Genomic DNA, 72089 nt, shown 5'->3' with positions numbered 1-72089 from the left:
TATGCAAATTGGTGCAGCCACTCTGGAAAATAGTGTGGAGTTTGCTCAAGAACTTAAAAATAGAGATGCTTTATGACCCAGGAATCACACTACTGGGTACTTACTCAAATAATATGAAAACACTAATTCAGAGGGATATGTGCACCCTGATATTTACAACAGCATTATTTATACTAGCTGAACTATGGAAACAGCCCACATGTCCACTGACTGATGAATGGATAAAGAGGATGTGGTATATATTTACAATGGACTATTACTCAGCCTTGCAAAAGAATGAAATCTTGACATTTGCAACCACATATATGGAACTAGAGGATATTATGCTAAGTGAAGTCAATCGGAGAAAGACAAATATGTGATTTCTCTCATATGTGGAATTTAAGAAACAAAACAAACCAGGAAAAAAAGAGAAAAAAAGAGGGAAAAAGGGAAAAAAGAGAGGAAAACCAAGAAATAGGCTTTTAACTATAAAGAACAAACTGATAGTTACAGAAGGGAGGGGAGGGGGGAGGGATGAAATAGGTGATGGGAAATAAGTAGGACACTTGTGATGAGCACTGGGTGATGTGTGGCATTGATGAATCACTATATTGCACACCTGAAACTAATATTACACTGTATGTTAGCTAATTGGAATTTAAGTTAACGAATATATGTACACATACATATTAATTTTCATGTTTTTCAAATAAACACTTTTTCCAGGCAAAGTGCATATAACATTAATGGTATGCCTGGTGTGTGCCTGGTACATAATATATACTCAGTAAATGCACACTGAAAGAATGCTGGCTCTGAGTTCTGCTTGACCAGGTAGTTCTCAAAATCTATCTGCTTTCAACCAGAAAAGTCAAATTGATTGGTACTTGTCTGTAGAGTATTAAAAAGCAGGACAAAGTGAAAGACAATGTGAATTATTAAGTCCTCTTCACAAATCTAAAGTTCTATAATTCCACTATGAGGAGTATCAAGAATCATGTGTCCCTCTGGACATATAACAGCACAAAATCATTTTTTCATTAGTGAATCTGGAAAGAAGGAAACTCTAAAGACACTCTGTAGATAAAGCCTATAGATGTCGTATAGATAAATCACAAGTTGTGGGTCGTATAAAGCAGAAAGATTCAAAATGCTACCTAATACGTTCACCTTTTATCAGTCCTCAACATCTTCTATTAAGATATGGCTTATTGGATTGACAAGAGGAAGATGGCGGCGTAGGAGGACGCTGGGCTCACCGCGCGTCCTGCTGATCACTTAGATTCCACCTACACCTGCCTAAATAACCCAGAAAACCACCAGAGGATTAGCAGAACGGAGTCGCCGGAGCCAAGCGCAGACAAGAGGCCCACGGAAGAGGGTAGGAAGGGCGGCGAGGCGGTGCGGGCTCCACGGACTGGCGGGAGGGAGCCGGGGCGGAGGGGCGGCTCGCCGGCCAAGCAGAGCCCCCGAGTCTGGCTTGCAAAAAGCGGAGGGGCCTGACGGACTGTGTTCCGACAGCAAGCGCGACTTAGCGTCTGGGAGGTCGTAAGTTAACAGCTCTGCTCAGAAAGCGGGAAGGCTGGAGGACAAAGGGAAGGAGAGCTGCTGAGCCCCCGGACGACAGAGCTCAGTTTGGTGGGGAACAAAGGCGCTCGCCAGCGCCATCTTCCCCGCCCATCCCCCAGCCAAAATCCCAAAGAGAACCAGTTCCTGCCAGGGAACTTGCTCGCTCCGCGCAAACACCCAACTCTGCGCTTCTGCGGAGCCAAACCTCCGGCAGCGGATCTGACTCCCTCCTGCTGCCACAGGGCCCCTCCTGAAGTGGATCACCTAAGGAGAAGCAAGCTAAACCTGCCCCTCCTGCCCCTGTGCACCTTGCCTACCCACCCCAGCTAAGACGCCAGATCCCCAGCGTCACAAGCCTGGCAGTGTGCAAGTAGCCCAGACAGACCACCCCACCCCACAGTGAATCCCGCCCCTAGGAGAGGGGAAGAGAAGGCACGCACCAGTCTGACTGTGGCCCCAGTGGTGGGCTGGGAGCAGACATCAGGTCTGACTGCGGCTCCGCCCACCAACTCCAGTTATACACCACAGCACAGGGGAAGTGCCCTGCAGGTCCTCACCACGCCAGGGACTATCCAAAATGACCAAGCGGAAGAATTCCCCTCAGAAGAATCTCCAGGAAATAACAACAGCTAATGAGCTGATCAAAAAGGATTTAAATAATATAACAGAAAGTGAATTTAGAATAATAGTCATAAAATTAATCGCTGGGCTTGAAAACAGTATAGCTGACAGCAGAGAATCTCTTGCTACAGAGATCAAGGGACTAAGGAACAGTCACGAGGAGCTGAAAAACGCTTTAAACGAAATGCATAACAAAATGGAAACCACCACGGCTCGGATTGAAGAGGCAGAGGAGAGAATAGGTGAACTAGAAGATAAAGTTATGGAAAAAGAGGAAGCTGAGAAAAAGAGGGATAAAAAAATCCAGGAATATGAGGGGAAAATTAGAGAACTAAGTGATACACTAAAAAGAAATAATATACGCATCATTGGTATCCCAGAGGAGGAAGAGAGAGGGAAAGGTGCTGAAGGGGTACTTGAAGAAATCATAGCTGAGAACTTCCCTGAACTAGGGAAGGAAAAAGGCATTGAAATCCAAGAGGCACAGAGAACTCCCTTCAGACGTAACTTGAATCGATCTTCTGCACGACATATCATAGTGAAACTGGCAAAATACAAGGATAAAGAGAAAATTCTGAAAGCAGCAAGGGGTAAACGTGCCCTCACATATAAAGGGAGACCTATAAGACTCGTGACTGATCTCTCTTTTGAAACTTGGCAGGCCAGAAAGAATTGGCACGAGATTTTCAGTGTGCTAGACAGAAAAAATATGCAGCCGAGAATCCTTTATCCAGCAAGTCTGTCATTTAGAATCGAAGGAGAGATAAAGGTCTTCCCAAACAAACAAAAACTGAAGGAATTTGTCACCACTAAACCAGCCCTGCAAGAGATCCTAAGGGGGACCCTGTGAGACAAAGTACCAGAGACATCACTACAAGCATAAAACATACAGACATCACAATGACTCTAAACCCATATCTTTCTATAATAACACTGAATGTAAATGGATTAAATGCGCCAACCAAAAGACATAGGGTATCAGAATGGATAAAAAAACAAGACCCATCTATTTGCTGTCTACAAGAGACTCATTTTAGACCTGAGGACACCTTTAGATTGAGAGTGAGGGGATGGAGAACTATTTATCATGCTACTGGAAGCCAAAAGAAAGCTGGAGTAGCCATCCTTATATCAGACAAACTAGACTTTAAATTAAAGGCTGTAACAAGAGATGAAGAAGGACATTATATAATAGTGACAGGGTCTATCCATCAGGAAGAGCTAACAATTATAAATGTCTATGCGCCGAATACCGGAGCGCCCAAATATATAAAACAATTACTCATAAACACAAGCAACCTTATTGATAAGAATGTGGTAATTGCAGGGGACTTTAACACCCCACTTACAGAAATGGATAGATCATCTAGACACACGATCAATAAAGAAACAAGGGCCCTGAATGAGACATTGGATCAGATGGACTTGACAGATATATTTAGAACTCTGCATCCCAAAGCAACAGAATATACTTTCTTCTCGAGTGCACATGGAACATTCTCCAAGATAGATCATATACTGGGTCACAAAACAGCCCTTCATAAGTTTACAAGAATTGAAATCATACCATGCATACTTTCAGACCACAACGCTATGAAGCTTGAAATCAACCACAGAAAAAAGTCTGGAAAACCTCCAAAAGCATGGAGGTTAAAGAACACCCTACTCACGAATGAGTGGGTCAACCAGGCAATTAGAGAAGAAATTAAAAAATATATGGAAACAAACGAAAATGAAAATACAACAATCCAAACGCTTTGGGACGCAGCAAAGGCAGTCCTGAGAGGAAAATACATTGCAATCCAGGCCTATCTCCAGAAACAAGAAAAATCCCAAATACAAAATCTAACAGCACACCTAAAGGAAATAGAAGCAGAACAGCAAAGGCAGCCTAAACCCAGCAGAAGAAGAGAAATAATAAAGATCAGAGCAGAAATAAACAATATAGAATCTAAAAAAACTGTAGAGCAGATCAATGAAACCAAGAGTTGGTTTTTTGAAAAAATAAACAAAATTGACAAACCTCTAGCCAGGCTTCTCAAAAAGAAAAGGGAGATGACCCAAATAGATAAAATCATGAATGAAAATGGAATGATTACAACCAATCCCTCAGAGATACAAACAATTATCAGGGAATACTATGAAAAATTATATGCCAACAAATTGGACAACCTGGAAGAAATGGACAAATTCCTGAACACCCACACTCTTCCAAAACTCAATCAGGAGGAAATAGAAAGCTTGAACAGACCCATAACCAGCGAAGAAATTGAATCAGTTATCAAAAATCTCCCAACAAATAAGAGTCCAGGACCAGATGGCTTCCCAGGGGAGTTCTACCAGACGTTTAAAGCAGAGATAATACCTATCCTTCTCAAGCTATTCCAAGAAATAGAAAGGGAAGGAAAACTTCCAGACTCATTCTATGAAGCCAGTATTACTTTGATTCCTAAACCAGACAGAGACCCAGTAAAAAAAGAGAACTACAGGCCAATATCCCTGATGAATATGGATGCAAAAATTCTCAATAAGATACTAGCAAATCGAATTCAACGGCATATAAAAAGAATTATTCACCATGATCAAGTGGGATTCATTCCTGGGATGCAGGGCTGGTTCAACATTCGCAAATCCATCAACGTGATACATCACATTAACAAAAAAAAAGAGAAGAACCATATGATCCTGTCAATCGATGCAGAAAAGGCCTTTGACAAAATCCAGCACCCTTTCTTAATAAAAACTCTTGAGAAAGTCGGGATAGAAGGAACATACTTAAAGATCATAAAAGCCATTTATGAAAAGCCCACAGCTAACATCATCCTCAACGGGGAAAAACTGAGAGCTTTTTCCCTGAGATCAGGAACACGACAGGGATGCCCACTCTCACCGCTGTTGTTTAACATAGTGCTGGAAGTTCTAGCATCAGCAATCAGACAACAAAAGGAAATCAAAGGCGTCAAAATTGGCAAAGATGAAGTCAAGCTTTCGCTCTTTGCAGATGACATGATATTATACATGGAAAATCCGATAGACTCCACCAAAAGTCTGCTAGAACTGATCCATGAATTCAGCAAAGTTGCAGGATACAAAATCAATGTACAGAAATCAGTTGCATTCTTATACACTAACAATGAAGCAACAGAAAGACAAATAAAGAAACTGATCCCATTCACAATTGCACCAAGAAGCATAAAATACCTAGGAATCAATCTAACCAAAGATGTAAAGGATCTGTATGCTGAAAACTATAGAAAGCTTATGAAGGTAATTGAAGAAGATTTAAAGAAATGGAAAGACATTCCCTGCTCATGGATTGGAAGAATAAATATTGTCAAAATGTCAATACTACCCAAAGCTATCTACACATTCGATGCAATCCCAATCAAAATTGCACCAGCATTCTTCTCGAAACTAGAACAAGCAATCCTAAAATTCATATGGAACCACAAAAGGCCCCGAATAGCCAAAGTAATTTTGAAGAAGAAGACCAAAGCAGGAGGCATCACAATCCCAGACTTTAGCCTCTACTACAAAGCTGTCATCATCAAGACAGCATGGTATTGGCACCAAAACAGACACATAGACCAATGGAATAGAATAGAAACCCCAGAACTAGACCCACAAACGTACGGCCAACTCATCTTTGACAAAGCAGGAAAGAACATCCAATGGAAAAAAGACAGTCTCTTTAACAAATGGTGCTGGGAGAACTGGACAGCAACATGCAGAAGGTTGAAACTAGACCACTTTCTGACACCATTCACAAAAATAAACTCAAAATGGATAAAGGACCTGAATGTGAGACAGGAAACCATCAAAACCTTAGAGGAGAAAGCAGGAAAAGACCTCTCTGACCTCAGCCGTAGCAATCTCTTACTCGACACATCCCCAAAGGCAAGGGAATTAAAAGCAAAAGTGAATTCCTGGGACCTTATGAAGATAAAAAGCTTCTGCACAGCAAAGGAAACAACCAACAAAACTAAAAGGCAACCAACGGAATGGGAAAAGATATTTACAAATGACATATCGGACAAAGGGCTAGTATCCAAAATCTATAAAGAGCTCACCAAACTCCACACCCGAAAAGCAAATAACCCAGTGAAGAAATGGGCAGAAAACATGAATAGACACTTCTCTAAAGAAGACATCCGGATGGCCAACAGGCACATGAAAAGATGTTCAGCGTCGCTCCTTATCAGGGAAATACAAATCAAAACCACACTCAGATATCACCTCACGCCAGTCAGAGTGGCCAAAATGAACAAATCAGGAGACTATAGATGCTGGAGAGGATGTGGAGAAACGGGAACCCTCTTGCACTGTTGGTGGGAATGCAAATTGGTGCAGCCACTCTGGAAAGCAGTGTGGAGGTTCCTCAGAAAATTAAAAATAGACCTACCCTATGACCCAGCAATAGCACTGCTAGGAATTTACCCAAGGGACACAGGAGTACTGATGCATAGGGGCACTTGTACCCCAATGTTCATAGCAGCACTCTCAACAATAGCCAAATTATGGAAAGAGCCTAAATGTCCATCAACTGATGAATGGATAAAGAAATTGTGGTTTATATACACAATGGAGTACTACGTGGCAATGAGAAAAAATGAAATATGGCCTTTTGTAGCAACGTGGATGGAACTGGAGAGTGTGATGCTAAGTGAAATAAGCCATACAGAGAAAGACAGATACCATATGGTTTTACTCTTATGTGGATCCTGAGAAACTTAAGAGAAACCCATGGGGGAGGGGAACAAAAAAAAAAAAAAAAAAAAGAGGTTAGAGTGGGAGAGAGCCAAAGCATAAGAGACTGTTGAGAACTGAGAACAAACTAAGGGTTGATGGGGGGTGGGAGGGAGGAGAGGGTGGGTGATGGGTACTGAGGAGGGCACCTTTTGGGATGAGCACTGGGTGTTGTATGGAAACCAATTTGACAATAAATTTCATATATAAATAAAAAAAAAAAAAAAAAGATATGGCTTATTGAATTCTTACTGTTAGGTCCTACGCTGCGTGTCACATACATTATCACACAGTCTTCACCACCACACCATTGACATCGGTTACTACCCATATATGACAAATTAAAAAAAAAACACACAAAACAAAACTGAGAAAGAGATAATAACTTTCCCAGTGTTCATATTTGATAACCATGATTCTTGTCATTTTTTAACGTGCTCTGACATATATTAAAATTATTATAAGTATCTATGTGCTTGTTCCAATTCAAGTCACTTTTTACAAATATCAATTTGTAAAGATTTTCTCCAAATTCCAGCTTTCTTATTAGTAAGATGTGATAAATAACATCTACCCTGTTTACTTCAAAAGTTGGCTGGGTATGTTTGTATATGATTTGTATAAGCACTTTGTTAATAATAAAGAAATACTTACATATGGGTGGAACAGTGATAGTGTTATTAGCTTGCAGATAGAAGTTAACACTAAACTATAATCTGAATTAATAGAATCTCTGCATGATTAAGAATTAGTAGCGGTAATATTAAATACAAGCTTTCTCCTAGTAATATTTTAACAGTTTTCTTACATATAAAATTAATAAAAATTGATTGTGCCTCATTAAACCATCCAATAGATTAATATGATACTTCCAGTTTTTGGTAAATCATCATAATGGCTAATTTTTATTGGTTTGATAAAATTTATCTATATAATTAATGAGACCAGTAATTACAACTCAAAATAAAACCTGACAAAATTGATAATGTTTTCTCCCATTCTCTTTGAGATAGCTCTTTTATATACTATTATGTTTTAATGAAGTAGGTAACAAGGCCCATCTCAAAGGTCCCATTCACAATGTAGAAATATTCTAGGACAACTTTCTGCCATTGAATGCATTTTTCACCTTCAAATATTCTCCCTCACAGAAGATAAATTTTCAGTGAAATGACATCAGAATTCATTAGAAACATTTAATTTTTTAACGTTTATTTATTTTTGAGACAGAGAGAGACAGAGCTTGAACGGGGGAGGGTCAGAGAGAGAGGGAGACACAGAATCTGAAACAGGCTCCAGGCTCCGAGCTGTCAGCACAGAGCCCGACGCGGGGCTCGAACTCACAGACCGCAAGATCATGACCTGAGCCAAAGTCGGATGCTCAACCGACTGAGCCATCCGGGCACCCCTCATTAGAAACATTTAATGAATCACCTGTGTTTCTCTAATAGTTGTGACCATACATCATGCTACTAACACTCAGATAAAAGAAGGCTATGAGAATAAATTGCAGATATTCATGCATACCTATACTGAGTCAAATCTGGATGAAAACTGATTTGTACACAAGTTTCTTATTCAGATTAAAAATAAAATGCCTTATAGATAAGGTAACACACTCACCTTGGAGAAATTAAAATGTGCCAAGAGGCTGAAGTCCAGAGTGAGGACCAAACACCTAATCTGTTTTGTGCAGACCATACATTGATCTCCAGTGCCCTTTACACTTGTAAGTATATGGAGGCATCTGTAGGCATCCATTTAACCCAAACATTTTCTCCAACTACATTTCATCATTGTTTCTGTATCATAATCCAACATAGAGTTCTCATTATTTACCAATTAACTAAAATGCATTCAAGAATCTTTTACAAAGTGGAAATAACTTTATCACCTTTTGAATGAAGCTTAATTGTTTGCAAATTAGAAATATTTTTACTTAATAGCCAGAGAATTGAGAGATTTGGTTTAACTCTTTCCTCCTCCTCTTCCTCCTCCTCCTCCTCCTCCTCCCTCTCTTCCTTCTCCTCCTCCTCCTCCTTCTTCTCCTTCTTCTTCTTCCAGATGAGGAAATGGAATTTCAGAAAAGTGGTGTTTCTTGCTCCAGATCAAATAAGAACCAATGCCTAAGCTGACAAGCCCAGGTCTCTTTTCTGCATGCCGAAAGCTCTCTTATTAAAGTTCTGTGGCTTGCTGGTCCTCTTAACCACACTCATGATAGCCTAATAGGAGAAACAGAATAAACAATAGAAGAAGCAAACACATTAATTACAGAGTGTGGTAATAAAAAGCAACATATACGAAGTTCTTACTGTGTTCCAGGACTTGTTCTTAGTTGTTTGTTTGTTTGTTTGTTTGTTTTCATTTAACTTGTACACATTCCTCCCAGCACCCCTGTGAGGCAGATACTGTTGATAACTTTTGTAGATGAAAAAAAACCTGAGGCACAGAGAGATTACATAACTTGTTTACTTACAGTCATGGAACTAGGAAGCAGTGGAGTCAGGGTTCAAACCAAGAAGAGACAAAGACACACATCGGTTACGGGAAGGAACAGAATGACAAGGATCCAGTCCCAGGAAAAGCAAAGTATGCAAGTCCTTGATTCTTGAAAAAGCTGGGTGGGTCAAAAAACTGAACGAACACTGGTGTGGCTGGAATATTATTTTTAAAAAGGGGGAGAAGAATGACACAAGATAAGGGCAAAGTATGCAGGGTCTTCTTGATGCCTGGCACAAAAAGTTGAGTTTTTAAGCAGTGAAATGGAAAACCACTGAAGATTTTTTAAAAACCAGTTTGTAACATGATCTGAATTACATTTGTTCACTCTCGCTGAAAACTCCATGTTTGTTGAGATTTAACAATCGTGTCTTCATTCACGTATCCATTCATTCATTTACTTAACGACTAATTGCTAAGTGCTGAGTTTAGCATACAGCCTTACCCAATATTTGCTGCACGCAATATCTCTTATTTACCAGATCAAACATACATTCACTAATAGCAAATGGTTATATCTAGAGGTTTCCCAACACTTGCTGAAACCTTATCACCTTGTATAATACGAGATACATGTCCTCAAAATATAAACCAATCTAGTGGTTATTTCTATTTAACCAACCAGCTGTTTAAAGAAAGTATTTTTCCTGAATCAACTGGTTATTTTGACATCATGCTCTATTCCTTAGAATCTTAGTGATCTTTTTTATTTCCAGGTATGAATATGAAAACCGTTTCAAAATGGTAAACATATGTTACTCTGACAGGCAGATACTAGGCTCCAACAGTGATAAGTAGTGCTTATCATGTAACCTACAGAGGTGCGCCTGGGTGGCTCATCAGTTGAGCGCCTGACTTTGGCTCAGGTCATGATCTCGCGGTTTGTGGGCTAGGGCCCCGTGTAGGGTTCTGCGGCTTGGAGCCTGGAGCCTGCTTCGGGTTCTCTGTCTCTGTCTCCTTCTGCCCCTCCCCTGCTTGCACACACACTGTCTCTCAAAAATAAATAAAACATCAAGAAATTAAAAAAAAATGTAACCTACAGAAATCACACTGAGACATAGTATAAAGCTAAAGATTTTCAATCTTGGTATAATTTTCACCTTATACACTTAGCCAAAAGGCAAAAGCGATCAAAAAGCATGTATAAATCACATATTTACTTCATGGTACACAACAGTTCAATTTCGTATTTATTATATATCTACTATGTACTAGGTGCTATTCTAAAGCACTATCGGAGATACAAACATAAATGGTATGCCTTCATGCTTACAAACTTTTGTTGACATGAGGTTTTGGTATCATGCAATTTTATTCATGTTATAAGGCAATAATCACAAAGATTAGATTTTGCAACAAGCCTTTTGCAGAAACTTAAAAGTAGCTTTCCCAGTAAAACTGCATTGGGTTCCATTTGTTGAAGCAGGAATATCATCAAACATTCAAAATATCAAAAGAAAGAGAGAAAGAAAGAAAGAAAGAAAGAAAGAAAGAAAGAAAAGAAAGAAAAGAAAGAAAGAAAAGAAAGAAAGGAAAAAAGGGAGGAAGAGAGAAAGGAATAAATTTCAATAGACCCTGCTACAGGTATATCAAAGGATTTTTTTTTTTATTCACAGAACCATGGGATCATAAAATCTCTGAACAGAAAGAGACCTAGAGGGCATGTAGTCCAATGCTTTCTGGGTTCACAGTAATATAAGAATCACCTGGGGGGCTTTTTAGTAACATAGATTCCTAGGCTCTGTCTACTAGAGTTTGATTCAGCAGGTCTGGGTGGAGCCAGGCAATCTGTACTTTGTCAAAGATTCCCAGATGATTCTGATACACAGCCAGATTTGAGGACACAAATCTAGCCCAACTCCTGATGGATTTGTTATTTAAATCTGGTCTGCACTATTTTTCCAAACAAATTGTCATTTATCATTTACGTTCTACTTGGATATACACCAGGATAGGACCCTGACTCTTAGACAGCTGCAATTATCAGAAGGCTATCCATAAATCTGCAAAACGTATATATAATACACACATATAACTGTGCATATATGTATATGTGTGTGTGCACCTAAATTATTTGTTAATATGTGTCTCCAAAATAGGGCTGTAAGCCCCATGAGGGCAGAGTTGAGGGCAGTTTTCTTCACTATTTCTATCACTTAGCTCAGACCTTGACATTGAAAAGAAAGTTGTTAAGATATGTTGAATGTATACCTGATTGAATGAGGTCCTTCATTAGTTTGACCTGAGGTCTCCCTCTCAGAAACATCCACCTATTGTGCTAGTATTTATAGTTCCAGGAAACTTGGTAAGTCCCCGTTCCAGACACCAGGTATACAAACACAAGTGAAGCATTCTCTTCCCTTCTCTCCAGGGTCTTAATTACTGTATTTACCTAGAGAGAAAGATGCAGATACTTTTAACCAAAAATGGTAAAAAATGATTTTTTTAACCAAAAACATGAAAAATAAATATGGAATAAAGGTGGGAATTGAGAGGCAAATAATCTCATTGTGATTGAGGTAGAGAAAAGGAAGCAATGGATGTCAAGAAATGCTTTTCAAGAGAAGTGATGCTGAGGTAAGTCAATTTCATAATTGAATGTTCACACACCTTATCTCAAAGAGAACAAACTGTGTTCCTCTTCTCTTTAAGTATATAGAGAGAGGTCTGTTCTCAACCCTTCTCTAGGACAAATATCCAAGTTCCGATGATTATTTCCCACGAAAGTATTATATATCCCTTATTGGTTTTTTGTTCCATGGCAAATTAACTTCAATATCCTGAATTGTAAAACTTAAGCCTCTAAGGACAAGGAATACAGCACATGGCTCTCAGGTTAAAGATCTGTAGCTGAACTCCAAAGGCACCTACTTTGTTCACGAGTAACCTGATTTCTGTAGTTGTAGGTTGAGTTACAAGCAAACGATACTGATATGTACACTATAAGCAAAACCCAAGCCTCTCCCCTCAGCATGTGGAGTAAAATTGAAACTTGGAAGCTGAACAACAAATGGGTTTAAAAGGAGACACCAACAATTATTAGTTTAACCATCTCGGCTAACATCATAGATTAACTTCTGCAATCAACAGATATATAGGAATCATGTAAATATCCCCAGGTAACCAATGCTGTTTAATAAGCTGGGAAAAGATAGCTCTGAGTTGACGTCGTTGTCATAGAAACAATTGCCTATTAAATCAGTAAGAGGGCTAGAAAAATGTGGACTTATCACTTCTGGTTAAATGCAGTGCATGGGAAAAATGAGACAATGTCAAAAGACAGAGGTACCTGCTGCAATGGTAAAATACTATTCTCATTCTAAAAGTTAATTTTCCCCTTGTTTTCTGAAGGCATATACCTAATAAGTTACCTGTCTACTCTTAAAACACACACATACAACTTTTAAACTGGAAGTGATAAATTCCATTTCTTCAAAGAGATTTGTGAAAATTTACTGAGCTCCTCTGAAGAACGAAATCAACCTCAGGTTGCATCCATATACTGGAAAAATACAGACCCCCAAGGTGATCAAACAAACTGAACAGCTGCTAGATGTCCATTAAAACAGTGCTCGAAAGGCGCTCATTTGATGCATTTCTCCTGGGAGGTTTGTATCTAAAATGAAGCTAGAAATCACATTCTGTCCTGTAAAGTAACTCTGACAGGCCCAACCTGGGAGCAGGTATGTAATTAATAAATGAAAATTACTAAGCTCATTTCCTGTACTTACTTCCTTTCATAGTACCCTCTCTTGAGGGAGCTATACCTGATACTTGTTAGGCTTCTGAGAAAAAGGGGATTTGAAATAAAGAGAATATACCCAGTTGCTTGTCAGGCATAGGCTTCTAACAGGTATATAGAACAAAAAGTAGAAATGGTAAGCTCCTTGAGGGTAGGAATCCTTTGGAATAGGAAGTAGCATGTGGTAAGCATTTCATATAAATAGATTGCTTGGTTATATTCAGTCAAAAAATACAACGTCTCCAATCTTCAGTCTCTAATGTGGAGAAACTGTTCATCTACCAAATGGTCATTCAGGTCTTGGCCAAAAATGATACAGTAACTTGTATCTAGGCCTTTACAGTTTGACAAATGCTATATTTACCTCATTAGTAAAAACCCACAGTGTTTTCTTAGATGGACTGTTTCCTCAGAATAAATTCCACAAAATGAGAAGGGTATGGAGATGGTTACTGAATTCTGAATTTTGTATCAGTAGATGAAAACGATACTGCTGCAAATGCAGTTTGAGATCATAAGAACTGTCAACAAATGAGGAGATACAGAGAAGCTATTCTAGTCTGAGAGCTCAAATAGTGATTCCCAAGGCCTGTGTTCCCAGAGCCAGCAGCATCAGCATCACCTGGGAACTTGTTAGACACGTAGATTCTTGACTCCACCTCATACTTCCTGAATCAGAATCTCGGGGGCGGGACCAGCAATCTGTTTTAACAAGCTCTTGTAGGTCAATTTCATGTACCCTAATATTGAGAACCATCTGGGCTAGAAATTAGTAATTTGAAAACATACTTTGTTTGAAGGACCTCAAATTCTTCAGTATGGCTCAACTTTAGACTAAATGTGGACAGTGGTTAAAGCTTGAGGATGTAAAGGCAGGCAAGATGGCAATGTGCACCATGTGCCCTTGTATGGAATTTGTGCTGTATCAATTAGGATGATGGAGAGCTACTGAAATGTTTGTAAGCGGGGAATTACTAAGGAATTAGCTGTCAGAATAACTCTAGGAGCAGCATGAGAAATAGACAGAGTCCCTGACTGGATGAGGCTAGCCAAGGAAATAGGGTTATAATTGGTTGGGAGATTTAAAGATGTCACGGTTATAGAAGACTTCTAGAGGCAGGGAAAGGACAGTCTAACTCCACATTAGGATGGGCTGAGGAGGAGGGAGAAGACACACAAAAGCCTGTATTAACCAGTGAGTAGAGGCACCTGCGTGGCTCAGTTGGTTGAGTGTCCGACTTCGGCTCAGGTCATCCAGGAATGGGTTCGAGCCCCGTGTTGGGCTCTGCGCTGACAGCTCGGAGCCTGGAGCCTGCTTCCGATTCTGTGTCTGCCTCTCTCTCTGCCCTCCCCCCCCCCACCTTAATCCTCAACTGGCCTATCTGGCAGTTGATGTCATTTTTTGTTGTTTTCAAGCAAATCATCCTACAGTAAAAAAATAATTACAATCTTGTCAAAATATATGTTTGCCTCTGATCCTCTCAGCTTCCTCTCCATTTCCCCTGCACCACCACCCCTCTCCCAGCGCCCTCCCTCTGGCCACACCTCCACAACGTCTAAAGGACACACACAGGGTAAGGAGCAGGTTATTAAGATGAATTCTCTGTTTCCACCAAAAGTCCCTCTTTCCTCTCCAAATTATGGATAATGAGGCCAAAAGTGTAATGACTGAAGGAATTTAGAAAGGTAATTACTGAAATAATCCCCCAAATGGTGGTGACTACCAGAGCAGCAACACTCACGTTACAGCTATCAGAGCCTCCTGAAACGTGATAAACACCTCGTGTTTGCAAACCCAGATGCGCCTAAGGAAATGCCCTATTAGCAAACTACCACAAGAACGCACTACATGGAACTCATTTTGATTTTGTAATGAGAAATCCCATTAAAGACGACTATAAATTGTGGCGGCCAACGAGTTTCGAAGGGGGTGCAGGAGCGAAGAAGGATGGCAGGTTTGAGGGCCTTTCTCCGGGATCCTGTCCTTAGAAGCCCGTGATCTGCGGCCGGCTCTGCCTTCACTTGTCCCCGCTGATCACTGGAGAGTTGAAGTTGAAGGGAACGTTCACTGGTTCTCAAACCGAAGCCCTTAGCTTTGAGGCTGCAGGGGAGAAGGGACGTTCCTAAAGCTTAGGCTCTAGCGTCCATAGAACTCTTAGCCCACTCCCAACTCCGATCCCTATGTCCTCAGCGGTAAGAGAACATTTTTTTCTATTCCAGGTGTTTCTGCACCTAGAATCACCAACGCGCCCTCCACCACCACCGCCCCTCCCACCCCCAGCTTTCATCTAGAGGCCCTAGGCTCTGCTGCCTCTTGTCTCCAACCCTTTGTGACGCCACTGGCCCCAGGAAGAGCCCTAGTGCTCCACTCACAAAGGCAGGTGTAAACCACAGGTGCGTCAGTGCTCCGGGCGCTTCAGGCTGGCCTGGGCTCAGGTCCTGCCGCTCCAACCCCAAGGGCCCCCCAAAGGCGAGCCCTGACACCTCTATCCTTCACCATGGCCAGCCAGTTATGCCTCCCCGTCGCCCCTCGTCTCACAAACTTGAAACCCTTGATGCCGCAGGCGGGAGACGTCCAAGTGGGCATCTGCGTGGCCATCCAGCGCAGCGACGGGCGCATCCACCTCGCTGTGGTCACAGAGATCAAAAGAGAAAACGCTTGGGTCACGGTGGAGTGGGTCGAAAAGGGAGTCAAGAAGGGCAAGAAGGTTGACCTGGAGACCATATTCCTGCTGAATCCCGCGCTGGCCTCCGCTCAGCACCCCACGCCGTCCTCACTGCTGCCCTTGTCTCTAGCGCCCCCTTCGGCCATCGGGGACCAGTGCGCGGCCACGCGGTGGATTGTGACCATCCCCCAGAAAAACGAAACGCCCTCAGGGGACAGCCCGGCTCTGAGAGTCCCCAGCAATCCCTGCCTGATGAAGCGGAAAAAGTCTCCCTGCCTACAGGAAATCGAGAAGCTACAAAAGCAGCGGGAGAAGCGCAGGCAGCTGCAGCTGCAGATCCGAGCCCAACGCGCCCTCAATGTCAACACGGGAAACCCCAACTACGAGATCATGCACATGATCGAAGAGTACCGCAGGCACCTGGACTGCAGCAAGGTGTCCAGCCTGGAGCCCCGGGAAGACCATCGGATCTGCGTCTGCGTGCGGAAGCGTCCTCTCAACCAGCGAGAGACCACCATGAAGGACCTGGACATCATCACCATCCCCTCGGACAATGTGGTCATGGTGCATGAGTCCAAGCAAAAGGTGGACCTCACTCGCTACCTGGAGAACCAGACCTTCTGCTTCGACCATGCCTTCGATGACACCGCCTCCAACGAGTTAGTGTACCAGTTCACCGCCCAGCCGCTGGTGGAGTCCATCTTCCACAAGGGCATGGCCACCTGCTTTGCCTACGGGCAGACAGGCAGTGGGAAAACGCACACCATGGGCGGGGCCTTTTCGGGAAGGGACCAGGATTGCTCCAAAGGCATCTATGCCCTGGTGGCGCGGGATGTCTTCCTCCTGCTCCAAACTGCAGCTTATGAGAAGCTGGGCCTCAAAGTCTACGGGACATTTTTTGAGATTTATGGGGGCAAGGTGTATGATCTGTTAAACTTGAAGAAGAAGCTGCAAGTCCTTGAGGATGGCAATCAGCAAGTCCAGGTGGTCGGACTTCAGGAGCAGGAGGTATGTTGTGTGGAGGACGTGTTGAACCTCGTGGAGCTAGGGAACAGCTGCCGGACTTCGGGACAGACATCAGTCAATGCCCACTCTTCCAGGAGCCATGCAGTGTTCCAGATCATCCTAAAGTCAGGAGGGAAACTGCATGGCAAGTTTTCCCTCGTTGACTTGGCTGGGAACGAAAGGGGAGCGGATACTGCCAAAGCCAACCGGAAACGGCAGCTGGAAGGGGCGGAGATTAATAAAAGTCTCCTGGCGCTCAAAGAATGCATCCGGGCTTTGGGTCAGAACAAGTCCCATACCCCGTTCAGAGCCAGCAAACTCACGCAGGTGCTCCGGGACTCCTTCATAGGCCAGAACTCCTCCACTTGTATGATTGCTACTATCTCTCCAGGGATGGCCTCTTGTGAAAACACCCTCAACACTTTAAGATATGCAAACAGAGTGAAAGAATTAACTCTGGATTTAAGGCCCCACCATCTTTGTTTCTATCCGGTTGGACCTGAGATGCCAAGGATGTTGGAGACTCACGTTAGAAATTCAAAAACATCCCTTCAAAGGGATGGAGTCATTAAAATACCTTGTATGCAGAGTGAAGAGGAAGAACAGGCTAAGCACACTGAAACACTGTCCACTCCATTAGGGGAGGATACAAGGACTTCGTGGACGGAATCAAGACAACCGCCAGGGAACAACATCCAGGAGACAGCTGATGGGGTAAACTATGATGTTGATTTTTGCATTGCCCAGTTATTGTCCATTTTGGATCAGAAAATAGGTATTCTGACTGAGATCCAAAAGAAACTGAAATTATTACAAGCTGACCTCCAAAAGAAGACTGAGTGTAGTGGAGCCAGTGGCAAGAGGTCAGATCTGCAAAGTAATGGCAAGAGATAAGATCTGAAACAATGGATACACTGCTGTGGCCCCTACCTCTCTTATAAAAGAAAAAATATCTAAATTATCTAGATATAAAGATCCTCCTGGAAAGCTTAAAACATCTTAAAATATGCTTGTCAGATATGTCCTCTTTCCTCTTCCTCTGTATTTTTGTGACTCGTTTACATTTCGTGGGATGTTGGAGTTCAACTAGGAACCACTTGCCTCCCCAAGGGACATTTGGCAATGTCTGGAAACATTTTCAGTTGTCAAAACTGAGTTTGAGGCAGGGTAGTGATACTGGCATAGAGTGAGTAGAAGGCCAGAGTCGCTATTAAACATCCTACGATGTACCAGACAGCCTCCCATAACAAATAATTATCTGGTTGAAAATATCAGTAGGTCCAGGGAGGCCTGGGAGGCCCTGCTGTAGAAAGAGCCTAGCTGTGATGAAACCAGATACCCTGAATGGGTGACTGGGAAGGCATCCCAATGTAGATTAAAGGGAGTAGAATTGGAACACACCAAGGGGTACACAATGGGGTAAATCTAATGATATCGACTCATGAATCTCTTTCTGTTGCACTGATGTGTAGATTCAAATGATTTCTAAGCTCTAGTCATAATGGAGAGTGGGAAAGGAAGGGATTTTCTTTAAGTGATTCTGCGTGACAGAGATTTTTATTTTCAATCTTTGAGTTGAAGTTGCAAAGTACTGTGCTTCCTGAGAGTGATAAAATAAAGTGTGTGTGTGTGTGTGTGTGTGTGTGTGTGTGTGTGTGTGTGTGTATTTAGCATTGGCTTTGTTGACTATGGTGTCTTTAAGCTTTTTTTCCTCTTACTCTTTGCCAAATTGTGTGCCTACATAATTCACATAAAAAGCTTTCCTCCATCATATTAGGGTAAGCAGCAAGTCAACAAAGTGGTATAAAGGTTCTGGCCTGAAACAGGAAACATCCCATGAAGGCCTCACAGGTAATGTGGGAGATACCAATGCCTTAAATAAACTGAATAAGGAAAAGAATTCCTGATTCAGTGATCACTAAGTCCCTCCTTTTGGGAAAAAAAATTAAAAGAGAGAGAAACTAATCTGCAAATATAAATATAATAAGTACTCTAATACATATCTACCTTCAGCAAACATATCTATAAAATGCTATAATAAAATCATTAAGGATCTTTTGCTTCCAAGTCTCCCAGTTCCAAATTCTTTTCTTTAAATTTTTTAAAGTTTATTTTTATTTATTTTGAGAGAGAGAGAGAGATAGAGAGCAGGCAGGGGAGAGGAAGAGGGAGAGAGAGAGAGAGAGAGAGAGAGAGAGAGAGGGAGAATTCCAAGGAGGCTCCGCACTGTCAGCTCAGAGTCCAACGCAGGGCTCGAACTCACGAACCGTGATCATGACATGAGGTGAAACCAAGAGTCAGATGCTAAACCGACTGAGCCACCTAGGTGCCCCCGAACTCCTTTTTTAAAGAATAAATTGGGATGATTTGTGAAGAGAGTGCCTGGTAGACTGGCGAAACTTGGAGACAGAAAATGAGTGTCCAAATTCTGTTACTACCTTTGGCAGACATGACTTACTGTTTTCAAAATTTTTCCTCTTAAGTTGCAAAGACTTCACTGGCACTAGGAAAACTGACACAAAACTACTATAGAGTAAAATAGTAATGTCTGAGCAAAAAACTATCAGTATAAAATAATTAGAGTCATCAGGAACATCGGGTCTTCAGTAACAAGGCAATATTATGGTCTTTAAATAATTTTCTCCTCTGCTGCTTTATCTGCAGGGGTGGAGTTATATACTATTTGAAAATATTTTTTTAACATTTATTCATTTTTGAGAGACAGAGAGAGACAGAGCATGAGTGGGGGAGGGACAGAGAGAGAGAGGGAGACAGAGGATGGGAAGCAGGTTCCAGGTTCTGAGCTGTCAGTACAGAGCCCAATGCAGGGCTCAAACTCAGGGATGTGAGATCATGACCTGAGATAAAGTCAAATGCTTAAAGGACTGAGACACCCAGGAGTCTCTATACTATTGTTAAACCAAATAAAACTTTGGAGGTCTGTCCTAGTTTAGTATTAGATGATCTTTCCTTCATGGGGCGCCTGGGTGGCGCAGTCAGTTAAGCGTCCGACTTCAGCCAGGTCACGATCTCGCGGTCTGTGAGTTCGAGCCCCGCATCAGGCTCTGGGCTGATGGCTCAGAGCCTGGAGCCTGTTTCCGATTCTGTGTCTCCCTCTCTCTCTGCCCCTCCCCCGTTCATGCTCTGTCTCTCTCTGTCCCAAAAATAAATAAACGTTGAAAAAAAAAAATTTAGATGATCTTTCCTTCAAAATGAGATTTTTTTTTAACATAAATTATTTTTGTATGCAATGAAAAAGTATGGAGTTAAGAATCTGGCCTGGCTTCCAGTTTCAGTTTTATTATATAAATACCTGTCAATTTTGGCAAGTCACTTAGTCCCACTGAGCTTCTTTCTTTTATATGAACCAGGGTAATTATAGCACCTACTTCAAAAGATTGGAGGGTGGCTTTATTTTCTCCCTCCCTGTCCCCATCTTTTATGCCAATGACTAGTGCCTATCATTGTTCTTGTTGTTGTCATTGTCCTTTTTCTACTATCATCTTCAACTCCACCCCACCCCTCCCCCCACCACCACTCCTGCAACACAAGTTTGGGGAGCCTACTGGGAGTTTCAGCACCTGATATCAATAACATCCATTTTTTTAATGACATGTAACATACAGTGGAGTGCACAAATCTTATCTATATGGCTCCATGAATGTTTACAAAGTGAACACCACTATATCAACACCACTTATAGAACATAATGTCCCGGAAACGTCATTCCTGCCTCATTTCACTCTGTACTGCCCTGCACCAAAGATAAGGATTCTTCTGACAAAAATCATCAAATATAAGTTTGCCTTCCCCCCCCCCATATTTATGGGCTCATAAACTAGATCCTCTTGCATCTCTTATTTCAATTATCTATTGATAATTTTTACATTGTTCTACATTGTTTCACTGCAAAAATACCTCATAATTTACAAATTTTACTCTTGATGGGAAATTGAGTTGTTTCTGTTTTAAACCATTACTAATGATGCTATGAACATTCTTACACATGTCGTTTGGTGCACATTTATATGTGAAGTATGCCTTGGAACTGAATTCTTGGATCCATAGTATGTGTGTATTCAGCATAATAGGTCATGCGCCTGGGTAGCTCAGTCAGTTAAGCGTCCGCCTTCAGCTCAGGTCATGATCTAGTGGTCTGTGAGTTTGAGCCCCGCATTGGGCTCTGTGCTCACAGCTCAGAGCCTGGAGTCTGCTTTGGACGCGGTGTCTCCCTTGCTCTCTGCCCCTCCCCTGCTCATGTTCTGCCTCCCTGTGTCTCTCAAAAATAATAAAAACATTAAAAAAAAAGTTTAAAAATAAATAAATAAATAAATAAATAAATAAATAAATAAATAAATAAATAAAACATAGGTCATGCCAAGGAGTTTTCCAAAGAACTTGGACCAGTGTTATACAACCACCAGCATTTTATAAGAATGATGGGTCCTCCATATGTTTGCCTGCACTTAGTATTGTTATTTTATAAAATTCAAATTTTATACTATCTGATGTGTATGGAAATGTATCTCCTTACATTTTTTTCCCCCCTGATAATTAAAGTTGAATATCTTTATGTATGTTTACTGGCTATTTTGCCGTTGTCTCCTGTTCAATATATGCATTCTGGATGCAAATTCTTCTTTAGATATATGCATTGGAAATATCTTCTACCTGTCTGAGGAATGCCAATTCACCCTCTTAATGACATTTTTTAATGATCAGAAGCTTATAGATTTAATGTTCAATTTGTCAATTTTTATTTTTTATTTTTTTATTTTTTTTTCAACGTTTATTTATTTTTGGGACAGAGAGAGACAGAGCATGAACGGGGGAGGAGCAGAGAGAGAGGGAGACACAGAATCGGAAACAGGCTCCAGACTCTGAGCCATCAGCCCAGAGCCTGATGCGGGGCTCGAACTCACGGACCGCGAGATCGTGACCTGGCTGCGCCACCCAGGCGCCCCCAATTTGTCAATTTTTAAAATTTAATGGTTAAGCCCTATTTGGGAAGTCTCTACCCCAAATCATGAAAGTATTTTCTTTAGTTGTCTTCTAAAACTTATGGTCTGGGCTCTGACTGGAGCCAGTGCCTGCTCATCTGCCTCCAAGGCAGCAGCAGAAGGAGCTAGTTGCAGGACCAGAGCCAACTGAGACTCCATGCATAGGGTATGAGATGCCCTTGGGTCTTCATCTGGGACCATGTTTGGCAAATCTGCCATGAAGACATGGCCTCGCCTTCTCAAAGCAACTCTCCTCAGTCATAGGTTTCACTGAAATTCCATAACTTCTGACCTGGATCCCAAAGTTCCCCCAAAAGGCATTTTTTGTCTGTGGATGGTTGATAGATCACTGTTTATTGAAAAGGACAGGAACGCCTGGGGGGCTCAGAAGGCTAAACATCTGACTGCAGCTCAGGTCATGATCTCATGGTTCGTGGGTTGGAGCCCCATAGCAGGCTCTGTGCTGACAGCTCAGAGCCTGGAGCCTGCTTCAAATTCTGTGTCTCCCTCTCTCTCTGCCCCTGCCCCACTTGTACTCTTTCTCTCTCTCTCAAAAATAAATAAAACATTAAAAAAGAAAATAAAAGCACAGGAGCTGGGACTTTCTATTCTACCATCTTGCTCACCCTATGAGTCTTATCTCACCCAGAGTTCTCTTTATGGGAGGACTTTACTGATTCAATGTATTTAGTGGATAGAATATGATTTAGATTTAGTATTTTTTCTTACACAGTTTTAATAGGTTGTATTAATTTATTATCATAGAACTATAGTATACTCATTATCTTTAATGGTCATATTATTGGTTCCAAATTTTTCATTCCTGATATTGTACTTTTTTTTTTTCTTAGTCAGACTTGTCATATATTTATAAGTTATATCAGTCTTTTCAAAGGAACAACTTCTGGCCATTTTATTTTCTCTATTGTTATAGCTTTCCATTTTGTTGATTCCATTTTTCCTCCTTTGTATAATTTCCACTTTTTGTCACCTTTTTGAGCTCAATACTTAGACCATTAATGTGTCAGCTTTTTTTGGGCTTTTAATATTATAAATTTCCCCTACATACTGATTTATCTACATAGAGTAAGGGCATGCCACATTGATCCATAGTTCTGATTTGCCCTTAAATTTAGAGGATAGCATGCATCACATCTTCACTGAAATTCACCATCATGGAAACTTGCCTTCTGAAAACTATGAGCTTGCTAAATTATCTACTGAGTTTTTAAGTCACTTTTCAACTGTTTTCTGTTTTTCCCTTTTGAGTATTGATCTATGTATGCACAGCTTTGGATTCAGCAAATAGCTGAAGGAGAATTTGCACAGGAAGTGTATGTCTCATTCCTCTATGCTCCCCTTTTCTCCAAAATCATTCCTGTTGGCTTGTAGGCCTAAACTTCCATCTCAGCCTCCGATGAGACTTGGTTCCTGTGAGGTTGCAGCAATATTTACTTGGCTAACGCTCATTTGGTCTTACTGTTTTCATTCAAGAATCAGCAAATGCCTCAAGGGGAAAAGACAGCAGCAGTGAATGTAATGGCTATCTCAATGTAGTTGTCTTTGTGATTTTTTTTTTTTAATAGCTTTGGCTTTTAGTCTATTCACAGAGTTATGCATCCCTTACCACAAATTTCAAACATTTCATCACTGCCAAAAGAAACCTTGTACCCCTCATGCATCACCCCTTAATTCCCATATCCCCAGGCCCAGGCAGTCACTAATGTACTTTCTGTCCCTGTGGCTCTCTGCAATTTTGACCCCTTTTGTCCTGCCTTGTCCTTTGATTATTGTATTCAACTTTACTGTGCCCTTGGTAGGATAGCTTGTTATTCTATCTTGATGACACTATATTTGATGACATAAATAATTATGCATTTTTTACATGACATTGTAGACAAACTACATATTTTTAACAGCATTTCTTACAATAAGTTCTAATCAATCTCAACCAAATGAAAATTTCCATTCTATGTTGAAACTTAGCAAGTAAGGGAGAGCCGCATATCAAGATAGGTAACTAATGGCACCAATTGTTGGAAAATGGATACAGGACAATGTTGAGTTTGTCGTTTGCCACCTAGAGAGATATATGCTAATTATTAATGAGCTTTGATCTGGTTTTTTGCTTACTCAGTGTAGGTTTGGAAATTAAGGGGGCGTGCCTGGATGGCTCAGTTGGTTAAGTGGCCATCTTAGGCTCAGGTCATGATCTCTTGGTTCGTGAGTTCGACCTGCATCCGGCTCTGTGCTGACAGCTCAGAGCCTGGAGCCTGCTTCGGATTCTGTGTGTGTGTGTGTGTGTGTGTGTGTGTGTGTGTGTGTGTGCCCCTCCCCTACTCACTCTCTGTCTCTCAAAAAAATGAATAAACGCCAAAAAATTTAAAAAAAAGAAATTAAGGGAAAATGGAAGAAATTCCTGAGTGCAATTCATCCACAGATCTTAACCTTCCTTAGCAACAGCTGTGTAAACAAACTTATTTATGTGTATATATACACACACAGTTTTACTTATATAGTTAGATATTTCCCCTGGATTGTTACATTCACATCTGTAGAACACAAAAGCTCTCCTTTAGTAAAACAAAAGACAAAACAAACAAAACAAAAACTAAAAAACAAAAAACAAACAAAAAAACACAAATTGCAGTCTTGCTAACTGGTTTTAGTGTATTGGCCTCTACTGAGTTGCCATTATTCCTTAACAAGTGCACATTAATGTCTCCACCATTGCTAATTTTTTCCTGAGAATACATGTGGTCCTTGAAACGATCTCAAAACATGTAGCATAGAATTGAACATGAACTTCAGAAAACAAGACATTATGTAAATGAAAAAAAAAAACCTCAGAAAATTAATTGGGGTCCACTAAAAAGAGACTTGCTGGCTGTTCAAACAGATGTCCTGAAGTTAAAGAGGAGGGTTGTAAAGTAAATCAATGCCTTAACAAGATTGTTTGGAAAATGGCAGAGCTCCTAAAGTGAGAAAAATAAAATACTCTCAGTACTTTGGAAACATCCATTGGCACACAGAAAGTTGACATGCTAATTACAAGCTTACATCTGTTAATTAAAGGAGCTTTTCTACATTCCTGTAGTGGACAAACTTATTTTGAATTGCTGCGTAACCTTGCAATTAATAAAACTGCTTTTAAGATACTGAACTTAAGGTTTCATAATTTCAAATCCTCCTTCCCACAGTTAATCTATGATAGTAATGTTTCACAGGATCATTCTATTACTTTTTCTCAGGGAAATTATTTTCAACAATCTACATAATAAAACGGTATGAGAGTCCTAGATAAATATTTATGTGTTGGTTCAATGAATAAGTGAATTATCTTTTCTTTGAAGTTCGATTACTGATTTAAAATATCAAGTAGCAGAAACACAGTGTCTAGTATGTGTTTCTTTTAAAAATATCAAAATTATCTGTTACTAAAAGTGTAGAATATTATCTTCAAAGCAAACTTGTCACTGATGAAGAATTTGTGTGATTCCTTTTATTCTCCAAAAGAGCAACTGCTGAGAGAAAACCTTAAGGCATCATTTTCCTGAAATGTGATTGTTTCTTCCTATTCAGGCCATTTCCTTTCTAATCTTAAATAAAAGTAATCTCAGTAATTAAAAAGAAAAAAAAAAGAGGATTTTAATGGCTTAAAGAAGATATGGAACCAAATCAATGATTGGGGATAAAAATCGGACAGACCCAGGCAGCTTTCTCTATTTGTGTGTTTGAGGTGACCCTCAACTTGAATGAAGCTGTCTCCCAGGCAGAGCTAGAATACAAGGGCTTGAATGGTCACAGAGGAAACAAATGGAATAATTGGGAGGAAGAAAAATGGGAGAAATCATCAAAGCAACAAGTACAAAGGGTTTTACCCTGAACTAATTGAAAATAAAAGTTAATGACATGGTTCCAGTTAATATACTACGCTCAGGCTTATGTTTGCCATGAGGTTTGTGAGGACAAAAAAAGAGAAAACTGTACTGGACCACAGCGACTCTAAATTGTCAATCTTATACTGACTCTCATTACATGATTCTAAATGCTGAGATTGAAACCAAATGAGCTAAATGAGCAACAATGCCAGATTTAGAGTCAGTAACTGCGTATAATTTCTTCACCCCCCTTTTTTTATATTTTAAGTTATTTATTTATTTATTTATTTATTTATATAATATATTGTCAGATTGGTCTCCATACAACCCCCAGTGCCCTCCTCCCTGCCCATCACCCACTTTCCCCCCCTTCCCCACCACCCCCCATCAACCCTCAGTTTGTTCTCAGTACCAAGAGTCTCTTATGGATTGCCTCCCTCCCTCTTTAGAACGTTTTTTTTTTCCCTTTCCCCTCCCCCATGGTCTTCTGTTAAGTTTCTCAAGATCCACCTATGAGTGAAAACATGATACCTTTCTCTGACTGACTTACTTCACTTAGCACAATACCTTCCAGTCCCACCCACGTTGCTGCAAATGGCCAGATTTCATTCTTTCTCATTACCAAGTAGTATTCCATTGTATATAATTTCAAGCTTTGCCATTTAGTAGCTATGTGACTTCAGACAAGCAATTTGACTTTCTGTATTCTTCATTATTCTTAAATCTTTTTTTTTAAAGTCTAGAAATGCAACACTAATTTCACAGAGTGATATTGGAAAATCAACATTAAAATGTTCAGTAAAAGATTTTATTGATAATCTTCTGGGATGCTAAAGATAGAAACATGGGCATATAATTATCTCTGCCTTTAAGGAACTTATCATTTAAATGAGGAGACAAAGCCTTGCACAACTGAGAAATACATTTAAAAAATGTGTTATCCTGGTATAAAAGGTACTATGGGACAACAGAAGTTGATGGTTAATTTAGCCAAAGGGGTATTGGAAAACTTCCAAAATGATCCACCCCTGAATCTGGAATGATGAAGGAAGAAACTGGTAGATCTAAAATGAAAAAATGGGGGTGCCTGGCTGGCTTAGTCAATTAAGTGCCTGACTTCAACTAAAGTCATGATCTCATGGTTCATGAGTTTGAGCCCCACATCAGGCTCTCTGCTGTCAGCACAGAGCCTGCTTGAGATTCTCTGTCTCCATCCCTTTATACCCTTCCCCTGCTTGTTCTCTCTTTCTCTCTCTCTCTCTCTCAAAAATAAATAAACTTTTTTTTAATAAAATAAAAGGGCCACCTGGGTGGCTCAGTCAGTTAAGCGTCTGACTTCAGCTCAGGTCATGATCTCATGGTTCGTGGATTCGAGCCCCGCACTGGGCCCCACGTCGGGCTCTGTGCTGATAGCTCAGAGCCTGTAGCCTGCTTTGGATTCTGTGTCTCCCTCTCACTCTGCCCCTGCCCTGCTCACACCCTGTGTCCCTCTCAAAAATGAATAAACATTAAAAAAAATAAATAAAATAAAATAAAGTGAAATGAAAGAATAGATATTCAAAGCAGTAAGTAGGCTGAATTCTTTGGTATTAGGAAAGGAAAACCAGCCAAAAGCTGGCTCAACACTGTCATTCTCAATAAAATGTAGGCTCTTTGAGAGCAGGGACAATATATTACTTGGTTTATATTTTTAGAATCTCACATGATCCCTGACACTATAGAAACTCAACACTCGTGTGGGGATATTTGTATTTTCTGTCACTTTCACCTAGCTAGGGTTGACGGAAAAGTATAGATCTTTGTTTTAAAAAAATCAATATATTTTGAGAAATTATTCTGTCTAGTAGCAGAAAGTAAAATCTTTGCATGGGCAGTTGCCACAAGTGAATGTCTTGTCTTTAGCCTTTGCTTATCTGACAAACAGTCTAAAGAAGGAGTCATATCCTCACGTTGGCCCCTACCTGGCCTCAGCTCTCCAACCTGACATCTAGCAAGCAGCTCCATGGAACACCTGCTAATGCTAGTCATCTGTCTTAGCCACAAGGCTCTTCTAGGTCCTTTGGCATCCACTGTCACATCTCTGCCACAGTCAGCCCTACAGGAAAACATTTGGTTCTTAGCTGCCACCTACCAGAGATGCACCCTGAGGTCCTGGAGGCGTGGATTCAGCCACTGCTTGGCCACATGCAGTTCTCTCTACACTTGCAGCGGACTCATAAACATCTTAACACCCAATCAGGAACTGAACATAGGACTCCTTGGGTCCTTAAATCTTTGTAGGGTTGACCACCACCTTTTAGGGTATGTTTCAAAGAGAAGATGATACACAACATACTTCTGTCTCTGTTATCCCTCTCATGTTCTCTCCCATTCAATACCTCGTGGAATCTTATTTGGGCAAGCAGGTAGGAAAAACTGTTGCTTAAAGAATAAACTTTATAGCATGAGTCCTATAGGTCCATATTTTAGAAAACAAAAGACTCTCCCCCTTGCACTTCTGAAAGCGTTTTCTTGCAAGACTATTGTCTCTAATGTCCATTCCAAAAGTCGATTTTAATATCCAGAAATGGAATATTGCCACTAAATTCTATGTTAACAACCCTCTCCTAAAAGGTGTGATCCTATAATTTCCTAGCTGCTAGGGTAAGGAGTGAGAGTACAAGGAAGTGTGTTTCAAAGATGAGGCCAATGAAGGAAAAGGGGGAGCTACATCAGTCAATAATTCATTATATTCACACATCTGCCCTCTTCCTCATAAGAAACAAAGGACCAAGGGAAGAGATGATGTTATTCTTATTGACTCCTGTGTCCCCAGCACCTAAAACAGCACCTGGTACATAAATGAAAATAAATGTTAAATGATGAATTGTACATAAGGTGTCTCAAAGATTTCCCACCAATGCAATCATTCAGAAAAACATTCAGGGATTAAAGGGCAAGAGATATAAATCTGAGAACATGAGTATTTAAAAGAATATTTATAAGGATAGTGGAAAATTATCAGTGAACAAGGATGAGAAGGAGAGGTCAGAAAGGTAAAAGAAAAACCAGTGGGGGCAGGGGAGGGTGGGAAATTGGCACAGAAAACACTGGAGAAGAGAATTTAAGGAGAGAATAGTTTACAATGTTAAAAAAAGTAAAACCACAGATTGAATAAAATAAACAAGAGTAGGTCGGTGGTTTCTGACAATGTATAGGTCATTAATAACATCTGAGATCTCAGCCTGAATGAAATGGTTGGTCCAGAGGTCATTTTGCAAGGGGTTGAACAGGCAGAGAACAGTCTGGGTAATGAATGTGAAAGTGCTTCATAAATTCTGAACCCCTTTACAAATACAATTAGGATACACAGCTGGTTAGTTTTATTTATTTATTTATTTATTTATTTATTTATTTATTTATTTATTTTGTCTTCGGGCATACACTTCCTAAGGCTTTAGCAGACTATGTTGCAATCAATGGAGAACTTAAGGAAACAGATGTCCTTAAATTTTAACAGTCTTCTTGGACCTTAACCTAATCTTCCATATATGTCCCACGTGTAAAAAAGCACACTATCATTAAACAATCTCTGAATAGTCCCCACTGTTAGTGCCAGGTCATCTCCCTGATGCCAAAAGTTTAGCAGCTGTAGCTTAGCTTCATGAAAACTTCTGGTTTGTTCAGGCAAAATTGATACACATTTAAATATGGCCTTGACTGCAGCCATGAGATTTGGAACATAGGCTACCACTTGGCCATCCCTCAGAACTGGACCGGATTGCATTCGTTTCAATCCCTCTTCTTTCTTGCCTCATTTATCTCTGGTTTCCATCTTGTATAGATTCCTTGTCAATCAAGTCAGCTTGCCACATGCAACACAGACTTACACTATTATTAATCATACTCTGAGAGGTTTCTTTCTCTGCCCTGAGCCCATACTTCTCAAAAATCCTTATTCTTAATCTCCTTGTAATGACATCTAATTGTCAAAACGTTAATATGAGGCATAAAATAGCAGTTTTATTAGATTAGTTACATATAAATGATTCAGAAAGTAATGAATTGAGTATATTCTTTTTTTAGGGACACTGGCAGGTATTAATATTTAAAAGATTTTGCCACTCTTTGAGATTTTTCTACCAGAACCCTGCAACATATCTGTTCGCCCAAGAATTGTTTATGAAGAAAAGTCATCAAATGAAGTAATTTCGTATTTATTTTTATCGGCAAAACAGTGACATCTATTGTTCAATGTTATATAAAATAGAATTTAAAGATCAAAAGCAAAGATCTGAAGCATTCATTTCAGAATAATAACTCTCTTAAAACTAATAGGTAATACCTAAACATTCATTTTTAATATGAAATCAAATCCAGCTGATTATTTAGGAATATGAACATTTACTCACTATTCAAAAGCCCCAGGATCTGTCTAGTTGCTAAAAAATAGGGAGGGAGAAATAAGGCAATAAAAATATGGGATGTGATTCTTAAAGTTAGCTGCATTTTACAACAGATGTGTTTTTCTCTTCACAAATCACTCAAATACATACAAATGAAATTTGTGAATGCCCAAACTGAATGCTGAGTTCAAGGCAAGTTTCTTTTTCCATCTTGCCCCTGTTGTTAGGTAAATCTATGAACTATAAAAGTTGTTTACCATCTTGGCTACAGTTTATTGTTTAGAAGAGAACGGGGCTTGACCCAAAGATGATCAATTTCCTTCTAGCTCTTGCTTTTTTCTAAGATGTCATTCACAACCATTCAATTAAGCAAAATTTTTTAAAGTTGACAATACCGAGGCCATGAGGAATCAGAATTCTCAAACACTGCTTGTAAAAGCATAAATCACTACACTCCCTTTTCAAAGCAATTTGACAATATCTTGTAAATTTTAAGATGGACATATCCCATCATCCACCATTTCCATTTGGTAAGCACTCCAGAAAGAATTTTCACACATATATGCAAGGATATATTTTCAAGAAATACAACAGTGTAATATTGAAAATGTTGTAATAAATTATCTATTACAAGAGAGTAGATAAAATCTTGCACATATATCTATTGATATACTTTAAAACATACAACGGTTGAATTAGAGTAGAGTCTACCAACATAGGTAAATCTCAATCAAACAATATTAATAAAAGAAACAAGTTCCAGAATGATATGTGCCAAGTGATCTTATGTATCATGTAAAAGACCTGCATAATATTCTATTCATTTATATTGACACATCATATGTAAAAAAGTATACAACAATCATGAAGATAATAAATACCCCTTTCAGGAGAATGTTCACCTCTGGAAATAAAAGCCAGTGAATGTAGTAAAAAATGGGCACTTAATTATATGGAATCTTAAATGTTTTCCTTATTGAAAAATAGGTAACAAATCAGAAGCAAAATAAGGCAAAATTAAAAGTTGTTATAAATGAATGGTGGGTGCATTGATTCATATACAAAAATTATACTTTTAAGCATGTTTGAAACCTTTGATAACTTTGTTATAAATGGCATTAAAATACTAGGTTGAAATCATATAGAAAAGTGAGTCTCTAGCTAAATGAGTTTCTTTCTGATGAGAGCCAAAATAAATAATTGAGATGATGCAGGGGAATAAAAAAGTTTAATTTTATGAGAAAACATGTAATAAACATGATATGGTTTTTTAAAAAATGATCGGCCAATTCACTGAAAATGATTATATTTGTGGTCATGTGTGAATATGACATTTACCATCACACACAAATTTACCACCAACCAGCAGAAATAAGAAATAAGAGCCTCAACACATGGCCCTTTAAAGAAACCTAAACATGACACTATAAGCATTTTTCAGCGCATGACATAGTAGATAATGTTTCAAAACACGGCTACAAGAACCCTAATGTGACTTCAAAGAGCTTCTGAGCAGTGGTTCACTCTGATTGCAAGACGTTCCATTTGCCAGAAGCTCTGGATACCGCTAATGGAGAGGGAAAAATTGGAGACTGCCCATTGTTACCTGGGGTCTTGGCCTCTGAGAACAGTATGTTCTTCTGTTATCAGAATATTTTATTTTAAAATACATTTCTAAAATAATAAAAAAAAATGATCAAACTGATCATCATATTTTGGAAAAATGATCAGCCTTTGAAGATGTAAGACTTAAAAAGTGTCATTTTGGAGAATAACAATGAACGGGCTTTTGTTTAGACACCTAGCAGTCTGAAAGCTCTCTCTCTTAAGACGTATGCAACCTCTATAGTCCTTGTTTTCAATTAATATTTTTGAGCTTATATTACATGACAACACTCAGTTGAGTGTTCATTGACTTCTCATAGCCTTCTTAGATAAATGTCATGGAGGTCACTGAGGTTTATTTATGTGCAGAGAAAGTTGGAGGAGTCCAGAGAGGACATGCAATCCAAGCTGGGTCCTAACAGAATAGGACAAGAGGCACATATATCACTTTCAGAGTTCTCCTCCCAGCCTACCTTGTACCCTTCATTTCAAGTCTCTTCGCTGCCACTTCCTCTCTCCAGCCCTGTATTCAAGTAGGAAGGCTGGTTGTTGCTTTCTACTCACATACAAATTTGAAAACCTGTGCCATGGCTACTATTTTCTGCTCTGGGGTAATATGGAGGAAGCATCTCATGATCTCATGGTATCTCCTCACACTTTGCTGAAGAAATATGTCATGGCACAGACTACAAGAAGACATAGAAACTCAGTGGTCAATTGTCAAGTCCCCATGGACATGCTCATGTGGGAAAAGAGGTAAGAAGTTGGGCAACACCATCCATTTAAAGCATAGGTTGTAGGTAGTTTGGGGTCTCTTATCCTGCTATCTCTAAATATCTCCTTGCCCCCTATTTTTAAAAGTTACCATTCACTTTTATTCATATTAAACATATTAATTGTATTAATATTAATAAAATATATATAAACTTTCTATTTCTGACATAAGGGATCACAATAAACTTGGTGGCTTAAAAGGTAGCATACACTTACAGTTCTGCAGGTCAGAAGTCTACTGTCACTGGGCTAAAATCAAAATGTTGGCAGAACTGTATTTCTTTCTAAAGGAGAATTCATTCCTTTGCATTTTCCAGCTCCTGGAGTTTAGCCATATTCCTTGGCTCGTGGCCCCTTCCCTCCATCCTGAAAGCTGGCAAAGTTGCATCTCCCTGATCTCTCCTCTATCATCACCTCTTTCTCTCTGATTACAACTTTTAAGGATTCGTGCGATTACATTGGACCAATCCAGACAATGCAGGATAATATTTCTGTTTCAGAGTCGTTAACCTGAATCACATCTGCAGAGTCTCACCATGCGAAGTGGCATATCCACAGGTTTGAGTTGTGGCCATCTTTTGGTGTAGATTTAAAAATAGTAACGGCATCAACATAAAGTGAAGATATGAGTTGAGAGGTAACCCTTACTTGCTTAGTTGTCTGGTCCTTTACATACATTATCTTATGGAATTTTCAAAACAACTCAGGAAGTTAGATGATAATACCCAAAGTAAGCAGATAAAAAAAAAAAGGATTTCAGAGAAGTTTAGTGATTTACCCTAAGTCACATAGTTTAGAGGCATCCATTCCAGGAGTCAAACACAGCCTACCTTCTGCAGTAGGCTTCTTAAGGCAGTAGACCAATCTAAAATTAAGAGGTGTATTTTAGAGGAAGACATATTGCCAACATGCAGAAGTTGAAAATCACTTTTTAGTTTAAATAATTTATTTGCAAATCTGACCATTAATCAAAACCTGGCATATTAGTGTCTGCTTCTCCTAGAAACACTCTCTCAGTAAAAGACATATAGTGTGTGTCCTGATTACTCAGTTGGAAAACTCCCTGCTTTTTTGCTGTTCTGTCCCTGTTACATCACCACCATTCACTCGTCGTGAAGACATCACCAGACATCATCCTCCTGTCTCTTGCCTTTAACTATGTCACAAACTCATCTATTCCCACTGCCACTCCTTTGGTGCCCATGAAAATCTTCTCTCTCATGTCTGACTGCAATAGCCTTCTGACTGGTTCTCTTGCCTCCTGTATTGCCTGCCCCACACCTACCACCCATTTTCCCTCCTTAGAAGAAGAGTCAACTCTTTAAAATTTTCATCTCAGCCAGAAAGTCACTTGCTTGAAGCTTTTGGAAGGCTCCCCATTTCCCTCACCTCCTCTGAGACAAAGGATAAACTCTTGATCCTAATAGACCTGCCCAATTGACTCCTGCTTTCCTCTTCAATCTAATTTATCTCACAACCACCTCATACTTCTTCCTTCCCTCCTTCACACAAGTTCATGTTGTATTGACGTTCTTTCCACTTCCAAAATATCAATTTCCATCTCTCCCCCTCCATCCATCTCCTTCTTTTTTCCCCTCTTCTGTTCTCTCTCTCTCTCTCTCTCTCTCTCTCCTTCTCTTCTCCTCTATCCTTCACCCTCCCTTCCTCTCTCTCTCTCTCTTTCTCTCTGAGTCTCTCCCTCTCTCTCAAAGGTGTGCACAATCTCTTCACCTGGACTTTCCCATATCTGTTCCTCTGGAAAACTCTCAGGGAAATCTCCACATGTATGACTTCTGCACATTCTTCTCTGTGTTCCAAAATCTGAATTAGTGACCCTCATATATGTTCTTACAGCATCATGTATATCAAAACACTTTTTACTCTGTAGTTTTCTTTTCTGTTCATAGCTTCACTATAGAACTAGACCCTACAAGCATCGCTCCTTATCAGGGAAATACAAATCAAAACCACACTCAGATATCACCTCACGCCAGTCAGAGTGGCCAAAATGAACAAATCAGGAGACTATAGATGCTGAAGAGGATGTGGAGAAACGGGAACCCTCTTGCACTGTTGGTGGGAATGCAAATTGGTGCAGCCGCTCTGGAAAGCAGTGTGGAGGTTCCTCAGAAAATTAAAAATAGACCTACCCTATGACCCAGCAATAGCACTGCTAGGAATTTATCCAAGGGACACAGGAGTACTGATGCATAGGGGCACTTGTACCCCAATGTTCATAGCAGCACTCTCAACAATAGCCAAATTATGGAAAGAGCCTAAATGTCCATCAACTGATGAATGGATAAAGAAATTGTGGTTTATATACACAATGGAGTACTACGTGGCAATGAGAAAAAATGAAATATGGCCTTTTGTAGCAACGTGGATGGAACTGGAGAGTGTGATGCTAAGTGAAATAAGCCATACAGAGAAAGACAGATACCATATGGTTTCACTCTTATGTGGATCCTGAGAAACTTAAGAGAAACCCATGGGGGAGGGGAACAAAAAAAAAAAAAAAGAGGTTAGAGTGGGAGAGAGCCAAAGCATAAGAGACTGTTGAGAACTGAGAACAAACTAAGGGTTGATGGGGGGGTGGGAGGGAGGAGAGGGTGGGTGATGGGTACTGAGGAGGGCACCTTTTGGGATGAGCACTGGGTGTTGTATGGAAACCAATTTGACAATAAATTTCATATATAAAAAAAAAAAAAAAAAAAAAAGAAAAAAAAAATTAAAAAAAAAAAAAAAAAAAAAAGAACTAGACCCTACATTGGAGTATAGGGGCCATATCTTCAAATATTTGCAACTTTTGATTACATATTTGCCTTTTTCTGAGGGCACAAATACTTACATATGCATCTTTTATGATTAGGATTTCTACATACAGTCTCCAATTCAAAGCTAGTAAGACACAAATATTTAAAATTTCCGCAGCTACCAACAAGAAAAGAAGTAACTGAATTTTTATAACAGAGTTATACTTCAGATTATGGTAAATTTTTAGATTGAGCATAACTGTTAGAGTTTCTGCCATAAATTTTCATATTCTGATATCTCTGTCCATGTAGTCAGCTAGGCGGCTCCCAAATCATTGTATACATTATCTTTCTCATAAATAACTGAAGATATGTATGCTTGTCTCCCACAAAGATGAATAATTGGGAGTGTTTTTTATTCATAAGTACATCAAGTCTGAGACTAAAAGAATTAAAACAAGAACTTTGCTTTAAGTCAATCAACTTCTGGAGCCAACACAAAAACATGTTAAACTTGATGGCTATAGTATTTCTTTCCAGTTTGTTCCCTATTGTGTACAAAATAGAAGAAGGGACATGTTTCAAACCAATCTTTTATATTGAAATTATATTTTTAAACCAAGTAACTCATTTAATGGACTAAAAAAAAATTTAGTGTGAAAACAAGTGGTTTTTCAACTGAGTGCTTTATATTTTAATTGTCTGTTTTTGAGTGATTAAACACACGCTGACTGACCATCATAACAATCAAATTAACAAAACAGCTGCAAATGTTAGTTCAGGCTTAATGTATCTCTTTTTGGCCCACTTACATTTGCTCCTGGTGGAGAACTCAAAGTTTAGTTCTCAGGTTTTGTCAAGGAAAGTAGACTTGAACTTTGAGGATAGTTGGATTGTGGAACGAAACAAAGCAATTGTCACAGGGTAATAGCAAGAGCATCATCAGAAGACAATATTGAGTATGTCGAATACATAAAATACATTCAGAATTATAGCCTGCATCTATTTGACAGACCTGAGGCAGTTACTGTCTGCTGCTACAGTTTTCACATAGATGCAAGAAAAAAGGGTCCTCATGCTTTCTGTGAGGTTGTGGCAGCCAAGATTGAAGGGGAGAATACAGAACAAATCATGGTAATATAGGGAAAAATATGGAGAGATGATTTTTGCAACTCAGAAATAACCTTTGAAAAAGTGAAACAGTGAAGAGCTTCCTTTACTACAAAAAATAATATAAAATTTGAGTTAAATATATAATTATATAATATTAATAATATATATTTATATAATATTTCACTATTGTATATAATGTACTATGATATACTAAACTATACTATATAATACTTATATTTATATAATATAATATATATAATTTATTCTATATTACAGCTATTAATTTGTTATATATTATTTATATAATATAAAACTTGAGTTAAATAATTATATATTATATATTATTATATACATTAACAATATATTACTGTTATATATAAAATATATATCATTAACATATATTACATATAACATATGTGTTATATGTAAGATATGTATATAATGCATATTATATGTTACATATAATATATATTACATATAATATATATGATATATAATATGACATACATTACTTATGGTATATATTATATGTAACATATGATATATATACATATATAGAGAAAAGAAAACCACAATGCCATGTTATTCCTCATTGCTGCTATACAGTCAAATAGAACTGGTTACAGAAGTGATGTATCTGTCATCAAAACATTACTTCTTTACTTTTTTTAAAAAAAATTTTAATGTTTATTTTTTTTGAGAGAGAGAGAGAGAGACAGTGGGGAAGAAGAAGTGAGAAGGGGGGAGACACAGAAGCCAAAGCAGGCTCCAGGATCTGAGCTGTCAGCACAGAGCCCAACAGGGGGCTTGAACTCACAAACTGTGAGATCATGACCTGAGCCAAAGTCAGATGCTCAACCGTCTGAGCCACTCAGGCACCCCTACTTCTTGACTTCTATTGATTTTCTGTGAAAATCAATTATGTGAAAGAAAATCATTATGTGAAAGATATGGATAGACTGAACAGATTATTTTCATAATATCTTTAGGTTAATTCTCTTACTAAGTTCTGGGCATGAAAAAAGATTGTTATTTTGCCTTGCAAATTCTACTAGAATTTTTAAGAAAAGCATTTTATATTTTACATTGCATTTTCATACATCATATTATATCTCACACTAGTACTGCAAGGTTGACTAATAAGAGTTTTAGTTGGGCTTCCCTGGAATCAGACTCTGAAATGAGGTTTTATATGCAAAAGATATAGTAAGGAAAAGATCCCAAAGAAGTAAAGGAATCCTGAGTAAGGCTGCCCTTTTATCAGAAAAAAAAAAATAGATAGAGTGTAAATTAATCTCACGTGCATGGAAATTTTAGAGTACAAGTTATGTTTCAGAATTTTACTGATCTGAGATAGGGATCTAAGCTTCCATATGCCCACTGCCTTCAGACACTGGCTAAGCATTTCCAATGGGGACACGTTTTTTCCAGGTAACTCTGTCTCATCCCATTTGCAAGCAAAATAGGTTTCAATAGCCCAAAGGCAAACACACACAGAAGTTAGGAGTAGGGAGGGAAACAGCAAGCAGTATTTTAAAAAGTAATCCAAAGAGATCTGAGTGGAACACAAACACTAAACACCACAGTCAGGTTTTACCAGCTCATGTTACAAGATGAAAAACTGATGTTTAGAAAGGAAATAAGATTTATCTATCACCATATACAGGTGAAGGTGTAGAACAGATGATATAAGACCCTGATTGTAAATCCTATGTGGCTCTGGCTGGTTCCCCATCCCCTCCCCCCCATTACCTCATATTATATTATAATGTTATTTAGTGTTGTAATTAACATATAACCTTATAATAAAATATGACCTGATATTTTATAGCACTCTACACATTTCTGATTACTTTGAATATTTTACTTTTGTTCATGTATGTAGTTTTATATGCTTAATTAAGCCAGAGGTCACAAACATAAGGTTCTGGCAGATAATATAAATCAGTGAATCAGGGCAGATGACAGAGACAATAAAGAACTGTGCCCCCCTGGAGAGTTGCCACCTCTTAGCCCCAGATTATTGTTGCCACGGGGGAATAAAGATCCAGTGTTGCTACTCTTCCATTTTTCCTAAGCTTGGCCAGAAATCAAGACATTTCACATACAGTCTCCTAATTTCTAAATACTGGCAACTTTTTTCCTAAGTCACAAAAAGACATGTTTCTGTGCAGGTTAAAGTATGTGCCTCATCTAGGGTTATTCAAATTAAACATTTTTGAGCTATAATTCTTGCCAAACCAAAATATAGAGAGAAAAGGGTTTAATTTGTGTGCTTGAGCTCACAAATGAAGCCAATGCTTCATGAACTGTAAATCTTATGCAATTCAATCAACTTTATTTTTAAAAAGTTTCTTTTCACATGAGGTATTTTTGGCTTTGAGTCTCAGTGTGAACCACAAAAAAAGCAAGAGGAGATCTCAAAACCCTTTAACATTGTTCTAAATTCTGTCAAAGTGAGGTCACTGTGACTAAGGCAGTAACTCTTAACCTCATGATACCCAATGTCCCCTTTGGTAACATTTTCCTGTAATACCACCTCTACTTTTTCAGAATAAAATTCAAAAGATACTATCAAACACTAATATAAGTTTTAATGAAATCAGTATAAAGCCCTAACCATAACGTAAAGAGGAAAGAAGAGAAAACCAAGCTACAATTAATAGCATGTATTTCTATGTCTAAACGCTTGGACACAACTATACTAGAAGACTTAATTAAATTGCTGATGCTTGTACCTATATATAAAATATATTTGTATTAAAATATGTAAAAATTCATATGTCAACTACAAATGAAGACCAATAAAATGCTGGGTATCTGTGATCCGAATTACAAAAATACTTTGTTCTCAGTAAAATTTTTTCCAAAACAGCAAATAATTCTTGGTATAAGTTTCCAAAAATATTAATAAAGCATATTCTTCTCTTGATGTTCATAACTGTTGAGTGGGAAATGCAATGTGCATAAAAAATCAGCAAAAATACCTGGATTTATGTGTAAAATGAGTTAGGTTCTGGGTTCAGATAGTTATTAAAACATTTTTAGTTCACGTGGATAACCATTAGGACATTTGAAAGTCATACATTACATGAGAGAATGTTTCATTATGCTTATTATCTCCTGTATTAAAAAGTTTCTAGCATCCTTTGTTCTTACCTACTAAATATTGGTGCAGTTTCCCAATTATTGTGACAACCCAGAGTCTTCCAGAGGCACTAAATTATTGCCTAAGGAGCAGTACTTTCCTTTTCAGAGCAAATGTTCTAAGACTTATCATGGACAGAAGTCAGATGATTAAACTAACAAAAAGTGTTGAATGAGTCAAATAAAATAGACCTCACTTTTTTTTTTTTTTTTCAAATGACAGCTAACATGGTACCTGAGAGGAAGTGAAATCTTGAAATCAGCATTGGCCAAGGCTGGCCATCCCTAAGCAAAGAGTAAAACTGTTAATCACTTCAGGTTGACAAAACAGTAAACTGAAACAATCTTTGCAACATATGTGGTTGCAGTAAAAGGTCAAGAGGAATTAAGTCAACTCCTTTCTCCTATTGAAACACATTCATGCATAGCTTTGGCAGGTGCCACTTTCTTTGATCCAGAGATCACCAAATATCCTCTTTAGCTGAAACTAGGATGATTTAATGGTATAGGCGGATTTTAGAGAAAAGGGTCTCTGATTTTAAAGTCTTGAAGAGATTACCCAATGATAATGACATCATCAATGTATGTGTGAACACAGGACTAAACAATGCCAGGTCACAGGCTCTGATACATTGTTTATAAGAGAAGCGTTCAATAAATATCTATTTTAAGTCATATTTCTATTAAGGAATCTTGAGCTAATTGCAAAAAATATCTTCCTGAAACATAATAGCAACATGATGGGGTCTGGAAAATTTAAAGCAAGACTCTGGTTTTAAAATAGTAATAGAATTATTTTCATCAAAAGTCAATAAGATTACACAAAAACATAGAAAAAGGAAAAAAAACTAATTTCTTATATCTTCCTAAATGCCATAGGGAGAGACATGGATATATTCTCAAATCACATTGCTAGTAAAAAACAAACCTTGTTGATTGAGGAGGGCACCTGTCGGGATGAGCACTGGGTGTTGTATGGAGACCAATTTGACAATAAATTTCAAATTAAAAAAAAAAACCTTGTTGAAACAAAATCACAAGAAAAGTATTAGTAGCTAAGGGAGGACAAAAGATAATCATAGAACATCAAACACATGAATTTGACCAAATAAATTGTATAGCCATTTGAAACGAGGCTGAAATCTTCAGATTATGAGTTTACTGAGGAAATACAGTAAGTAAAGAGTTTGATGTTAGAACATAAATTTAAGTGCATGAGCAAATGTTTTCCTATATATCTAGTATATAGGTTTCCCATTTTATTTCTCATCCTTCCTCAGATTGAACGATCAAAATATATGCCTTTGACAAGACGGTTGGCTGATGATTCTTAGAAATTAAATGAGAAACTCAAAGGTCAGTGTTCTAATCCATACTCAATCTCTGACACATGCAGTTGTAAGCAAGTCATTTAGTACTTCTAGTCTCCAAATGGATTTAATTATTTTATCCATTTTTAGCCCATAACACTTTATATGTACTAAAAATTATGTAAGCGAAGTATTAGTAACCGTATCCCCTTTAATTCATCAGAAGAGTGTTATATTCATTCAAAAATATTATTTAAAGGGGTTTTCTTAAGATTTATATGAAATATAGGGGTGCCTGGGTGGCTCAGTCGGTTGAGCGTCCGACTTCAGCTCAGGTCATGATCTTGCGGTCCGCGAATTCGAGCCCCGTGTCGGACTCTGGGCTGATGGCTCAGAGCCTGGAGCCTGCTTCCGATTCTGTGTCTCCTTCTCTCTCTGCCCCTCCCCCGTTCATGCTCTGTCTCTCTCTGTCTCAAAAATAAATAAACATAAAAAAAAATTTTTTTTAAGATTTATATGAAATATTAAAGAACTAATGTTTAGATACATAAAATTCTCATTTCTAGAAAATTTTCTCCTAACACAGGCAGAGATTCTCTTAATCATCGAACTAACTTTTACCAAACTCATCTGATATTATCGGTACTTTGCTAACCACTGGGGAAACATACCCAAGTCCTTGAAAGAGCTCTTATCAGGTAAATACTATACAGATTGCATATGCATGAAATTTATAAAGCAGGGCAGGGTAGGTTAAATGCCGTGAGAAACCTATGCACAGCAGTAGAACGGAACACACGTCACTGAAAGGATTATCTAAGGCTTTCCTGAGGACTTAGACCGTGAAGAATGGATAATATTTCACCAGACGGAGAGATGTTTGCATGGGGAGGGGAATACAGAGAAATTATTACATGATAGAAGAGCTTTCTGTCAGAGAGAATAGCCCTAGGAAAGGTAATATCTTGGTAAATAGTAGGAATTTACATATTTCCTTGAAGACCGAATATATAGATGGAGATAATATGGTCTAAGACTGAAAAGGTGAGGTATGATAAAATCATTTAGTGGCAATTGGAAACTTCTGAATATTTAAACGTGTGAGAATAATGTGGAGAGAACTGTAGGTTTTTGACACTACTCTAAAAACTTAGTATCATTAAGGGACCATGCAATCATGATGGGGAAGAAGACAGACATATTTGTAATATGGTGAAAAACTGCACAAGATTTAGTGACACATATCTTTCATATTCCCTTTACTGAGGGCAACATCAAGAAAATGTGAGAGAACACAAGGGTGTGATTTAAATTTCTAACACTGACTATGAACTTAATTTTTTTAATGTTTATTTTTGACAGAGAGAGAGAGAGAGTAGAGAGCAGGCTAGGGGCAGAGAGAGAGGGAAACACAGAATCTGAAGCAGGCTCTAGGCCCTGAGCTGTCAGCACAGAGCTCGATACGGGGGCTGAAACTTACAAACTGCAAGATCATGACCTAAGCCGAAGTCGGACACTCCACTGACTAAGCCATGCAGGTGCCCCTGACCATGAACTTTAAAGCTCACAAATCCTACATGCCCTCCTCAACCAAGGAAACAGGCAAATACCTCCCAGAACACTTTCTCCAGAATCTCTGGAAATTTTCTTGGCTTCCTTCAGCATCAGAAAGCTTCCATCTATGTGTTTCATGCAGAAGATATATGACTTTTGCATTTGTTTATCCAATTTCCCATGAGCTTAATCTGAATAGCTATCTAATTTATTCTCTGAGGATAGAGTAAAACAGCTTGTCTCTTTTCTGAAAATATGTGGACTGAATTATTTATTTCTAACTTCTTAAGAAGCTTATAAAATGCAGGATGAAAGGTCAGGATTAATTAAGAAAAATGGTGTGAATTCCAGCGGAAGAAATGTATGTTAATTGGCAAAAAACTGCTATAGCCATTACCCTATTGATATTCAGCGAAACTCGATTGGACTGAAAAAAAGAATGTCTTTGCCTTAACAAGTTGTGTGTTGTGATAATGTTGATTTTAGTGTTGAAGTGCATACAATTTTTGAATAAAATTTCTCTAGAGTGCCTTTCATTGACAGTTGTGTTTCCCTTCATTATCAAAGGCAAAGGAAAGCCACTCAAGATGTTGGCAGTGAACCATTAAAGTCTGCAGACTGGGTTGTAAGGACAGAGAAAATTAGGGAAGTTGTAGCCAATACCTCATAACTCCCCCGTTCTCTAAATAATGCAACTGTAATGATTATACCTTTTATGCTAATGAGAACTTAGCAGGGCTTCCCATTCATTTAGAAGTATGTATTTGCGCTGACTGATGCTCATTGGGTTAATGCGTGGTAAAGTCTGAGTGCTGATCTGGGCATCAGAAAGTAGGGGCTCTTCTGTCTCTTGATTTGAGTCTTCACCTTCTCTTCTCAGTCTACCCTTGTACAGAGGGCATTTTATCTTGGATATATTACATTACTGTCTTAAACAACATGTCCTAAATAAACCTCATAATCTTCCTTTCTGAGCTGAATTTTATCTCTAGTTTCTCAACCATTTTTTTCATTTCAATACTTTGCCAGATATTGCCCCAAGTTTGAAACTATAATAACAAATATGTAGACGACTGTCCTCAGGGAGCCTACAACAAAATAGAAAAAGACAGGCATGCAAATACATGTGATACAACACAAGCCTAATATGTTACATGCTGATAGAAATATATAAGACTTTCCCAGTCCTTTAATCCCTGTATCTTATCTGTCATCTGATTCTGGCTATTCTTCCTTCAAAAAAATTTTTTTAATGTTTTTATTTATTTTTGAGACAGAGAGAGACAGAGCATGAGCAGGGGAGGGGCAGAGAGAGAGGGAGACACACAATCCAAAGCAGGCTCCAGGCTCTGAGCTGTCAGCACAGAGCCCAACGCGGGGCTCGAACCCACGAACAGCAAGATCATGACCTGAGCTGAAGTCGGACGCTTAACTGACCGAGCCACCCAGGCGCCCCTGGCTACTCTTCCTTCAAATGGCATTTCTTTCTTCACGGGAATGAACAGAAACTCTAAAGAAGGCAGAAATGGTGCTTGGATATAGTAGCTACTCACTAAATATTATTAAAAAAACCTGCTGAATGCCTGAAATAGTAATCAGAACACTGTAGGTACTGAATAACTATTTTTAAATGAATAAACATAATATTTCTTTTCATTCAGCTCTGATGGAAATAAGTGATCATTGCCTTTTATTTGAACTATTGTAGAAATTCCTTCATCTCAACTTCCCCTTTTTTCAGCATCCAACAATAAAACTACCAAATACATTGCCCCTAAACAACTTGTGTCTAATACAAGCATAGACAACCTTTCTCTTTTAAGAGTCACATAGTAATTCTTTCCAGCTTTGTGTTCCATATTTTCTCTTTGGCTACTACTCAATTATGCTATTATAATGCAAACCTAGCTATCGCCAGTAGGTAAATGAATTGGCAATTTGTCCTGAGTTCCAATAATAACTATTCACAAAAACACGCACTGGATCTGATTTGGCTGTAGTCTGGGAACCTCTGACTTAATAGCTATCTGCAGTTCAGAAAGCATTTTTATAGACATTATCTTATTAGATTTGTATGACGACATTGTAGTGCTTTTGCGCACTTTCTCAACAAACAGTAATTGATTTCCTATGTTTAAGGAATTAAGTTTAGGTGTGTCTGGGTGGCTCAGTTGGTTAAGCGTCCAACTCTTGATTTCAGCTCAGGTCATGATCTCACGGTTTCATGAGTTCAAGCCCTGCACCAGGCTCTGCACTGACCCTGCAGAGCCTGCTGGGGATTCTCTCTATCCCTCTATCTGTCCCTCCTCCTCTGTCCATGCTCTGTCTCTTTCAAGGTAAATAAATAAACTTAAAAAAAAAAAAAAGGATTTGGGCTTTGGACTAGGACTAGGAGAGGAATATGCACAATTCCTACCCTAGTAGAAGTCATAGTCAAAACTAAAGAGGCAAGCCTGTAAACAGGTAGTTACTACACCCTGAGATGAGTGTTAAATTATTAGTATACACAGAAGGCTAACAGAAGAGTGTAGGTGTTAATTATCTTGTCCTTGTTTTGTGCTACAGTACTACTTAGGTCTTCAATAAACAGATCACACAGTTTATTGGAACTGTCCAGAGAAAATACATCAAACTTCAAATTCCACTTCTCCCAAGGTACTAGGTGCTGATTTATAATCGCAACTATATTTCTGGTGCCAGTGTAATTCTTTAAACTAGTAGCTTGTGGAAGCGGCCTGCCCCCACTTACTCTGACTTCTCTAACATCTGTAGGAATAAAACACACTCGGGTCTAATCTTTTGGCGCAAAGCATACACATACTTCCTGAAGATCCATCTTTAGCATCAAGAGTGTGAATTTGGGAATAAAAGAGGCCTGATTTCAAATTCAGACTCCCATCACCTATGAACACAATGATGCCAGGGAAACATCTCTTGTCCTTAGTTTCTGCACCCATAAATTATATTAGTAAGAAGAAGAGTAAGAATAATAATAATACATTCTTCTTCTCTTCATCCTTCTTCCTTTTCCTCCTCCTCCTTCTTCCTCTTCCTCTTCTTCTTCTTCTTATTATTATGGAATTTGTGACAGTAAAATAAAATAAAATAAAATAATAAAATAATCAAGTACATTCCTGGTATTTTGTAGGCATTTAGTACCTCCTAGTGTTCCCCACTTGAACCTAATGCATAAAAAGCTATACCTTGGTTCTGATCCCATTCCAGACCCTGTTCCTGTATGCTTCTGCCTGCTGTAAACTAGGGAGTCAGGGCCTGAACAGATGGTATTTTCATCCATGCCCCTGGATTGTTTTCTGATCTTTGCTCTATGTCTAGGAAAAATAAAGTGAATTATTGAGATCTAAAATATAATTTTCCATTATAAGCAAAACAAATCATTCAAGATAATAATCTCAATGGCCTTAGTATTAGTAGTAGCAGCTATGCTTACTGAGTGCTCATTAGACTCCAGGCACTGTGGTAAGTGAAATGTTCATTATCTCATCCAATCATTACAAATTACTACTAATCCTAATATTATTCCGGTTTTTTTTTTTTGTAACGTTTATTTATTTTTGAGACAGAGAGAGACAGAGCATGAATGGGAGAGGGTCAGAGAGAGAGGGAGACACAGAATCTGAAACAGGCTCCAGGCTCTGAACTGTCAGCACAGAGCCGAGGCGAGGCTCGAGCTCAGGGACCACAAGATCATGATCTGAGCGGAAGTTGGACGCTTAACCGACTGAGCCACCCAGGTGCCCCAATATTATTCCAGTTTTAAAGTTAAAGAATTAAAAAAAAAATTTTAATGTTTATTTATTTTGACAGAGAGAGAGAGAGACAGAGCATGAGCAGGGGAGGGGCAGAGAGAGAGGGAGACACAGAATCCGAAGCAGGCTCCAGGCTCTGAGCTGTCAGCACACAGCCCCACGTGGGGCTCGAACCCACGAGCCATGAGATCATGACCTGAGCTGAAGTCGGACGCTCAACCGACTGAACCACCCAGGTGCCCCTAAACTTAAATTCTTTATCTTTAGGGGCGCCTGGGTGGCTCAGTTGGTTGAGCCTCCGTCTTCAGCTCAGGTCATGATCTTGCGGTCTGTGAGTTTGAGCCCTGCGTCCGGCTCTGTGCTGACAGCTTGGAGCCTGGAGCCTGTTTAGGATTCTGTGTCTCCCTCTCTCTGCCCCTCCCCCGTTCATGCTCTCTCTCTCTCTCTCTCTCTCTCTCTCTCTCTCTAGGTCAAAAATAAATAAACAAACAAACAAAAAAAGAATTTAAGTTTAAACAGGTTAGGTAACTTCACTGCAGCAAACAGTGGACTTCTCCAGATAGCTACTTTTAAAAGTCATAGCCCAGGGGCACCCGGGAGGCTCAGTTGGTTAAGCTCTGACTCATGATTTCAGCTTAGGTCATGATTCACGACTGTGAGAAAGAACCCCACATTAGGCTCCATGCGTAGCATGGAGCCTGCTTAAGATTCTCTCTCCTTCTCCCTCTGCCCCTCCCCTGCTCATGTGCTCGCTCTCTCTCTCTCTCTGTCTCTCTTTCCAAAAAAAAATTCATAGCGCAAACAACTGGTGAGCTCACCTATCAAACCATCACAAGAGGCCTTTGCACAATTAATTTGGAATAGCAAGCTCATTAGGTATCCACCTACCTACATAACTACAAGTCTACATACCTATCTGTGTCATTTTATCTAACTCTCTACCATCCATCCATCCATCCATCCCTTTATTCTGATTAAAAGTATTATTAGCTATCGTACTCTTTCCAAATATAAATATGTCACTCTAACACACAAATAACTTCATTGATACCTAAGCCTAGACAATTTTCAAGTGATGCGTTTTCATCCTTATTTTAACATTACTGTTTTCTTTCTTTCTTTCTTTCTTTCTTTCTTTCTTTCTTTCTTTTTTAATCCGGTCTATGCTGTTATCTTGGTGTCCTTCAGAACCATATGCTCCCTTTGATTCCTTCTTCTTATCCATTCCAAAAGCTCGTGGAAGCATTTTTTTTTTTAATTTTTTTTTTCAACGTTTATTTATTTTTGGGACAGAGAGAGACAGAGCATGAACGGGCAAGGGGCAGAGAGAGAGGGAGACACAGAATCGGAAACAGGCTCCAGGCTCCGAGCCATCAGCCCAGAGCCTGACGCGGGGCTCGAACTCACGGACCGCGAGATCGTGACCTGGCTGAAGTCGGACGCTTAACCGACTGCGCCACCCAGGCGCCCCTCGTGGAAGCATTTTAATTCTAAATTTACCAGCACTTTACATGCACACACACCACATGGCTAGACAACACTTTACAAAATTTAATGCTTTCAAAGATCGGCTTGAAAATGCATTTCAGGGAAAGGTGATCATTTTACTTGCTGATAATGTTACTTTGAGGTAAACAACAGCACAAACTTGACGATGAAGGGCAACTGGCAGTTCTGCCTACTTCAGAGTTGAGTAAACAATTGGAATTGGTAAAGATTATGTTGAATTTGCAGTGGTTTTTAACCTTGTCTTCACATTGGAATCACGGAGTAAGAAGCTTTTTTTTTTGTAATTAAACTTTTTATTTTGAGATATTATGCACTTGTGGGGAACATTACAGAGAGTTTCTATGTATGCTTTACCTGTTCCCCAAATGGTAAGAGCTTGCAAAACCATACTAAAATACCACAGTATTGACACTACTCAAATTGGGATATACCACAAGAATTCTCATATTGCCTATATTGCCCCTCTTTTAATTCCTGGCAACCATTAATCTCTTCTCCATTTCTCTAGTTTTAGCTTTTCAAAAATGATATATGCAAGGAATCATACAGTATGTACCTTTTGGGAATGAGTTATTTCACTCAGCTTAATTCTCTGGAGATTCATCCAAGGTGTTGTTGCATGCATCAGTGGTTTGTTCATTTTTATTGCTTAGTATATTCCATGATTTGGATGGACCGCAGTTTAAGCATTCACCAGTTGAAAAATATCTAAGTTGTTTCCAGTTTGCAGCCGTTACAAATAAAAGTGTTGTAAGCTTTTGTGTACAGGTTTTCACGTAGGCTTCATTTCTCTGGTATACATACATACCCACAAGAGCAATTGCTGGGTCATATAGTAGTCGCATGGTTAGCTTTTAAAGACCACACCAGTATGTTTTCAAGGGGGCCCATCAGCTTTATATTCCCATCAGCTTCCTATGAGTGAGCCAACTTCTTCACATCCTTGCAAACATTTGTGGTCTCATTATTTGTGCTTATTTTAGGCATTCTGATAGTGATAGCTCACTGAGGTATTAATTTGCAATTCCTAGCAGTTAATAATGTTTAACACGTTTTCATGTGGTTATCTGCTATCCATACATCATCTTTGGTGAAATGTCTTTCCATTCTTTCTCTCATTTTCCAATCTGGTTGCTTTTCAGCTGTTGAGTTTTGAGAGCTTTCTTTAAAAAAAAAATACTAGTCCTTGGCCACATATGTAGTTTGCAAATATTTTCTCCACTACATAACTTATCTTTTCATCCTCTTAAAGAGATTCTTCATGGAATAAGTTTTGGGTTGTTTGTTTGTTTGTTTTTAGTTTTAGTAATGTCTAATTTGTCAGTTTTATGAATCATATATTCAGCGTTAAGTCTACTCTTTTCCAACCCTAGATCCTAAAGATTTTCTCCTATTTTTTCCCTAAAAGTTTTATAGCTTTACACTTTACATTTTCAGTTCATTTTTATATAAATTGTAAGATTAGATCAAAGGGTTTTTTGTTTCTTTGTTTGATTTTGTTGTTTTGCCTATAGATTTGTTGAAAAAGCTATCTTTCCTCCATTAAATTGCTTTGCAAAATGGTGAGAAATAGGTTGAATTTTGTGATTTTATTTCTGGGTTCTGTATTTTGTTTCATTATCTATGCGTCTATCCTTCCACCAATACAAGTCTTAATTACCATAGCTATATAAATCTCTAAATTGGGTACAGTGATTCTCCCCCCCCTTCTCCTTTATAAAACTGTTTAAAATTTTTTTTAATATTTATTTATTTTTGAGAGAGAGAGAGAGAGACAGAGACAGAGACAGAGAGACAGAGCATAAGCGAGGGAGGGGCAGAGAGAGAGGGAGACACAGAATCTGAAGTAGGCTCCAGGGTCTGAGCTGTCAGCACAGAGCACATTTTGGGGCTTGAACTTACGAGCCATGAGATCATGACCTGAGCTGAAGTCAGAAGCTCAACCAATTGAGCCACCCAGGCGCCCCTATAAAACTGTTTTAGCTATCATTATAGCCAATTCCTTTGCCTTGTCATATAATATTATAATTTTGTCTATATCTCAACCAAAATTTTTTGCTGAGATTTTCTAGAAGTTGGGTTAGCCCTTTGTATCAATTTGGGGAGAATTGGCATCAATGTTACATTAAGCATTCCTATCCATGAACACAGAATATTTCTCCATTTATTTGGGTATTTAGATATTCTTTGATTTTTTAAATCATTACTTCATAGTTATCAGCATACAAATCCTAAGTACGTTTTGTTAGATTTACATCAAAGTATTTCACTTTCTGAGCCATTATGAATTATACTGTATTTTAATTTCTGTGCCTATGTATTCATTGCTAGTATACAGAAATATAATTGATTTTCACAACCTTGCTTAACTTAGCGATTAGTTCCAGACATTTTTTATTTCTGATGGATCATCTGTAATATTTTTTTTTTTTTGCATAGACAATCCTGTCAACTATAAATAGTGACAGTTTTATTTCCTCCTTTCCAATCTGTATGTCATTTATTCTCTTCTCCTGACTTCTTGCCCTGGCTAGAACTTCAGCAGTAGTAATAGTGTACTTCCGTGCTTTGCCTCATTCTTGGGACAAGAGGAGAGCATTCAGTTGTTCACCATTAAATACAATGTTAACTGTAGTTTTTTTGTAGATTGCTTTTAGCAAATTGAGGAAATTATCCTCTTTTTTTTTTTTTTTTTATCATGGAAGGGTCTTGAATCATGTCAAGTAATTTTTCTGAATCAGTTGATACCATGATGTGATTTTTCCTCTTTAGTCTAAGAACGGGTGGATTGCACTGATTGACTTTTCAGTCTGATTCTGTGTTGTACATAACTGGATCCCACTGTATATATTATTCTGCTTCTTTCTAGAGAGCCAAGATCCCAAAGGAAGCAATATTACCAGTTAATTTTTGATAATTTAACACATTAGAAACTTCAATGGAATTCAAAGCAGGGTAATATTACTTTTTTCTTACAGTCCTAAAAAAGAGTGTCATGAAAGAGGTAGATATTGAACTTGAAAATAAGTTTCAATTTGACATAAAGAGCTATAGGTTAAGTCTAGAAAAGGAAACTGTATGAGTAAAGCAGAAAGTCAGTCAACATTTATTTATTTATTTATTTATTTTTTAAACTTTATTTTTGAGAGAGACAGAGAGAGGCAGAGTGCGAGCAGGGCAGGGGCAGAAAGAGAGGGAGACACGGAATCCAAACCAGGCTCCAAATCAGCTGTCAGCACAGAGCCTGACGCGGGGCTCAAACCCACGAATCGTGAGATCATGACCTGAGCCAAAGTCATACACTTAACGGACTGAGCCACCCAGGTGCCCCTCTTGATTTCTTCATCTCAGTTGTTTCTACCATTTTTAAAAGACTTTATGCCAGTCAGTCGTCTAAGCTTCACACATTCACTGGTACACTCACATTTTGATGATGGGACTAGGACTCTGTCAACCATATTTCTCCTCTGCCAGTTGACCCCATGTTTGTTTCTGCCAAAACGAGGCACAAAAGGGAGACTCTCAAGCTGGAGGAAGCAAAAGCGGCCGCTCTTGCCTCTTTCCTCCATTCCCCCATTCCTGGTAGCCCTCCTCACTCTCTCTTCTTCACTCTGCTGTAGCAGCTCTTCACAGAAGCAAGAGTTGAATCCAGATTATGAGGTTTCTAAATCTCACGGACCCAGGCCTCTCCCTGACCCACCTGCATGCACCAGCTGCAGTCTGGAACCTTCTTCCCCTTCTGAGGTCTAGGTCTCAGCTCAGAGACACCAGCTTCAGTTCTGCCAAACCCTCCCCTCAAATGTCTGGGTTTCACTGCTTGGGACCCCTTCTCATCCAAGCTGCCACACTTTGATAATTCCAACCTCTTCCCTTTGGTTCTACAGCCTTGGGAGTGGTAGCTGCTTCCTGACAATGCTGCCATTGTGACACTTTATGGTTTTCTTTTTATCTCTTCGGATACCTAGTTAACAACTTTATACCTGCTCAAATAATTGCTATGGGTTTTGTCTCTCAATAGGACTATACTACAAAAATATTTGAGATCCATTTTTTTAAAATTCTTCCCTAAAAACATTATTTTCTCAACAGTGTCTAGAACATATTTACATTATTCATTTTGACAGTTTATTTACTCAACATCCATTCAGTGTCAGCAACTGTGTTAAAGCTGGAGATACAAAGAAGAGGAAGACCCAGTTTCTCTCTCCAAAGATCTCATACTGCCGTAGGAAGATAGAAATGCAAATATATCACTTCAATTATGGGACTGCACATGTGAGATAAAAGATATAGAGATAAAAGATACATGTTAGGGAGTGGTAAATATTCAAGGGGCTGACAAGAAGTGGTCCCATCGGAGTATAAAGACACACACACACAGCTGAACAACTGAAAGGGATGAGGGTGCTCAAGGAAACACAAAATTGCCTGGAACTATCTGGCACCAACAAATGGCGCTGGTTAAGTAAAGAAAGTTGTGAAGGTGGTGCTGAAAGGGGAAATTGGAGAGTTATACCACATCACAGAGGTTCTTGTTAACGTGCTGGAGATTTCTAACTTTGCCCTTTAGGCCAGAGACATTAAGAAATTAATTCACTGCAATCATTTAAATATGGGGAGACTTTACAGAAATTTCTGGCTTCTCTTGAAATATCAGACCATCTGGCCACACCAGGACCATGTTTCTATATGACAATTGGCTGGAGCTGAGTAATTACTGCCCTCTTGAGGTGGAACATATGCTTTCCAGGTGGCCAAAATCTGCTTGCTTTTTTCATTACATTTTTTACCTGGTTGAACTAAGTAGGCATCTGCCACCCTGTTTCACCCTAAATGAAAAATACTTAAACAAGGGAATTCCGTGTATGGCTTTAAAAAAAATCACTAGAAGAAATATAGTAAATGGTCTAGAATGGGACAGAAGGCTGGACGATGACACTCTCAAAGCACTGATACATAAAGTTGTTTTTTTTTTTTTTTAATGTTTACTTTTGAGGGAGAGAGAGAGAGAGAGAGAGAGAATGTGAATCAGGGAGGGGCAGAGTGAGAGGGAGACAGAGGATCCAAAGCAGACTCTGGGCTGACAGCAGACAGCCTGATGTGGGCTCGAACTCACAAACCTCAAGATCATGACTTGAGCAGAAGTCTAACACTTAGCGGACTGAGCCACCCAGGAACCCCAATATGTAAAGCTTTTAAGGATGCAATGGTAGTGGGGTAGAAATAAATGAGCTAGATTTAAAAAAAAAAGTAGGATTAATAAGATTTGGGAAAAGGACAGATAAGGGAGAATGGGGGATGGGGGTAGGGATAAATGCATCCATTAGTTCCTGGTTTCTGGGTTTGATGCCCATAGTAACATGCCAAAAATATATCGTGAATAATGAAGAGAAAGGGTAGGTGGACAAATTTAAACGTGAATGGGTTGAAGTGTCCATCAGATTTCCAGGTGGAAAGCCCAGTGGGTAGGTGAATACAAAAGTCTGGAAAATTGGCAGGAAAAAAAAAATGGTCTAGAGGCATGGATTTGAGCCATCATCTTATGGTTAAACCATTACTTAGGAATAAAATGTGTGATTTCTGTTGTACTACATTGCAATTAAAGGTGCCTGTTTCCTCCCAAAAGAAACTGAAACAGTTGAGATAGTATGTTCCTTAAGAAGGGATGTTGTTACTAGGAGGGCAGGGAAAACTACAAAATAGAAGTAACAGGCAGACAAAAGTACAAATGGAGACTAGGCCCAAGTAAATTTTAAATCTCTATTGGGGGCGTTGAATTTTCCTGATGAGAAATTAAGTAAGCTACAATACTCCCTTTCAGAGTTTTATAGAAAAAGAAATAAATACGATTTCTGAATAAAATACTGAAAGACCACACCATTTACCAGAAATTGACTTTATTTTGAAGTGCTTATATTTCCAAGTGTGTATTTATTGGCTTAATGATCCCACTAAATAGAACAATTATATCATGTCACCTGGCAGTTTATTAGCAGAGCATTCAAACTGTTGGCCACAGTTTGCTGGTTTGTGATTATTACTCTGATCAGATATATTGCAATGTGCTTATTTTCTAAAATAATCTTAGAGTTGAATTTTAGGGCTGCATTAATCCTCTGATCATTACACAGTATAGATTATTGAAGAAAACACAGATGGTAGAATTTAGAACCTAGAGAAGCCACAGAGGGTACATGGGACCCAAGGACCTTCAGTATACAGTCCTAGTTTACACACTGCATGTCAGAAACAGAACTAGAAAACACATCTCCTGTCTTCCAGTAGATGGTTATGTAATAGAGATATCATTACACTCACTGTTGAAATTCACAGTTACATCATTAGTGGATTCTCTGATTATATGATTAGCAACTTCTCTGTTTTCATTCGTGTTTTCCACCAAACAAGGTTTCTTTTATGGTCCTCGGACAATCACCTCTGATAATTATTTAATGCACAGGACACATGCACATGTCTCAGTCCTGAGGACCCACGTGTTTCCCTTTTCTCATCTTCTTGGATATACAGGTATGTTCTGCTTTTCAAAAGTTTGCATTATGCCAGTTTACTTTTAAGAAAGACCTACATCGGTACCTGCTTTCGCGAGCCAAAACAAGTCCAAAGAGGATTTTTGCTTCTACAAAAAAACGTGAAAAGCAAAAATAGCATTCAGCACTTGTATTGCAGCGAGCCCTTCTGGAGACAGCGTGCACCCCAGACAGCCAGCAAGAGGCCCCACAAGCTCCTTCCCCAGGAGCTACATCACATCTCAGCATCAAGCTGTCCTAACTTGGGACTGTGTCTGTGAGCGTTTGTGTTTTGTCTCGCTTTATTTTGTACATCCATTACTAAGATGTGTCCCGAAGTGTCAGAAAAGCCTAACGGAGGTTAGTTTTTACATGTGAGAACACCCAAAAAATTTTCATACAAATTATTGGCAATTGTTTCTTTGCTTTATGCCATTTGGGTTTATGACATGTTTCATAGGAATACTCTACTTTCAGGTGTTGGGAGAAACCTGTATTCATGTTTTAATTAAGCAAGTGTCCAAAAGTAAAAAAAAAAAAAAAAAAAAAAAAAAAAAAGTGAGTACATTTCTTCTAATACTAGTTAACTGGATATTAAGTAGTCTTTAAATAGCATAAGTGGATATAAATAATGAATAAAATGGACATTTAATTTACTCATAGATCCCCAAAGAGATCAGTTTCTGAAATTAGTCCCAGAGGATGTTCCACACTTGCTTGTATCCTGCACCTCTGTGGGCTATTCATCTGCCAAATTACATAATCTAAGGGGTGCCTGGGTGTCTCCATCGTTTAAGTGACTTCGGCTCAGGTCATGACTTCACGGTTTTTGAGTTCGAGCCCTGCATCGGGCTCTGTGCTGACAGCTGGAGCCAGGAGCCTGCTTTGGATTATGTCTCTCTCTCTCCCTCTCTCTCTCTCTGCCCCTCCCCTGATTGCACTCTGTCTCTCTTTCTCTTAAAAATAATAATAATAATAATAATAATAAAAACCCAAAAAACAAATTCCAGAAACTAACCTATTTTTAACCCAAGGAGGCAGTAGGAGGTGGGGGGGGGGGATAATACTAGGGTACTCAGGAAATTTAATCAGATAGAACAAAGTACTGAAGACACCAGTAAGCCTAACATATTTTAACTTTCGATTTACAGTACAAGACCCAAACAATGCCAAAATGAGTTGGAGCGTATGAATAATTCCCCAAAGGTTTCCATGCATTAAACTGAAAAGGGCCACAAGTTTTAAATCTTCTTGGGGGGAACCTGGGTGGCTCAGTCAGTTGAGCGACCAACTCTTGATTTCAGCTCATGTCATGATCCCAGGGTCATGGGATCCGGCTGTGCACTGAGTGTGGAGCCCGCTTAAGATTCCCTCTCTCTCTCTCCCTCTGCCCCTCTACCCTGCTTGCATGGCTCTCTCCCTCCCTCTAAAAATAAATAAATAAATTAATTAATTAATTAATGTAAATTTTAATTAAAAAGTTACAAAATAAAAATTTAATTAAAAAATTAAATCTTCTTGGAAAGTCTGGCCAAGTCACAACTATGAATTTAATGATTTATTTATTTAAAATCGGACATGTCTATATAAGTATCATTACTAGATATTTAAAGGCCTTTTCATTTTTTTTTTAATATATGAAATTTATTGTCAAATTGGTTTCTATACAACACCCAGTGCTCATCCCAAAAGGTGCCCTCCTCAATACCCATCACCCACCCTCCCCTCCCTCCCACCCCCCATCAACCCTCAGTTTGTTCTCAGTTTTTAACAGTCTCTTATGCTTTGGCTCTCTCCCACTCTAACCTCTTTTTTTTTTTTTCCTTCCCCTCCCCCATGGGTTTCTGTTAAGTTTCTCAGGATCCACATAAGAGTGAAACCATATGGTATCTGTCTTTCTCTGTATGGCTTATTTCACTTAGCATCACACTCTCCAGTTCCATCCACATTGCTACAAAAGGCCATATTTCATTTTTTCTCATTGCCACGTAGTATTCCATTGTGTATATAAACCACAATTTCTTTATCCATTCATCAGTTGATGGACATTTAGGCTCTTTCCATAATTTGGCTATTGTTGAGAGTGCTGCTATAAACATTGGGGTACAAGTGCCCCTATGCATCAGTACTCCTGTATCCCTTGGATAAATTCCCAGCAGTGCTATTGCTGGGTCATAGGGTAGGCCTATTTTTAATTTTCTGAGGAACCTCCACACTGCTTTCCAGAGCGGCTGCACCAATTTGCATTCCCACCAACAGTGCAAGAGGGTTCCCGTTTCTCCACATCCTCTCCAGCATCTAGAGTCTCCTGATTTGTTCATTTTGGCCACTTTGACTGGCGTGAGGTGATATCTGAGTGTGGTTTTGATTTGTATTTCCCTGATAAGGAGCGACGCTGAACATCTTTTCATGTGCCTGTTGGCCATCCGGATGTCTTCTTTAGAGAAGTGTCTATTCATGTTTTCTGCCCATTTCTTCACTGGGTTATTTGTTTTTCAGGTGTGGAGTTTGGTGAGCTCTTTATAGATTTTGGATACTAGCCCTTTGTCCGATATGTCATTTGCAAATATCTTTTCCCATTCCGTTGGTTGCCGTTTAGTTTTGTTGGTTGTTTCCTTTGCTGTGCAGAAGCTTTTTATCTTCATAAGGTCCCAGTAATTCACTTTTGCTTTTAATTCCCTTGCCTTTGGGGATGTGTCAAGTAAGAGATTGCTGCGGCTGAGTTCAGAGAGGTCTTTTCCTGCTTTCTCCTCTAAGGTTTTGATGGTTTCCTGTCTCACATTCAGGTTCTTTATCCATTTTGAGTTTATTTTTGTGAATGGTGTGAGAAAGTGGTCTAGTTTCAACCTTCTGCATGTTGCTGTCCAGTTCTCCCAGCACCATTTGTTAAAGAGACTGTCTTTTTTCCATTGGATGTTCTTTCCTGCTTTGTCAAAGATGAGTTGGCCATACGTTTGTGGGTCTAGTTCTGGGGTTTCTATTCTATTCCATTGGTCTATGTGTCTGTTTTTGTGCCAATACCATGCTGTCTTGATGATGACAGCTTTGTAGTAGAGGCTAAAGTCTGGGATTGTGATGCCTCCTGCTTTGGTCTTCTTCTTCAAAATTACTTTGGCTATTCGGGGCCTTTTGTGGTTCCATATGAATTTTAGGATTGCTTGTTCTAGTTTCGAGAAGAATGCTGGTGCAATTTTGATTGGGATTGCATTGAATGTGTAGATAACTTTGGGTAGTATTGACATTTTGACAATATTTATTCTTCCAATCCATGAGCAGGGAATGTCTTTCCATTTCTTTAAATCTTCTTCAATTACCTTCATAAGTTTTCTATAGTTTTCAGCATACAGATCTTTTACATCTTTGGTTAGATTTATTCCTAGGTATTTTATGCTTCTTGGTGCAATTGTGAATGGGATCAGTTTCTTTATTTGTCTTTCTGTTGCTTCATTGTTAGTGTATAAGAATGCAACTGATTTCTGCACATTGATTTTGTATCCTGCAACTTTGCTGAATTCATGTATCAGTTCTAGCAGACTTTTGGTGGAGTCTATCGGATTTTCCATGTATAATATCATGTCATCTGCAAAGAGCGAAAGCTTGACTTCATCTTTGCCAATTTTGATGCCTTTGATTTCCTTTTGTTGTCTGATTGCTGATGCTAGAACTTCCAGCACTATGTTAAACAACAGCGGTGAGAGTGGGCATCCCTGTCGTGTTCCTGATCTCAGGGAAAAAGCTCTCAGTTTTTCCCCGTCTAAAGGCCTTTTCAGATTGTGGCATTAATCAGAACTATAGTTATTATGAACCAAGATAAGCTATTTTGAAGAATATGAAAACTAAAGTCCATTACTGGACCACACTGCCCCTTTTAGGGCTTAGGAAAGGGTCCCACTAAGTGGGTCTGGGCTACAGTTGAGGACGAAAGCTGGATCAGTAGTTGATCTTACCTAGAAAGGCTACAGCTGAATAAGTAAAAGGAATAAATCTGGTCCAAAGTTTTAGAGATACTCTGAGAAATCAAGATAAGTAGATATATCAATTGATCAATAATTCTACATAATAACCACCCCAAAACTTAGTGGCTTCAAATGATTAGCATTTATCTAGCTCCTGAGTCTCTCTGGGTTGGGTGAGTGATTCCTCTGATGTGGATTTGAAAGATCTCAACTGAACTCACTCATGATTTTGCAGTCAGCATGCTTGTTGGCTCAAAGTGAGATTGTGTCTGATGGCCTCTGCTTAGATGGCTTGTCTTATGACACCTCCCGTCCCTCCAGCAGGTAAGTCCAGATATGTCCAAATGACAGGCTCGGGGATTCAAGAGAAAGCAGAGTAGGTAAAGCATCTTGGGGCCTAAATTCAGAATTGGCACACTATGAATTCTGCCACATTCTGTAGACCAGACAAGTCACATATCCAATCCAGATATAAGAGAGGAGAACATAGACTTGACTTCTTGTCGGGGGAGATGTAAAGTCACATTGTGAAGACCAGATTTAGGAAAGCCAAGAATTCACACCATCAGTGCAATAAATCAATATTGTTAAAGAAACTTGAGACTTTCAGTTACAGGGATTGAAGATAGAAGGCAAGCCAAATGTCAAGAGCTGGGCAGAGATGTAAAGAAAACAGTACCTTGAAACATAAAATAGAATTCTGGAAAATTAATAACAGTTTACATGACCATGTACTGATGTTTGATTCATGATGAAAGCAACTCACTTTCAAAGGTACAAGTCTCAGACAAATAACTCATCATAACACGTTTGTTTAGGGGGTGCCTGGGTGGCTCAGTTGGTTGAGCGTACGACTTCAGCTCAGATCATGATCTCACAGTTTGTGAGTTCTAGCCCCACATCGGGCTCTGTGCTGACAGCTCAGATTCTGATTCAGAATCAGCTCAGATTAGGCTTCAGATTCTGTGTCTTCCTCTCCTTGCCCTTTCCCCATTCACACTTTGTCTCTCTTTCTCTCTCTCAAAAATAAATAAAGATTAAAAAACTTAGAAAAAGAAAAAAAAACACCCACGTTTGTTTATTCCAGGATTTTCAGTGGTTCCTATTTGGGGATGATTTTGCTGCCCACCCCTGTCAAGGCATACTTGGCAATATCTAGAGACATTTTTATTTGCCACAACTGGGCAATTTTAATTCCAAGACTGCTACTGGAATCTAGTGGTTCAGAGCTGGGGATGCTGCTGAACATTTTACAGTGCTCAGGACAGACACTACAATGAAAGAAAAACCTCCAAAGGTCAACAATGCCAAGGCTAGAAAACATTGTGCTGGACTGATCTTCCCTGTTGAGAAATATTTTTAGTGCAGAGTAATCCAAATTTGCCCAAGAGAGTTAAAGATAGGGATTAAAGACATATTTATAGTCACATTGGTAGTTAACATATAAGTCTGAACTCAACCAACACAAATATTGAATAGCCTAGCTGTAAACTTACAAGGGAGTAGACTGAAGGTTTTCTGAGGAGCAAATATTTATAAAAGAACTTCACGGGAAACACATTCGGGTCTTCCTTTAAACAAATGAAAAAATTAGGTAGCATAATGGATGTAGTAAGATAAACCAACAGCTACAAAGGAATTGATGTTGAAGAAAAACTATAAAAGCATAGTAACCTCAGATATTTTGGTTAAAAGACAAAAATACTACTTAATTGCTCAGTAAGCCCTGCAGACATGATTACATCGTAGGACAGAAGTAACATCACGTAAACTTATGAGTTCTTCACATTCATGATTGCTCTCCTTTTGCGTATCATTTTAAAATCTAACCACTAGGTGCCTAGGGGCACCTAGGAGGATCAGTTGGTTGAGCATCAGACTCTTGATTTTGGCTTAGGTCACGATCCCGGGGTCGTGGGGTTAAGCCCCACATCAGGCTCCAGGCTCTGCACTGAGTATGGAGCCTGCTTGAGATTCTTTCTCTCTCTGTCTCTCTTTCTCTGCCCCTCTCCCCTCATCATGCACACTCTCTTTCTCTAAAATAAAAAAAAAAATTTTAAGTTTAACTGTTTTATTAAAGGCCATGCTCAAATGTTTTAAGCTCTTCTGTACTTTCTTAAATGAAATGCAGAAAATGTAATTTAACATCCTTCCCTATTTGCAAAAATTATAACACACACTCACACATACATATATATGTGACCCATACATGTATGATAAGGTTATTTATATTTAATAATTCTATTTAAGTCTCAGTACAGACTTACTGGTTAAAATCTTACAAAAGACATATTCACTATTCTAACAGTTTGATCAATTTATTAATTTACCATCAATGTGCTAACAATTAATTAATTATTTATAATGCTAACAGCCTAGGATAGTGATGAGAAAGATATACGAGGACTTGTCTAAGATTGAATGACTGGTATCTTGGATTGCCACTAGTATCTCACAGATGATAATTCTTAACTTCAAGCCTTAAATATTGGCATTTGCTTTCCCTGATAACCTATAAGTGGCATGTAAAAGAGAAATATTCAACATGAGTTTATGTAATGTCAATTGTCTTAGGGGCAGTAAATATTAAGGTTGGTAATCTTTACCTATTAATTTATTGATGTCAATATCAATTTTACTCAAATTATTGAAATTTGTTCCTAGAGGTTTCTTCCAATTGTCTTGAAGAGAACATTATAAATGGCAGTTTGGCTGGCTCCCTCCTATTTTATTTTTCCTACAGAATAAAAGAGAGAATCAAAAAAAGAGATTTAGTAAGGAGAGGGCATAAGATTAGTTAATTATTCAACAAATACGGATCAAATATGTTTGAGCCAGGCAGTGGCTCTAATACACTTGAGAGCCTCACAAAGAAAGAAAATGTCACAGCTTATTCTTTAAAATTTATTTATAAAATATGCCGAAGAAGCAAAAAAGAGTGAAACACCCCACAGCTCTCACAGAAGCCCTTATACGTGAAGGAATACATGTACATGTGGGTGCACACACAGTTTCCTCTGGTCAGGATTTCTGGAGATTTCCTGTTCTGTGGCCTGCCAAGGCCCAAGCTTAACACAATCAGGCTGCAATGATAAAGCTGTTCATTACAGAGCAGGTGGCTGAGCTAATTGACTTGGGAGGAAGTGTGGTCTATCAGAGTAGAAGAAGATCAAGCTTTGGAGTCAGACAGCTATTCATCTGTGACCAGCCCAATACTGAATTCACTTCAGTTGATTTTACATCTCTGAACCTCAGTTTCACTAACTTCAGACATGAATTTAAAAATTGTTCCTACTCAGTGTTATCCTAAGTCAATGTTTATTCAAGAGTTATTTTCAGTTATCTTTCTCCATTTTTGTCATTGTTAAAAGGTTTGCTTGGCCCCAGATACGAACTCTGCCCTCACAGTTATCTAGTAAAGCCATTCATTAGGGAAGAAGCAAGTAGGTCATCATTAGTCTAAGCTTGTCTGGTTAAGAAAGATTGACTAATCATTGGCTTCAGCTCAGAAGGAACTTGCATCTGAGTGCAGAGTGGTCAACTGCTTGGGTGGATCTCCTGACAAGAAGTATGTTTCAGACTCCCATTACCCCAGTGGGAAAATCTTGGATGAGGATCTAAGGCATCTGCAGGAGTTGAAGAGCCCTGATGACCTAAGGAGCTACCCTTCAGATCGATGTTGACTTTCAAGAACTGTGCTCTGGTGTTAGTATAGTCCTGCCCTCAAAGGGTTCACAGATTCATAGGGAGACAGACACATACACCGATACTTCATTGCAACACGGATTCTGCAGGAGTTCCAAGAAAGACAAAGACCAGCCAGTAGTATTAGGAAAAGCTTCCTACAGGACAAAGTACTTGGAAGAAGATAAAAAGGTCTGACAGAGAAAACAGGAAAGCATCTCCACAGAGCATATACCAAGGGCAAAGTTCTTCCCAATTTATGTATTCAGGCTATAAAATTTTCAGCAGAAAATCACCTAGTCAACTTAGGACTTATAAGAGATTTCTCAATGCTGCCTAGAAATGTTTTATACTCTCTCTCTCTCCCCACTTTCTGGAAATCTTACCCAACATTCCTCTCTTCTAGTTACTCCCCTCCTCATCTTTTGGTCTCAGGTTAAGTGGCCAAATGAGAAGCATTTCCCAACTGCTCAAGTCTGGAGTCTGAGCCATCAGACTCTTTTTCCTCTTTTCCCCATCAGTATTTATTATAGCATATAATATTTGCCTCTCTACTTATCTTGTCATTCTCTAGCTGTTTAAGTTCAGTGTGGGCCTGGCCTCTCTCTATTCTGATTATCCTCATGTTTTTTAGACTTAACATACACAGTATGCAGTCAATAAGATGTTGAATAAACTAATGAAAAGATGTATAGATATAAAATTACATGAATATATGTATACATTTATGTACCTCCCATACACATACTCACATACATCTACAGTGATTTCTTATTCCTTTATGTTAGTACTTCTGCTGTTTCTAGCATTTGCTTAATTCCCCAACTAGTTAAATCAAGATAGGCACAAAGTAGGAGTTGCAAACCAGAGGCATTATAGGAACTTGGTACTAGACAGGTCCTTGGTTACAGGGGTCAAAGCAAATGTCCAGTTTTTGGAACGGTGGAATATCACTATAATAGTGTCATAATTAAACTGGTGCAAAATTGGGTTTTTTATGAATCTCAGCCATGGGCTTTAAGGGACTCTGAATGCATCAATTCAAGTTATGAATTCAGACACAGGAACTTTAGTACCCAAGATGGCTTCTTTTCCTCTTTCCCAGCATTACAACATCAATGAACTAAAACATACCCACTGGAAAGTTAACTATATTATAATTCCCTGTCTTTCATTTCACTGCTTTGGTCTTATCAGAAGATATGGGTCTAATTCCAAAGAACTCCACTGCCTGAAACATCTAGGAAAAAAAAGTAGCCACTTTGTTTGTAATGCTGTAAAAATGGGTACCTTACTTAATAAGCTTCCCCTTTCCAGGACGCTGACAGACACCTCAGTTACCAGGCAACTGCCCATTTCTCATAACCAAGAAGTATCATAACACACATCATAAAGTGAAGAAGTATCAAAACAGTGCTCCCCACGAGGATGAACAGAGACTTACAAGTGACGGTGATAAAAGCTTGGCAACAGGAGTGGGTTGAGGGGACCCAGACAAAAAATAATATAGAGACCATCTGGCAGACAAGTGGAAGGAATGGTTGGGAATCTTCCCTCACTCTAACTGAAGAGTTGTACACAGTATTTGGTCAACACACCCTAGAGCTCAGCTCTTCACTTTGTGGCAATGACTGCTGGCAATCGATGAACAAGCCATCTGAACAGCTGTGAGGAATTTTTCTGTTAGCTTTGAATATGTGATTGGCAATTGGATGACAAGTTTGCTAAGTAGCAAGGCCCTCTATGCATCTCCCCTGGGTACTATAGTCTGACAATTAAGCAAAGTGGGGTGCCGGTCTTGTAGCATGACTAATTTGTCTAGGTGTTGTGCTCTGTGCATGTCATTAATAGAATAGTGGAGAGGAGGTATATCCCCCTCCGCTGATATTCAGAAAACCCTTCAGCTCTGAAGTCATCTGTTTTCTCTGTCTAAGGCTCTGCAGAGAATGTGAAGCTATTTCTATGTTCTCTTGAGTAAATAGCCGGAGAATTGCTGAGTCTCAGGACATAGGTGTCTGGAAGTGATGGGGAGGTCCAAGCAGCTATTGGGTAATATTTTTATGTAGAATGGTTATATTTCTGCACTTTGCAAAGAAGGGCAAGAATTCACTATAAAAAAGACAGCAAGAGCACTAAAAGTCAGAGCAACCTCTTTGGGGTCCTGTCCCACTATGTACTGATGGAGGGGACAATCTTGAGCAATAAATGTAAACTCCCTCGCTCCCTGTTGCCTCATTTGTCAAGTTCTGAAAATAATGCTAAATTTTAATAGTGTTTAATAAATTTTAATAGCGTTTTTAGCCAGATTAGGGGACATCTATTGGATCCTCCACTTAAGATGTAGTGATCTTAGAAAAAAGGTAGTTGAATAAACATGACATTAATACTAACAAAAATAGCAGATTTATTACACTCATTATTATTGGCACTATGAATGCTTTAAATACGTGATTTTATTAAGTCTTAATACCACAGCTAAGTGAAAACACCTCTGGTTTTCCTTCTCTACATGCAACACTCACACTTCATGTCTGGTCACCAAATGTGTGTGGGGTTTTCCTACACCAAGCAACTGTCTGACACACCTGCTGGATGTCCTCCAATTTCACTCAGTTCTAACACTATCTACCTGGAGTTATTGTCAGGTACCGTGGCTAAACTCTCCATCCCACAAGACTGCCCTACTTCAGACACCAACCACAAGTCCAGATTGTCACTTGTGCTTTTTGACTGTAAATTGGAGGTTCCTACTACACCTTCAAGTTTGATCTATTGCTAGAAAGGCTGACAAAACTCATGAAAATGGCTCACTTACTAGACCAGCCGTTTGTTACAAAGGATGTAACTGAGGAGCGGTCAGATGGAAGAGTAGCACGGGGCTAAGGATGAGGTAAGGGGTGTGGAGCTTCCTTGTCTCCTCCAGCCATGCTAAGCCCCACCCCCAGTACCTTCATTGTTCAGCAACCTGGAAGATGGGAATCCCACACTTGTGAGATTTTAATGGAGGCTTTGTTATATAAAGATATGATGGATTACGCCATTGGCCGGTGGTGATTAACTCAACACCCTCATTCAGCCCCTCTTCTTTCACCTCCCCAGATGTGGGAATGAAAGTTGCAACCCTCTAATCACATGACTGATTTCCCTGGCAACCAGCTTTAATCCACAGACTATCCTGCAGCCCCAGGCCACCAGTCAAGTGTCTATTAACAAACAAAAGGAAATGCATTACTGCAGAGATCCCAGTGGTTTTAGGAGCTTTATCAAGAAATGGGGACAGAGATCAAATATACACTTCTTATTATAAATCACTATATTACAACACTGTTTATGAGGATGTCTATATGTCCCCCTGTCTATATGTCAGTGGTTAGCTGAGATTTGAACCCAAGCACACTGATTCTAGAAGCTACCCATTTTACTGTCTATTTTTTGGCACAAAATTATTGTTTTTCAAACCTTCCATACCCCTCTTTCAAGGTGCATTTCTTTATAAAGAGCCAGGAGAATAAATTACCTTTTTTGTCACAGAGTACTTCACTTTCCCTTTTCTCTGGATGACATATAGTATTTACATAATCTTTACATTTTTACCTTTAAATAATTTTAAATTTACAGAAAGGTATAAAGCTAATCCAGTATTCCCATACTCCATTCACCAGCTCCCTTAATATTAACATCCCATATAAACATGACACGTTTATCAAAGCCAATAAATTAACAGTGGCACAATAATGTTAACCATATACATACTTTTTATATTCTTTTATCTGTTGACTGAGGAGAACACAAGAATTTTATTGGTGCAAAACTTAAGCAAAATCTATCTGGAAATTTCTCTCTGAATAGTAAATGGAGATTGCTTTAGGAACTTGGCTTCTCCCATCTCACCTGATGAAATCTCTGCTGATTGTCCTTCAGTGTGGATTATTAATGATGAGGAGAGTGTTATGCCCAGAATTCACAATCCCCAAAGACCACCAGGGAGCCGAGTCTGATGCAAAAGCAAAGAGCCTTTATTCAAGCTAGCTCGAGCTCAATCCCCTACCTGCACCGACGCAGCGGTGAGATGCCGGAGAGAGCCAGCGAGTTTCAAAAGCACAAAGGTTTTATAGGGGTCTAGGGGCAGTTGGTGAGGTAATGGTTGTGGCCTTAGCCTATTGGCTGGGGAAGGGTCGTGGCCTCAGCCGATTGGCTGGGGAAGGGTGTGAGTCCCCTTACGCAGGTTGCTGGGCATGTTCTGGTTGGGAAGTTTGAACGGGTGAGCGGGAGGTTACTCAAGGGGAGGAGGCGTGGTCTGAGGTTTCTGCAATTTTCCTGGAAAGGGGGCCATGTCAGAGACATAGTCACTCAAGGTGGAGGACACAGAACAAGATGGAGTCGGCCAGCGTAGTTCCGCTCTTTCAGAGAGGAAGTCGGGTATATTGTTGTGGCTCTTACAAGCCTTATTGTAGGTGTTCTCCTCTGATCTTGGAATATGGTCTTTAAGCCTTGCTCCCAAGGTGTGGTGAGCAGCTCTCCCATCAAAGAAGTCACCTCAGAATCTGGACGTGGGCTGAGCTCCATATTATCTGTAGGCCCCATCATCCCAAAGGGATATAGTCCCTACAAAAGAGACCCTGTATCTTGACAGGATCCCACATTTTATGGGATTGTTACACAGATCAAATTGTGACGCTTTATGAAATGCACATCACACCATTCCTGATTTCTGATAATTGCTCAGAAAATTACTGAAATCTACATTTAAAATGCCTAAGTGGAGGCAATGTTGATAATGTTACAAGTCTTTACTTCTTAAAGTGTAGTCTCAGGGGTAGCAACCTCAGGATCACCTGGAATTAGTCAGCATGCATAAGCTCAGGCCTACTGCAGATTTACGGAATCAGAATCTGCACATTAAAAGAATTCTCAAGTGATCTGTATGTACATTAAGGCTTAAGAAGCATTGATATAAATTACCTTTTTGCTTTTCCTCATGTGCTGTTATTTTTACTAACATCTTTCCCAACATACACCATCCTTTTCCTGACTCTTCTCTGCCCCAATGTATGCTCAAGACAGCTCAAGTCTAGGGGCACCTGGGTGGCTCAGTCGGTTAAGCGTCAGACTTTAGCTCAGGTCATGATTTCGCGGTTTGTGAGTTCCAGCCCCACGTCAGGCTCTGTGCTGACAGCTCAGAGCCTGGAGCCTGCTTCAGGTTCTGTGTCTCCCTCTCTCTCTCTCTCTGCCCCTCCCCAACTCATGCTCTGTCTCTTCTCTGTCTCTCAAAAATGAATAAATGTTAAAAATTAAAAAAAAAAGACAGCTCAAGTCTAAAGATAAGTATTTTTTTTTAAGTTTATTTATTTTGAGAGAGAGGGAAAAAGCACAAGCAGGGGAGGGGCAGAGAGAAGGAGAGACAGAATCCCAAGTGGGCTCCACACCATCAGCGCACAGCACGATGTGGGGCTCGAACTCACAAACTGTGAGACCATGACCTGACCCAAGACCGAGTCGGACACTTAACCACCTGCGCCACCCAGGAGCCCCTAAAGATAAGTGTTAACTGCACTTCAGCTTCCAGCTGGATTCCAACAATAGAAAAGACAAGCAAGAAATAAGAAGGCAAGGAAGAGACATCAAGGTACACTCCCATATCTCTTCCCAGTCCCACTCTTGGAGCTCAGGTGTTGACAGTAGCTTCATCTTCAGACAACAGCTTCCCTATGGCAGCCACAGCTCTGAATTGGGCTCAGGCAAGAGGAGTCCTCCCCTGAACTTTCCCAACCCGAGTTACGAGTTCCACTCTTGCTAATACCTGGCCGCTTCCTCGAAAGCCTTGTTGGTTCCCTTACCTCTGCCAAAACTCTGGAAACAGTTACTTCGTTACTTCATCGAAACCTTTTTCAGGGGTGCCTGGGTGCTTCGGTGGGTTAAGCGTCAGACTCCTGATATTGGCTCACATCGTGAGATTGAGCCCCGAGTCAGGTCCACACTAAGCATGGAGGCTGCTTGGGATTCTCTCTCTCTCTCTCTCTCTCTCTCTTTCTCTCTCTCTCTCTCTCTAGACAAATAAATAAACTTAAAAAATAAAATCTTTTTCGATAATTTTTCCAAGTATGTTACGTTTCCTGCCATGATCATGTCACTATATTTTCACTACATCTTCAGAATTGATAACTAAATATTCAGAATTGAATACAACTTATATACTCAGAATTGATAAGTCTGGACTCTGTAAACTTTGCTCTGAGAAATTTGTGAACTTTTCTATTTGTTCATTTGAGAAAACACTAAAAACATAAAATTTCTATTGCCTTCAAGTATCAGTTAGAAACATGAACATAGACCTTCTTTAGAAAGCAGATCTTTTGGACAGTAGCATGCCCAGATTCCAGTTACCTCAAATGGAAAAAAAAAAAAAAAAAAAAAAACATTTAAAAATCTTTTCTGTGTCTTCCTTATGGGGCCAGATGTTTCTCCCAATATTGATAATGTCATTCCTGACTTATTGATCTAGCTGATCCTACTTGTCTTATCAAAAGTAAATTATTTCCTTTTCACCTGGCTCCATCTGTGGGACCCAAGGAATTTAACAAAAATCCCCTACCCCTGGACAAGCAGAGCAAGACTAACTCCATTTTGTGCTACACCCACCATCTCATGTATAACCCCCATATGACCTACTTATTGCTTAAGACACTCCCCCACCCTAGTCAAGCCGCTGAGCACACCCTTACTGGAAACCGGCTCATTTAGGAATGTGGAACCCCTAACCGCCAAAGAATGTAAATCCCGCCTTTTGCTCGCCAAACTTGCACGCCAATTCTTAAACCCCGCCTTTTGCCCGCCAAACTTGCCCGCCAATTCTGACCAGAGTGTAGGCTAGTTCAAACAGTTACTCTAGGGTAAATTGTAATTCAATTGGCCACCTGCGTGTGGACTGACATGACTATGCAACTTTCTGTGTGTGTTACAATCTCATTGGCCACTGGCCCCTATAAAACTGCTACGCCTCTTAACCTAGGGGTCCAAGTCCCTGCTTCACTGTGTCGGGTATACTTGGGCCCAAGCTCGAGCTTGCAAATAAACCCTTGTGCGTTTGCATCGGTATCGGGTCCTTGGTGGTCTCTCGGATTCGAAATCGGGCGCATTACACATCTACTTTTAGTACCTTTTCTTTTTATTCTATAATAATTTTATATAAAAAGTAAAAGCTTGTGTACCAAATACCCTTAAAGAATTCATTCCAAGATATATAGCACCAGGAAATTCAACCTAAGGAAATAAATCTCTGTTTCCATGTAAAAAATATTTTTTTGAAACACTTTTAAAATAATTAGTACAGGGGCACCTGGGTGGCTCAGTCGGGTCAGGTCAGGATCTAACAGCTTGCCAGTTCGAGTCCTGCATCATCCGGCTCTGTGCTGACAGCTCAGAGCCTGGAGCCTGATTCGGATTCTGTCTCCCTCTCTCTCTGCCCGTACCCTGCTCATGCTCTGTCTCTCTCTCTCTCTCAAAAATAAAAATAAATATTAAAAAATAATAAAATAAAATAAAATAAAATAAAATAAAATAAAATAATTAGTACAGAAAAGAATGCCTTAAAAAGGAGATAATTGACTAAAATTTGTAGATCTATACAATAAAATATTAAGTAGCCATTGAAAATCACCTTTTAAACTGTATTAATATAGGTTATATATATATATATATATATATATCTGTCTGTGTATATATATGTCAATATGTAGTCAGTATGTTTCTCTCTCTCTCAATATATATATATTACAATATATAAAATACATATTACACATACATGTTGAAGTATATAACATAAATGTTGAGAGAAGTAGAAAAACAGATCCAGAAAAAATATATACACGCAAAAATGTTGATGATAATCACCTATATACTCTTAGCAGTGGTTTTTCTTCATATATAACTGCATTTATGATATTTTGTATGTTTATATTTAATGCATTTAACATAAAATGTAAACTGCAATGCACTAACTAAAAAATAGGAATTCTTCCTTTAAAGGTATAACTCTAACAGATTATCTGCTACCAGCTCTCCTGAAGAGAAGTTCTAAAAGTCACTTAGTTGGGACTTGCAGAATTGCATTGTGCAGAATTGCACTGTAGAAATTATATAAATGAAAAATTTGTAAGTGGGAACAATAGTAATCTGTCCCTTATTTACCTTTCTCTATTTTGTGTGACAACAAGATGCTTTGTGATCCAGCTGTTTCGCTCAAGGTTGATGCAGTAGTCAGGTCAGATATGCATCAAACACTCTATTTTGTAGATTTCATGTTTTATTTATGGTTATTGTTTTAGATGCATTTCTCCTATCTTGTGGCTGAATCCCTGCCAGAATGACTCTTTAAAATAACAAAATAGTATGAACGATAGCAATTGTAGTTAGAATATTTTCCTCTGTGTAACTGACACTGCTGACAGGTAGTGAGAATTTTGGTTTGGCCTGAAGCCTTAATGTAAATAAAAATCTAAATGACTCAGTTTTTTATTATTAAACTCTGCCTGTGATAGAATTCTCTGTCACTGTAGCCCCCGCAAGAAGCTGACATGGGTGTCAGTGTGTGCCAGAATATTCAATTAACCAAGTAGGAAGGTGACCTTTTTGTCCAGTGGGTGCCAAGGCAAATTTTTTTTCAAGAGTCCATTATTTTTCCAGGTGAATGTATTAGATAACCTTGCCTGCCAACAAGTCCTTTCTGATTCTATAGTTCTCGATTTGTGATTTTGCGAGCCTTCCAGCCCATGGATTACAACTACAAAATACAGTAACACTATATTTGTCCAAGGATCTAGAGTTTGCAAAAGTAATTTTATGTATCTTGTTTCTCTTAACAATTCACAACACCTTAGGTAAGTAATACTATTGTCTCCACTTTACAGATAAGGAAACTGAGGCTTAATTTAGTTCATCTAAGGTTGCTAGGTAATTGATAGAGCCGGTAGTCAAACTGTAGTCTTGTTACCTCTTTAGATAACAAAATTTTTAACTACTGTTTATTTCTACATGGCTTTCAATTTGTAAAGTCCTATGGTTCAGATAATTCTACAGTTTCTAATTAATGAAAATCAATAAATCATATAGTTTTCTCCAAAAACTGGAAATCGAGACCCTGATCCATTCAGAGAGGAGTAAAGAAAAAAAAAGCTGGGTGAATATTCAAAGTTACTAAACCACCTTGAAATTTTATGAGTCCAGAGCTGTTTTAGAACTTTGAAGTTTTCACATTTTGCCATACTTTTATGCTCACCCAGCACAGATATGTTTCTAAAAAAAAATGCTCACTCAATAGTATGTGATTCTATCACGAAGATTAAACTTGCTAAGAAAATGCTGTGTTGTTGTTTTATAGTTTTAGTTTTATTTTATTTTTTGTAATGTCCTCATAGGCAATAATCCTCTATTTTATATATTTTGTAAGTTTAAATTTTCTTATAGCAAGGGTTCTTAAAAACAGATGCTTGCTTTTCCTAAAGCTAGGAAAAGACATCTTGGAACATGAGTGGCTAAAACTGAAAGGTGCTGTTTGCCTATTTGGGATTCTGCTCTATGTGAGCCCTGTGGAAACAGCATCAACAAAATCACGCTTAGTTCATGCCAAATCTGAGGGCTTGCTGGCTTCATGTCAAATTGAAGAAGTATGACACTTTGTATGGAAGAGAATGCTTTCTTCAGTGTGTGTGTGTGTGTGTGTGTGTGTGTGTGTGTGTGTGTATGTGTGAATTCTCAGACTTAACACAAAACTTAGGGTTTTTATACTCCCCTCTCTTACCCCATTCTACAGCCCATTTCCTAGATTCAGTCTAGACCACAGGACATTTGGTCCTTCAATAATTTAAGTCACCTCAGCTCTCGTGCAGTTCCTTACCCTGCATCACCACCATCCCTGCCATCACACAACACCAGCCCATTCTTTTCACTGCTCTATCATTAAGAAAAGAGTGGGATTTGCAGTCAAAATCCTTCAAATTACTTCGGCTCACCTCTCCCCTCTTAACTGCATGGTATTTCCACCTCTCCCTCCATCCTGGCTCCACCAAATAGGCAGCCAAAACCATTTCTCATCCATACTATGAATATTATCCCATCCACCCTCCTCCAAAACTCTTGCATCAGATATACCGTTTCCTTAACTCCCACCGCTTCCTTGCTTCTGTATATTTCAACCAAGAAACCCTTGGCCTCTTCATACTAAATCAACGCATACGTATCCCCCACTTTTCAAAAGTTTGCATTATGCCACTTCCCTTTCACGACAGACCCA

General features: G+C 39.1%; 1 protein-coding gene and 1 non-coding gene across 2 annotated transcripts; both read left to right on the top strand.

Annotated features, from left to right (window-relative positions):
• The first annotated feature begins 15536 nt into the window (after window positions 1-15536).
• On the top strand, window positions 15537-17850 carry KIF2B (kinesin family member 2B). Its single transcript, XM_025919232.2, has one exon. It carries the CDS (start codon window positions 15658-15660, stop codon window positions 17722-17724), a length of 2067 nt encoding a protein of 688 aa, XP_025775017.2. The 5' UTR covers window positions 15537-15657; the 3' UTR covers window positions 17725-17850.
• An 18377-nt stretch (window positions 17851-36227) lies between these two features.
• Window positions 36228-36356, top strand: LOC112855901 (small nucleolar RNA SNORA31). The gene has a single exon (XR_003223061.2). It is a non-coding gene; the product is annotated as a small nucleolar RNA SNORA31 (small nucleolar RNA).
• The last annotated feature ends 35733 nt before the right edge of the window (window positions 36357-72089 follow it).

This window comes from Puma concolor, chromosome E1 (genome assembly GCF_028749965.1).
Source record: "Puma concolor isolate L17-30 chromosome E1, mPumCon1.1.hap2, whole genome shotgun sequence".
Taxonomy (NCBI): domain Eukaryota; kingdom Metazoa; phylum Chordata; class Mammalia; order Carnivora; family Felidae; genus Puma; species Puma concolor.
This window is presented reverse-complemented; position numbering and strand designations above follow the sequence as displayed.

Excerpts from the sequence above, each read along its gene's own strand:
- KIF2B (XM_025919232.2), top strand. The coding sequence starts at position 15,658 with ATGGCCAGCCAGTTATGCCTCCCCGTCGCCCCTCGTCTCACAAACTTG.